This window comes from Argiope bruennichi, chromosome 11 (genome assembly GCF_947563725.1).
Source record: "Argiope bruennichi chromosome 11, qqArgBrue1.1, whole genome shotgun sequence".
Classification (NCBI taxonomy): domain Eukaryota; kingdom Metazoa; phylum Arthropoda; class Arachnida; order Araneae; family Araneidae; genus Argiope; species Argiope bruennichi.
In genome coordinates this window covers 78,463,916-78,536,004 of record NC_079161.1, presented here as the reverse complement: position 1 = coordinate 78,536,004, position 72,089 = coordinate 78,463,916, and the positions used below count along the sequence as shown (strand labels likewise).

The 72,089-nt window shown below is 30.6% G+C and overlaps 2 protein-coding genes across 3 annotated transcripts; one reads left to right on the top strand and one right to left on the bottom strand.

The window, feature by feature from the left end:
• Positions 1-38,329: 38,329 nt before the first annotated feature.
• Positions 38,330-44,618, bottom strand: LOC129957401 (uncharacterized). 2 transcript variants are annotated; one of them, XM_056069702.1, is made up of 2 exons: positions 41,233-44,268; positions 38,330-38,871 (listed from the first exon to the last, which is right to left on the bottom strand). In XM_056069702.1, exons 1-2 carry the CDS (start codon positions 43,968-43,970, stop codon positions 38,538-38,540), a joined length of 3,072 nt encoding a protein of 1,023 aa, XP_055925677.1. In that variant the 5' UTR covers positions 43,971-44,268; the 3' UTR covers positions 38,330-38,537. The 2 variants fall into 2 exon arrangements, 1 of the variants encoding a protein (XP_055925677.1); XR_008782760.1 differs by lacking the exon at positions 41,233-44,268 and adding an exon at positions 44,276-44,618 and having other exon boundaries at positions 38,733-38,871.
• Positions 44,619-53,970: 9,352 nt separating this feature from the next.
• On the top strand, positions 53,971-65,274 carry LOC129956918 (polyadenylate-binding protein 4-like). Its single transcript, XM_056068955.1, has 10 exons — positions 53,971-54,387; positions 55,075-55,268; positions 58,390-58,508; positions 58,589-58,748; positions 58,883-58,957; positions 59,108-59,341; positions 60,024-60,230; positions 61,279-61,432; positions 62,478-63,016; positions 64,364-65,274. Exons 1-10 carry the CDS (start codon positions 54,195-54,197, stop codon positions 64,439-64,441), a joined length of 1,953 nt encoding a protein of 650 aa, XP_055924930.1. The 5' UTR covers positions 53,971-54,194; the 3' UTR covers positions 64,442-65,274.
• Positions 65,275-72,089: the final 6,815 nt, after the last annotated feature.

The window sequence follows — 72,089 nt, the reverse complement described above, 5'->3', positions numbered from 1 at the left end:
ACACAAGGCGCCTTCTTCTCTTTTTTTTTTATCAAACGGCCAATGGAAATTGTTTACAGCAGGGCGAGGTGTTTGCGGATTACTTCCAATAAAAATTGAAATGAAGTTCATCCTAAATTCATAAGAGAAACGTTTATTTGTATAGTTATTGCATTGTAATAAAATCATTCTTGGGTTCCTTTCAATAAAGTTGTATGAAACTTCATGAAACAATCTTTATCAATACAGAGAGCTACATTGCAAGTCATGCATATAACTATTGAGCGCCTTTGCAGGCCATTTTGTTTGCACACAAGGCGCCTTCTTCTCTTTTTTTTTTATCAAACGGCCAATGGAAATTGTTTACAGCAGGGCGAGGTGTTTGCGGATTACTTCCAATAAAAATTGAAATTAATTTCATCCTAAATTCATAAGAGAAACGTTTATTTGTATTGTTATTGCATTGTAATAAAATCATTCTTGGGTTCCTTTCAATAAAGTTGTATGAAACTTCATGAAACAATCTTTATCAATACAGAGAGCTACATTGCAAGTCATGCATATAACTATTGAGCGCCTTTGCAGGCCATTTTGTTTGCACACAAGGCGCCTTCTTCTCTTTTTTTTTATCAAACGGCCAATGGAAATTGTTTACAGCAGGGCGAGGTGTTTGCGGATTACTTCCAATAAAAATTGAAATTAATTTCATCCTAAATTCATAAGAGAAACGTTTATTTGTATTGTTATTGCATTGTAATAAAATCATTCTTGGGTTCCTTTCAATAAAGTTGTATGAAACTTCATGAAACAATCTTTATCAATACAGAGAGCTACATTGCAAGTCATGCATATAACTATTGAGCGCCTTTGCAGGCCATTTTGTTTGCACACAAGGCGCCTTCTTCTCTTTTTTTTTTATCAAACGGCCAATGGAAATTGTTTACAGCAGGGCGAGGTGTTTGCGGATTACTTCCAATAAAAATTGAAATGAAGTTCATCCTAAATTCATAAGAGAAACATTTATTTGTATTGTTATTGCATTGTAATAAAATCATTCTTGGGTTCCATTCAATAAAGTTGTATGAAACTTCATGAAACAATCTTTATCAATACAGAGAGCTACATTGCAAGTCATGCATATAACTATTGAGCGCCTTTGCAGGCCATTTTGTTTGCACACAAGGCGCCTTCTTCTCTTTTTTTTTTATCAAACGGCCAATGGAAATTGTTTACAGCAGGGCGAGGTGTTTGCGGATTACTTCCAATAAAAATTGAAATGAAGTTCATCCTAAATTCATAAGAGAAACATTTATTTGTATTGTTATTGCATTGTAATAAAATCATTCTTGGGTTCCATTCAATAAAGTTGTATGAAACTTCATGAAACAATCTTTATCAATACAGAGAGCTACATTGCAAGTCATGCATATAACTATTGAGCGCCTTTGCAGGCCATTTTGTTTGCACACAAGGCGCCTTCTTCTCTTTTTTTTTTATCAAACGGCCAATGGAAATTGTTTACAGCAGGGCGAGGTGTTTGCGGATTACTTCCAATAAAAATTGAAATGAAGTTCATCCTAAATTCATAAGAGAAACATTTATTTGTATTGTTATTGCATTGTAATAAAATCATTCTTGGGTTCCTTTCAATAAAGTTGTATGAAACTTCATGAAACAATCTTTATCAATACAGAGAGCTACATTGCAAGTCATGCATATAACTATTGAGCGCCTTTGCAGGCCATTTTGTTTGCACACAAGGCGCCTTCTTCTCTTTTTTTTTTATCAAACGGCCAATGGAAATTGTTTACAGCAGGGCGAGGTGTTTGCGGATTACTTCCAATAAAAATTGAAATTAATTTCATCCTAAATTCATAAGAGAAACGTTTATTTGTATTGTTATTGCATTGTAATAAAATCATTCTTGGGTTCCATTCAATAAAGTTGTATGAAACTTCATGAAACAATCTTTATCAATACAGAGAGCTACATTGCAAGTCATGCATATAACTATTGAGCGCCTTTGCAGGCCATTTTGTTTGCACACAAGGCGCCTTCTTCTCTTTTTTTTTATCAAACGGCCAATGGAAATTGTTTACAGCAGGGCGAGGTGTTTGCGGATTACTTCCAATAAAAATTGAAATTAATTTCATCCTAAATTCATAAGAGAAACATTTATTTGTATTGTTATTGCATTGTAATAAAATCATTCTTGGGTTCCTTTCAATAAAGTTGTATGAAACTTCATGAAACAATCTTTATCAATACAGAGAGCTACATTGCAAGTCATGCATATAACTATTGAGCGCCTTTGCAGGCCATTTTGTTTGCACACAAGGCGCCTTCTTCTCTTTTTTTTTTATCAAACGGCCAATGGAAATTGTTTACAGCAGGGCGAGGTGTTTGCGGATTACTTCCAATAAAAATTGAAATGAAGTTCATCCTAAATTCATAAGAGAAACGTTTATTTGTATTGTTATTGCATTGTAATAAAATCATTCTTGGGTTCCATTCAATAAAGTTGTATGAAACTTCATGAAACAATCTTTATCAATACAGAGAGCTACATTGCAAGTCATGCATATAACTATTGAGCGCCTTTGCAGGCCATTTTGTTTGCACACAAGGCGCCTTCTTCTCTTTTTTTTTTATCAAACGGCCAATGGAAATTGTTTACAGCAGGGCGAGGTGTTTGCGGATTACTTCCAATAAAAATTGAAATGAAGTTCATCCTAAATTCATAAGAGAAACATTTATTTGTATTGTTATTGCATTGTAATAAAATCATTCTTGGGTTCCTTTCAATAAAGTTGTATGAAACTTCATGAAACAATCTTTATCAATACAGAGAGCTACATTGCAAGTCATGCATATAACTATTGAGCGCCTTTGCAGGCCATTTTGTTTGCACACAAGGCGCCTTCTTCTCTTTTTTTTTTATCAAACGGCCAATGGAAATTGTTTACAGCAGGGCGAGGTGTTTGCGGATTACTTCCAATAAAAATTGAAATTAATTTCATCCTAAATTCATAAGAGAAACATTTATTTGTATTGTTATTGCATTGTAATAAAATCATTCTTGGGTTCCTTTCAATAAAGTTGTATGAAACTTCATGAAACAATCTTTATCAATACAGAGAGCTACATTGCAAGTCATGCATATAACTATTGAGCGCCTTTGCAGGCCATTTTGTTTGCACACAAGGCGCCTTCTTCTCTTTTTTTTTTATCAAACGGCCAATGGAAATTGTTTACAGCAGGGCGAGGTGTTTGCGGATTACTTCCAATAAAAATTGAAATGAAGTTCATCCTAAATTCATAAGAGAAACATTTATTTGTATTGTTATTGCATTGTAATAAAATCATTCTTGGGTTCCATTCAATAAAGTTGTATGAAACTTCATGAAACAATCTTTATCAATACAGAGAGCTACATTGCAAGTCATGCATATAACTATTGAGCGCCTTTGCAGGCCATTTTGTTTGCACACAAGGCGCCTTCTTCTCTTTTTTTTTTATCAAACGGCCAATGGAAATTGTTTACAGCAGGGCGAGGTGTTTGCGGATTACTTCCAATAAAAATTGAAATGAAGTTCATCCTAAATTCATAAGAGAAACATTTATTTGTATTGTTATTGCATTGTAATAAAATCATTATTGGGTTCCATTCAATAAAGTTGTATGAAACTTCATGAAACAATCTTTATCAATACAGAGAGCTACATTGCAAGTCATGCATATAACTATTGAGCGCCTTTGCAGGCCATTTTGTTTGCACACAAGGCGCCTTCTTCTCTTTTTTTTTTATCAAACGGCCAATGGAAATTGTTTACAGCAGGGCGAGATGTTTGCGGATTACTTCCAATAAAAATTGAAATGAAGTTCATCCTAAATTCATAAGAGAAACATTTATTTGTATTGTTATTGCATTGTAATAAAATCATTCTTGGGTTCCTTTCAATAAAGTTGTATGAAACTTCATGAAACAATCTTTATCAATACAGAGAGCTACATTGCAAGTCATGCATATAACTATTGAGCGCCTTTGCAGGCCATTTTGTTTGCACACAAGGCGCCTTCTTCTCTTTTTTTTTTATCAAACGGCCAATGGAAATTGTTTACAGCAGGGCGAAGTGTTTGCGGATTACTTCCAATAAAAATTGAAATGAAGTTCATCCTAAATTCATAAGAGAAACATTTATTTGTATTGTTATTGCATTGTAATAAAATCATTCTTGGGTTCCATTCAATAAAGTTGTATGAAACTTCATGAAACAATCTTTATCAATACAGAGAGCTACATTGCAAGTCATGCATATAACTATTGAGCGCCTTTGCAGGCCATTTTGTTTGCACACAAGGCGCCTTCTTCTCTTTTTTTTTTATCAAACGGCCAATGGAAATTGTTTACAGCAGGGCGAGGTGTTTGCGGATTACTTCCAATAAAAATTGAAATGAAGTTCATCCTAAATTCATAAGAGAAACATTTATTTGTATTGTTATTGCATTGTAATAAAATCATTCTTGGGTTCCATTCAATAAAGTTGTATGAAACTTCATGAAACAATCTTTATCAATACAGAGAGCTACATTGCAAGTCATGCATATAACTATTGAGCGCCTTTGCAGGCCATTTTGTTTGCACACAAGGCGCCTTCTTCTCTTTTTTTTTTTTTTATCAAACGGCCAATGGAAATTGTTTACAGCAGGGCGAGGTGTTTGCGGATTACTTCCAATAAAAATTGAAATGAAGTTCATCCTAAATTCATAAGAGAAACATTTATTTGTATTGTTATTGCATTGTAATAAAATCATTCTTGGGTTCCTTTCAATAAAGTTGTATGAAACTTCATGAAACAATCTTTATCAATACAGAGAGCTACATTGCAAGTCATGCATATAACTATTGAGCGCCTTTGCAGGCCATTTTGTTTGCACACAAGGCGCCTTCTTCTCTTTTTTTTTTTATCAAACGGCCAATGGAAATTGTTTACAGCAGGGCGAGGTGTTTGCGGATCACTTCCAATAAAAATTGAAATTAATTTCATCCTAAATTCATAAGAGAAACGTTTATTTGTATTGTTATTGCATTGTAATAAAATCATTCTTGGGTTCCATTCAATAAAGTTGTATGAAACTTCATGAAACAATCTTTATCAATACAGAGAGCTACATTGCAAGTCATGCATATAACTATTGAGCGCCTTTGCAGGCCATTTTGTTTGCACACAAGGCGCCTTCTTCTCTTTTTTTTTATCAAACGGCCAATGGAAATTGTTTACAGCAGGGCGAGGTGTTTGCGGATTACTTCCAATAAAAATTGAAATTAATTTCATCCTAAATTCATAAGAGAAACATTTATTTGTATTGTTATTGCATTGTAATAAAATCATTCTTGGGTTCCTTTCAATAAAGTTGTATGAAACTTCATGAAACAATCTTTATCAATACAGAGAGCTACATTGCAAGTCATGCATATAACTATTGAGCGCCTTTGCAGGCCATTTTGTTTGCACACAAGGCGCCTTCTTCTCTTTTTTTTTTATCAAACGGCCAATGGAAATTGTTTACAGCAGGGCGAGGTGTTTGCGGATTACTTCCAATAAAAATTGAAATGAAGTTCATCCTAAATTCATAAGAGAAACGTTTATTTGTATTGTTATTGCATTGTAATAAAATCATTCTTGGGTTCCATTCAATAAAGTTGTATGAAACTTCATGAAACAATCTTTATCAATACAGAGAGCTACATTGCAAGTCATGCATATAACTATTGAGCGCCTTTGCAGGCCATTTTGTTTGCACACAAGGCGCCTTCTTCTCTTTTTTTTTTATCAAACGGCCAATGGAAATTGTTTACAGCAGGGCGAGGTGTTTGCGGATTACTTCCAATAAAAATTGAAATGAAGTTCATCCTAAATTCATAAGAGAAACATTTATTTGTATTGTTATTGCATTGTAATAAAATCATTCTTGGGTTCCTTTCAATAAAGTTGTATGAAACTTCATGAAACAATCTTTATCAATACAGAGAGCTACATTGCAAGTCATGCATATAACTATTGAGCGCCTTTGCAGGCCATTTTGTTTGCACACAAGGCGCCTTCTTCTCTTTTTTTTTTATCAAACGGCCAATGGAAATTGTTTACAGCAGGGCGAGGTGTTTGCGGATTACTTCCAATAAAAATTGAAATTAATTTCATCCTAAATTCATAAGAGAAACGTTTATTTGTATTGTTATTGCATTGTAATAAAATCATTCTTGGGTTCCTTTCAATAAAGTTGTATGAAACTTCATGAAACAATCTTTATCAATACAGAGAGCTACATTGCAAGTCATGCATATAACTATTGAGCGCCTTTGCAGGCCATTTTGTTTGCACACAAGGCGCCTTCTTCTCTTTTTTTTTTATCAAACGGCCAATGGAAATTGTTTACAGCAGGGCGAGGTGTTTGCGGATTACTTCCAATAAAAATTGAAATTAATTTCATCCTAAATTCATAAGAGAAACGTTTATTTGTATTGTTATTGCATTGTAATAAAATCATTCTTGGGTTCCTTTCAATAAAGTTGTATGAAACTTCATGAAACAATCTTTATCAATACAGAGAGCTACATTGCAAGTCATGAATATAACTATTGAGCGCCTTTGCAGGCCATTTTGTTTGCACACAAGGCGCCTTCTTCTCTTTTTTTTTTATCAAACGGCCAATGGAAATTGTTTACAGCAGGGCGAGGTGTTTGCGGATTACTTCCAATAAAAATTGAAATTAATTTCATCCTAAATTCATAAGAGAAACGTTTATTTGTATTGTTATTGCATTGTAATAAAATCATTCTTGGGTTCCATTCAATAAAGTTGTATGAAACTTCATGAAACAATCTTTATCAATACAGAGAGCTACATTGCAAGTCATGCATATAACTATTGAGCGCCTTTGCAGGCCATTTTGTTTGCACACAAGGCGCCTTCTTCTCTTTTTTTTTTATCAAACGGCCAATGGAAATTGTTTACAGCAGGGCGAGGTGTTTGCGGATTACTTCCAATAAAAATTGAAATTAATTTCATCCTAAATTCATAAGAGAAACGTTTATTTGTATTGTTATTGCATTGTAATAAAATCATTCTTGGGTTCCTTTCAATAAAGTTGTATGAAACTTCATGAAACAATCTTTATCAATACAGAGAGCTACATTGCAAGTCATGCATATAACTATTGAGCGCCTTTGCAGGCCATTTTGTTTGCACACAAGGCGCCTTCTTCTCTTTTTTTTTTTTATCAAACGGCCAATGGAAATTGTTTACAGCAGGGCGAGGTGTTTGCGGATTACTTCCAATAAAAATTGAAATTTATTTCATCCTAAATTCATAAGAGAAACGTTTATTTGTATTGTTATTGCATTGTAATAAAATCATTCTTGGGTTCCTTTCAATAAAGTTGTATGAAACTTCATGAAACAATCTTTATCAATACAGAGAGCTACATTGCAAGTCATGCATATAACTATTGAGCGCCTTTGCAGGCCATTTTGTTTGCACACAAGGCGCCTTCTTCTCTTTTTTTTTTTTATCAAACGGCCAATGGAAATTGTTTACAGCAGGGCGAGGTGTTTGCGGATTACTTCCAATAAAAATTGAAATGAAGTTCATCCTAAATTCATAAGAGAAACATTTATTTGTATTGTTATTGCATTGTAATAAAATCATTCTTGGGTTCCATTCAATAAAGTTGTATGAAACTTCATGAAACAATCTTTATCAATACAGAGAGCTACATTGCAAGTCATGCATATAACTATTGAGCGCCTTTGCAGGCCATTTTGTTTGCACACAAGGCGCCTTCTTCTCTTTTTTTTTATCAAACGGCCAATGGAAATTGTTTACAGCAGGGCGAGGTGTTTGCGGATTACTTCCAATAAAAATTGAAATGAAGCTCATCCTAAATTCATAAGAGAAACATTTATTTGTATTGTTATTGCATTGTAATAAAATCATTCTTGGGTTCCATTCAATAAAGTTGTATGAAACTTCATGAAACAATCTTTATCAATACAGAGAGCTACATTGCAAGTCATGCATATAACTATTGAGCGCCTTTGCAGGCCATTTTGTTTGCACACAAGGTGCCTTCTTCTCTTTTTTTTTTATCAAACGGCCAATGGAAATTGTTTACAGCAGGGCGAGGTGTTTGCGGATTACTTCCAATAAAAATTGAAATGAAGTTCATCCTAAATTCATAAGAGAAACATTTATTTGTATTGTTATTGCATTGTAATAAAATCATTCTTGGGTTCCATTCAATAAAGTTGTATGAAACTTCATGAAACAATCTTTATCAATACAGAGAGCTACATTGCAAGTCATGCATATAACTATTGAGCGCCTTTGTAGGCCATTTTGTTTGCACACAAGGCGCCTTCTTCTCTTTTTTTTTTATCAAACGGCCAATGGAAATTGTTTACAGCAGGGCGAGGTGTTTGCGGATTACTTCCAATAAAAATTGAAATGAAGTTCATCCTAAATTCATAAGAGAAACATTTATTTGTATTGTTATTGCTTTGTAATAAAATCATTCTTGGGTTCCTTTCAATAAAGTTGTATGAAACTTCATGAAACAATCTTTATCAATACAGAGAGCTACATTGCAAGTCATGCATATAACTATTGAGCGCCTTTGCAGGCCATTTTGTTTGCACACAAGGCGCCTTCTTCTCTTTTTTTTTATCAAACGGCCAATGGAAATTGTTTACAGCAGGGCGAGGTGTTTGCGGATTACTTCCAATAAAAATTGAAATGAAGTTCATCCTAAATTCATAAGAGAAACATTTATTTGTATTGTTATTGCATTGTAATAAAATCATTCTTGGGTTCCTTTCAATAAAGTTGTATGAAACTTCATGAAACAATCTTTATCAATACAGAGAGCTACATTGCAAGTCATGCATATAACTATTGAGCGCCTTTGCAGGCCATTTTGTTTGCACACAAGGCGCCTTCTTCTCTTTTTTTTTTATCAAACGGCCAATGGAAATTGTTTACAGCAGGGCGAGGTGTTTGCGGATTACTTCCAATAAAAATTGAAATGAAGTTCATCCTAAATTCATAAGAGAAACATTTATTTGTATTGTTATTGCATTGTAATAAAATCATTCTTGGGTTCCATTCAATAAAGTTGTATGAAACTTCATGAAACAATCTTTATCAATACAGAGAGCTACATTGCAAGTCATGCATATAACTATTGAGCGCCTTTGCAGGCCATTTTGTTTGCACACAAGGCGCCTTCTTCTCTTTTTTTTTTATCAAACGGCCAATGGAAATTGTTTACAGCAGGGCGAGGTGTTTGCGGATTACTTCCAATAAAAATTGAAATGAAGTTCATCCTAAATTCATAAGAGAAACATTTATTTGTATTGTTATTGCATTGTAATAAAATCATTCTTGGGTTCCATTCAATAAAGTTGTATGAAACTTCATGAAACAATCTTTATCAATACAGAGAGCTACATTGCAAGTCATGCATATAACTATTGAGCGCCTTTGCAGGCCATTTTGTTTGCACACAAGGCGCCTTCTTCTCTTTTTTTTTTATCAAACGGCCAATGGAAATTGTTTACAGCAGGGCGAGGTGTTTGCGGATTACTTCCAATAAAAATTGAAATTAATTTCATCCTAAATTCATAAGAGAAACGTTTATTTGTATTGTTATTGCATTGTAATAAAATCATTCTTGGGTTCCATTCAATAAAGTTGTATGAAACTTCATGAAACAATCTTTATCAATACAGAGAGCTACATTGCAAGTCATGCATATAACTATTGAGCGCCTTTGCAGGCCATTTTGTTTGCACACAAGGCGCCTTCTTCTCTTTTTTTTTTATCAAACGGCCAATGGAAATTGTTTACAGCAGGGCGAGGTGTTTGCGGATTACTTCCAATAAAAATTGAAATTAATTTCATCCTAAATTCATAAGAGAAACGTTTATTTGTATTGTTATTGCATTGTAATAAAATCATTCTTGGGTTCCTTTCAATAAAGTTGTATGAAACTTCATGAAACAATCTTTATCAATACAGAGAGCTACATTGCAAGTCATGCATATAACTATTGAGCGCCTTTGCAGGCCATTTTGTTTGCACACAAGGCGCCTTCTTCTCTTTTTTTTTTTTATCAAACGGCCAATGGAAATTGTTTACAGCAGGGCGAGGTGTTTGCGGATTACTTCCAATAAAAATTGAAATTTATTTCATCCTAAATTCATAAGAGAAACGTTTATTTGTATTGTTATTGCATTGTAATAAAATCATTCTTGGGTTCTTTTCAATAAAGTTGTATGAAACTTCATGAAACAATCTTTATCAATACAGAGAGCTACATTGCAAGTCATGCATATAACTATTGAGCGCCTTTGCAGGCCATTTTGTTTGCACACAAGGCGCCTTCTTCTCTTTTTTTTTTTTATCAAACGGCCAATGGAAATTGTTTACAGCAGGGCGAGGTGTTTGCGGATTACTTCCAATAAAAATTGAAATGAAGTTCATCCTAAATTCATAAGAGAAACATTTATTTGTATTGTTATTGCATTGTAATAAAATCATTCTTGGGTTCCATTCAATAAAGTTGTATGAAACTTCATGAAACAATCTTTATCAATACAGAGAGCTACATTGCAAGTCATGCATATAACTATTGAGCGCCTTTGCAGGCCATTTTGTTTGCACACAAGGCGCCTTCTTCTCTTTTTTTTTATCAAACGGCCAATGGAAATTGTTTACAGCAGGGCGAGGTGTTTGCGGATTACTTCCAATAAAAATTGAAATGAAGTTCATCCTAAATTCATAAGAGAAACATTTATTTGTATTGTTATTGCATTGTAATAAAATCATTCTTGGGTTCCATTCAATAAAGTTGTATGAAACTTCATGAAACAATCTTTATCAATACAGAGAGCTACATTGCAAGTCATGCATATAACTATTGAGCGCCTTTGCAGGCCATTTTGTTTGCACACAAGGTGCCTTCTTCTCTTTTTTTTTTATCAAACGGCCAATGGAAATTGTTTACAGCAGGGCGAGGTGTTTGCGGATTACTTCCAATAAAAATTGAAATGAAGTTCATCCTAAATTCATAAGAGAAACATTTATTTGTATTGTTATTGCATTGTAATAAAATCATTCTTGGGTTCCATTCAATAAAGTTGTATGAAACTTCATGAAACAATCTTTATCAATACAGAGAGCTACATTGCAAGTCATGCATATAACTATTGAGCGCCTTTGTAGGCCATTTTGTTTGCACACAAGGCGCCTTCTTCTCTTTTTTTTTTATCAAACGGCCAATGGAAATTGTTTACAGCAGGGCGAGGTGTTTGCGGATTACTTCCAATAAAAATTGAAATGAAGTTCATCCTAAATTCATAAGAGAAACATTTATTTGTATTGTTATTGCATTGTAATAAAATCATTCTTGGGTTCCTTTCAATAAAGTTGTATGAAACTTCATGAAACAATCTTTATCAATACAGAGAGCTACATTGCAAGTCATGCATATAACTATTGAGCGCCTTTGCAGGCCATTTTGTTTGCACACAAGGCGCCTTCTTCTCTTTTTTTTTTATCAAACGGCCAATGGAAATTGTTTACAGCAGGGCGAGGTGTTTGCGGATTACTTCCAATAAAAATTGAAATGAAGTTCATCCTAAATTCATAAGAGAAACATTTATTTGTATTGTTATTGCATTGTAATAAAATCATTCTTGGGTTCCTTTCAATAAAGTTGTATGAAACTTCATGAAACAATCTTTATCAATACAGAGAGCTACATTGCAAGTCATGCATATAACTATTGAGCGCCTTTGCAGGCCATTTTGTTTGCACACAAGGCGCCTTCTTCTCTTTTTTTTTTATCAAACGGCCAATGGAAATTGTTTACAGCAGGGCGAGGTGTTTGCGGATTACTTCCAATAAAAATTGAAATGAAGTTCATCCTAAATTCATAAGAGAAACATTTATTTGTATTGTTATTGCATTGTAATAAAATCATTCTTGGGTTCCTTTCAATAAAGTTGTATGAAACTTCATGAAACAATCTTTATCAATACAGAGAGCTACATTGCAAGTCATGCATATAACTATTGAGCGCCTTTGCAGGCCATTTTGTTTGCACACAAGGCGCCTTCTTCTCTTTTTTTTTTATCAAACGGCCAATGGAAATTGTTTACAGCAGGGCGAGGTGTTTGCGGATTACTTCCAATAAAAATTGAAATGAAGTTCATCCTAAATTCATAAGAGAAACATTTATTTGTATTGTTATTGCATTGTAATAAAATCATTCTTGGGTTCCATTCAATAAAGTTGTATGAAACTTCATGAAACAATCTTTATCAATACAGAGAGCTACATTGCAAGTCATGCATATAACTATTGAGCGCCTTTGCAGGCCATTTTGTTTGCACACAAGGCGCCTTCTTCTCTTTTTTTTTTATCAAACGGCCAATGGAAATTGTTTACAGCAGGGCGAGGTGTTTGCGGATTACTTCCAATAAAAATTGAAATGAAGTTCATCCTAAATTCATAAGAGAAACATTTATTTGTATTGTTATTGCATTGTAATAAAATCATTCTTGGGTTCCATTCAATAAAGTTGTATGAAACTTCATGAAACAATCTTTATCAATACAGAGAGCTACATTGCAAGTCATGCATATAACTATTGAGCGCCTTTGCAGGCCATTTTGTTTGCACACAAGGCGCCTTCTTCTCTTTTTTTTTTATCAAACGGCCAATGGAAATTGTTTACAGCAGGGCGAGGTGTTTGCGGATTACTTCCAATAAAAATTGAAATGAAGTTCATCCTAAATTCATAAGAGAAACATTTATTTGTATTGTTATTGCATTGTAATAAAATCATTCTTGGGTTCCTTTCAATAAAGTTGTATGAAACTTCATGAAACAATCTTTATCAATACAGAGAGCTACATTGCAAGTCATGCATATAACTATTGAGCGCCTTTGCAGGCCATTTTGTTTGCACACAAGGCACCTTCTTCTCTTTTTTTTATCAAACGGCCAATGGAAATTGTTTACAGCAGGGCGAGGTGTTTTCGGATTACTTCCAATAAAAATTGAAATGAAGTTCATCCTAAATTCATAAGAGAAACATTTATTTGTATTGTTATTGCATTGTAATAAAATCATTCTTGGGTTCCATTCAATAAAGTTGTATGAAACTTCATGAAACAATCTTTATCAATACAGAGAGCTACATTGCAAGTCATGCATATAACTATTGAGCGCCTTTGCAGGCCATTTTGTTTGCACACAAGGCACCTTCTTCTCTTTTTTTTATCAAACGGCCAATGGAAATTGTTTACAGCAGGGCGAGGTGTTTTCGGATTACTTCCAATAAAAATTGAAATGAAGTTCATCCTAAATTCATAAGAGAAACATTTATTTGTATTGTTATTGCATTGTAATAAAATCATTCTTGGGTTCCATTCAATAAAGTTGTATGAAACTTCATGAAACAATCTTTATCAATACAGAGAGCTACATTGCAAGTCATGCATATAACTATTGAGCGCCTTTGCAGGCCATTTTGTTTGCACACAAGGCGCCTTCTTCTCTTTTTTTTTTATCAAACGGCCAATGGAAATTGTTTACAGCAGGGCGAGGTGTTTGCGGATTACTTCCAATAAAAATTGAAATGAAGTTCATCCTAAATTCATAAGAGAAACATTTATTTGTATTGTTATTGCATTGTAATAAAATCATTCTTGGGTTCCTTTCAATAAAGTTGTATGAAACTTCATGAAACAATCTTTATCAATACAGAGAGCTTCATTGCAAGTCATGCATATAACTATTGAGCGCCTTTGCAGGCCATTTTGTTTGCACACAAGGCGCCTTCTTCTCTTTTTTTTTTATCAAACGGCCAATGGAAATTGTTTACAGCAGGGCGAGGTGTTTGCGGATTACTTCCAATAAAAATTGAAATGAAGTTCATCCTAAATTCATAAGAGCAACATTTATTTGTATTGTTATTGCATTGTAATAAAATCATTCTTGGGTTCCATTCAATAAAGTTGTATGAAACTTCATGAAACAATCTTTATCAATACAGAGAGCTACATTGCAAGTCATGCATATAACTATTGAGCGCCTTTGCAGGCCATTTTGTTTGCACACAAGGCACCTTCTTCTCTTTTTTTTATCAAACGGCCAATGGAAATTGTTTACAGCAGGGCGAGGTGTTTTCGGATTACTTCCAATAAAAATTGAAATGAAGTTCATCCTAAATTCATAAGAGAAACATTTATTTGTATTGTTATTGCATTGTAATAAAATCATTCTTGGGTCCCATTCAATAAAGTTGTATGAAACTTCATGAAACAATCTTTATCAATACAGAGAGCTACATTGCAAGTCATGCATATAACTATTGAGCGCCTTTGCAGGCCATTTTGTTTGCACACAAGGCACCTTCTTCTCTTTTTTTTATCAAACGGCCAATGGAAATTGTTTACAGCAGGGCGAGGTGTTTTCGGATTACTTCCAATAAAAATTGAAATGAAGTTCATCCTAAATTCATAAGAGAAACATTTATTTGTATTGTTATTGCATTGTAATAAAATCATTCTTGGGTTCCATTCAATAAAGTTGTATGAAACTTCATGAAACAATCTTTATCAATACAGAGAGCTACATTGCAAGTCATGCATATAACTATTGAGCGCCTTTGCAGGCCATTTTGTTTGCACACAAGGCACCTGTTAAGTAAGCATGTTGCCCTGACTCTCACTTGTAACGCCCTCTAGTGGTATATGCAAAAAACCGTCAGTCTTTGTAACATCATTGACGTAGCAGCACGCCGAAAGGCAAAGCTCAAACCAACTCCCGAAAGCGGAGAAACAATAAAAATCTTTAAAATACAAAAAAGGTCCGTCATCATTATCGAACCTCTCCAGCACCTTCTTCTCTTTTTTTTTTATCAAACGGCCAATGGAAATTGTTTACAGCAGGGCGAGGTGTTTGCGGATTACTTCCAATAAAAATTGAAATGAAGTTCATCCTAAATTCATAAGAGAAACATTTATTTGTATTGTTATTGCATTGTAATAAAATCATTCTTGGGTTCCTTTCAATAAAGTTGTATGAAACTTCATGAAACAATCTTTATCAATACAGAGAGCTACATTGCAAGTCATGCATATAACTATTGAGCGCCTTTGCAGGCCATTTTGTTTGCACACAAGGCACCTGTTAAGTAAGCATGTTGCCCTGACTGTCACTTGTAACGCCCTCTAGTGGTATATGCAAAAAACCGTCAGTCTTTGTAACATCATTGACGTAGCAGCACGCCGAAAGGCAAAGCTCAAATCAACTCCCGAAAGCGGAGAAACAATAAAAATCTTTAAAATACAAAAAAGGTCCGTCATCATTATCGAACCTCTCCAGCACCTTCTTCTCTTTTTTTTTTATCAAACGGCCAATGAAAATTGTTTACAGCAGGGCGAGGTGTTTGCGGATTACTTCCAATAAAAATTGAAATGAAGTTCATCCTAAATTCATAAGAGAAACATTTATTTGTATTGTTATTGCATTGTAATAAAATCATTCTTGGGTTCCTTTCAATAAAGTTGTATGAAACTTCATGAAACAATCTTTATCAATACAGAGAGCTACATTGCAAGTCATGCATATAACTATTGAGCGCCTTTGCAGGCCATTTTGTTTGCACACAAGGCGCCTTCTTCTCTTTTTTTTTATCAAACGGCCAATGGAAATTGTTTACAGCAGGGCGAGGTGTTTGCGGATTACTTCCAATAAAAATTGAAATGAAGTTCATCCTAAATTCATAAGAGAAACATTTATTTGTATTGTTATTGCATTGTAATAAAATCATTCTTGGGTTCCATTCAATAAAGTTGTATGAAACTTCATGAAACAATCTTTATCAATACAGAGAGCTACATTGCAAGTCATGCATATAACTATTGAGCGCCTTTGCAGGCCATTTTGTTTGCACACAAGGTGCCTTCTTCTCTTTTTTTTTTATCAAACGGCCAATGGAAATTGTTTACAGCAGGGCGAGGTGTTTGCGGATTACTTCCAATAAAAATTGAAATGAAGTTCATCCTAAATTCATAAGAGAAACATTTATTTGTATTGTTATTGCATTGTAATAAAATCATTCTTGGGTTCCATTCAATAAAGTTGTATGAAACTTCATGAAACAATCTTTATCAATACAGAGAGCTACATTGCAAGTCATGCATATAACTATTGAGCGCCTTTGTAGGCCATTTTGTTTGCACACAAGGCGCCTTCTTCTCTTTTTTTTTTATCAAACGGCCAATGGAAATTGTTTACAGCAGGGCGAGGTGTTTGCGGATTACTTCCAATAAAAATTGAAATGAAGTTCATCCTAAATTCATAAGAGAAACATTTATTTGTATTGTTATTGCATTGTAATAAAATCATTCTTGGGTTCCTTTCAATAAAGTTGTATGAAACTTCATGAAACAATCTTTATCAATACAGAGAGCTACATTGCAAGTCATGCATATAACTATTGAGCGCCTTTGCAGGCCATTTTGTTTGCACACAAGGCGCCTTCTTCTCTTTTTTTTTTATCAAACGGCCAATGGAAATTGTTTACAGCAGGGCGAGGTGTTTGCGGATTACTTCCAATAAAAATTGAAATGAAGTTCATCCTAAATTCATAAGAGAAACATTTATTTGTATTGTTATTGCATTGTAATAAAATCATTCTTGGGTTCCTTTCAATAAAGTTGTATGAAACTTCATGAAACAATCTTTATCAATACAGAGAGCTACATTGCAAGTCATGCATATAACTATTGAGCGCCTTTGCAGGCCATTTTGTTTGCACACAAGGCGCCTTCTTCTCTTTTTTTTTTATCAAACGGCCAATGGAAATTGTTTACAGCAGGGCGAGGTGTTTGCGGATTACTTCCAATAAAAATTGAAATGAAGTTCATCCTAAATTCATAAGAGAAACATTTATTTGTATTGTTATTGCATTGTAATAAAATCATTCTTGGGTTCCTTTCAATAAAGTTGTATGAAACTTCATGAAACAATCTTTATCAATACAGAGAGCTACATTGCAAGTCATGCATATAACTATTGAGCGCCTTTGCAGGCCATTTTGTTTGCACACAAGGCGCCTTCTTCTCTTTTTTTTTTATCAAACGGCCAATGGAAATTGTTTACAGCAGGGCGAGGTGTTTGCGGATTACTTCCAATAAAAATTGAAATGAAGTTCATCCTAAATTCATAAGAGAAACATTTATTTGTATTGTTATTGCATTGTAATAAAATCATTCTTGGGTTCCATTCAATAAAGTTGTATGAAACTTCATGAAACAATCTTTATCAATACAGAGAGCTACATTGCAAGTCATGCATATAACTATTGAGCGCCTTTGCAGGCCATTTTGTTTGCACACAAGGCGCCTTCTTCTCTTTTTTTTTTATCAAACGGCCAATGGAAATTGTTTACAGCAGGGCGAGGTGTTTGCGGATTACTTCCAATAAAAATTGAAATGAAGTTCATCCTAAATTCATAAGAGAAACATTTATTTGTATTGTTATTGCATTGTAATAAAATCATTCTTGGGTTCCATTCAATAAAGTTGTATGAAACTTCATGAAACAATCTTTATCAATACAGAGAGCTACATTGCAAGTCATGCATATAACTATTGAGCGCCTTTGCAGGCCATTTTGTTTGCACACAAGGCGCCTTCTTCTCTTTTTTTTTTATCAAACGGCCAATGGAAATTGTTTACAGCAGGGCGAGGTGTTTGCGGATTACTTCCAATAAAAATTGAAATGAAGTTCATCCTAAATTCATAAGAGAAACATTTATTTGTATTGTTATTGCATTGTAATAAAATCATTCTTGGGTTCCTTTCAATAAAGTTGTATGAAACTTCATGAAACAATCTTTATCAATACAGAGAGCTACATTGCAAGTCATGCATATAACTATTGAGCGCCTTTGCAGGCCATTTTGTTTGCACACAAGGCACCTTCTTCTCTTTTTTTTATCAAACGGCCAATGGAAATTGTTTACAGCAGGGCGAGGTGTTTTCGGATTACTTCCAATAAAAATTGAAATGAAGTTCATCCTAAATTCATAAGAGAAACATTTATTTGTATTGTTATTGCATTGTAATAAAATCATTCTTGGGTTCCATTCAATAAAGTTGTATGAAACTTCATGAAACAATCTTTATCAATACAGAGAGCTACATTGCAAGTCATGCATATAACTATTGAGCGCCTTTGCAGGCCATTTTGTTTGCACACAAGGCACCTTCTTCTCTTTTTTTTATCAAACGGCCAATGGAAATTGTTTACAGCAGGGCGAGGTGTTTTCGGATTACTTCCAATAAAAATTGAAATGAAGTTCATCCTAAATTCATAAGAGAAACATTTATTTGTATTGTTATTGCATTGTAATAAAATCATTCTTGGGTTCCATTCAATAAAGTTGTATGAAACTTCATGAAACAATCTTTATCAATACAGAGAGCTACATTGCAAGTCATGCATATAACTATTGAGCGCCTTTGCAGGCCATTTTGTTTGCACACAAGGCGCCTTCTTCTCTTTTTTTTTTATCAAACGGCCAATGGAAATTGTTTACAGCAGGGCGAGGTGTTTGCGGATTACTTCCAATAAAAATTGAAATGAAGTTCATCCTAAATTCATAAGAGAAACATTTATTTGTATTGTTATTGCATTGTAATAAAATCATTCTTGGGTTCCTTTCAATAAAGTTGTATGAAACTTCATGAAACAATCTTTATCAATACAGAGAGCTTCATTGCAAGTCATGCATATAACTATTGAGCGCCTTTGCAGGCCATTTTGTTTGCACACAAGGCGCCTTCTTCTCTTTTTTTTTTATCAAACGGCCAATGGAAATTGTTTACAGCAGGGCGAGGTGTTTGCGGATTACTTCCAATAAAAATTGAAATGAAGTTCATCCTAAATTCATAAGAGCAACATTTATTTGTATTGTTATTGCATTGTAATAAAATCATTCTTGGGTTCCATTCAATAAAGTTGTATGAAACTTCATGAAACAATCTTTATCAATACAGAGAGCTACATTGCAAGTCATGCATATAACTATTGAGCGCCTTTGCAGGCCATTTTGTTTGCACACAAGGCACCTTCTTCTCTTTTTTTTATCAAACGGCCAATGGAAATTGTTTACAGCAGGGCGAGGTGTTTTCGGATTACTTCCAATAAAAATTGAAATGAAGTTCATCCTAAATTCATAAGAGAAACATTTATTTGTATTGTTATTGCATTGTAATAAAATCATTCTTGGGTCCCATTCAATAAAGTTGTATGAAACTTCATGAAACAATCTTTATCAATACAGAGAGCTACATTGCAAGTCATGCATATAACTATTGAGCGCCTTTGCAGGCCATTTTGTTTGCACACAAGGCACCTTCTTCTCTTTTTTTTATCAAACGGCCAATGGAAATTGTTTACAGCAGGGCGAGGTGTTTTCGGATTACTTCCAATAAAAATTGAAATGAAGTTCATCCTAAATTCATAAGAGAAACATTTATTTGTATTGTTATTGCATTGTAATAAAATCATTCTTGGGTTCCATTCAATAAAGTTGTATGAAACTTCATGAAACAATCTTTATCAATACAGAGAGCTACATTGCAAGTCATGCATATAACTATTGAGCGCCTTTGCAGGCCATTTTGTTTGCACACAAGGCACCTGTTAAGTAAGCATGTTGCCCTGACTCTCACTTGTAACGCCCTCTAGTGGTATATGCAAAAAACCGTCAGTCTTTGTAACATCATTGACGTAGCAGCACGCCGAAAGGCAAAGCTCAAACCAACTCCCGAAAGCGGAGAAACAATAAAAATCTTTAAAATACAAAAAAGGTCCGTCATCATTATCGAACCTCTCCAGCACCTTCTTCTCTTTTTTTTTTATCAAACGGCCAATGGAAATTGTTTACAGCAGGGCGAGGTGTTTGCGGATTACTTCCAATAAAAATTGAAATGAAGTTCATCCTAAATTCATAAGAGAAACATTTATTTGTATTGTTATTGCATTGTAATAAAATCATTCTTGGGTTCCTTTCAATAAAGTTGTATGAAACTTCATGAAACAATCTTTATCAATACAGAGAGCTACATTGCAAGTCATGCATATAACTATTGAGCGCCTTTGCAGGCCATTTTGTTTGCACACAAGGCACCTGTTAAGTAAGCATGTTGCCCTGACTGTCACTTGTAACGCCCTCTAGTGGTATATGCAAAAAACCGTCAGTCTTTGTAACATCATTGACGTAGCAGCACGCCGAAAGGCAAAGCTCAAATCAACTCCCGAAAGCGGAGAAACAATAAAAATCTTTAAAATACAAAAAAGGTCCGTCATCATTATCGAACCTCTCCAGCACCTTCTTCTCTTTTTTTTTTATCAAACGGCCAATGAAAATTGTTTACAGCAGGGCGAGGTGTTTGCGGATTACTTCCAATAAAAATTGAAATGAAGTTCATCCTAAATTCATAAGAGAAACATTTATTTGTATTGTTATTGCATTGTAATAAAATCATTCTTGGGTTCCTTTCAATAAAGTTGTATGAAACTTCATGAAACAATCTTTATCAATACAGAGAGCTACATTGCAAGTCATGCATATAACTATTGAGCGCCTTTGCAGGCCATTTTGTTTGCACACAAGGCACCTGTTAAGTAAGCATGTTGCCCTGACTGTCACTTGTAACGCCCTCTAGTGGTATATGCAAAAAACCGTCAGTCTTTGTAACATCATTGACGTAGCAGCACGCCGAAAGGCAAAGCTCAAATCAACTCCCGAAAGCGGAGAAACAATAAAAATCTTTAAAATACAAAAAAGGTCCGTCATCATTATCGAACCTCTCCAGCACCTTCTTCTCTTTTTTTTTTATCAAACGGCCAATGAAAATTGTTTACAGCAGGGCGAGGTGTTTGCGGATTACTTCCAATAAAAATTGAAATGAAGTTCATCCTAAATTCATAAGAGAAACATTTATTTGTATTGTTATTGCATTGTAATAAAATCATTCTTGGGTTCCATTCAATAAAGTTGTATGAAACTTCATGAAACAATCTTTATCAATACAGAGAGCTACATTGCAAGTCATGCATATAACTATTGAGCGCCTTTGCAGGCCATTTTGTTTGCACACAAGGCACCTTCTTCTCTTTTTTTTTTTATCAAACGGCCAATGGAAATTGTTTACAGCAGGGCGAGGTGTTTGCGGATTACTTCCAATAAAAATTGATCCTAAATTCTTTGTGTGTTACCTTTTTGAGAGTAACTTTTTTGAAGAGAATAAAAGCGTTTATTATCGCAAAGTCTAACAAATGGAAGAAGAGCATTTTAGTATATTTCAAAATCCTTCGATTCATTGAATAGAATTGAATTCATCCATTCTATTACCTAAATCTACATAAGGTTATAATCGGCGACTATTTTTGGCTTGGGTAACATCTTTTTCCGTTTGAAGGAAGTACTCCCATCATCCTCGAATTTTCACTTGCTGCTTTTTTTTTCAAACTCTTTTTGAGGTATATGCAATCTTTATGGGGCATACTAAACATACATACGTCTCTTTTATCTTTCCAGCATAATGCAGTCATTCCTTTGCAGAATTTTAAGACCACATCCCTCGGATTTTTCTTTGAAGATACTAATTCTTTTGGGAAATGTTTTCTGTTTTGTCGAACAGTTCCGCAGGAATTAATTTTCTTATATTTTAGAGGATCTCTAAATAATTCTGGGGATGAAAGGTAATTGTCCATAAACAGTTTATGACCCTTAATTTTTTATACATTCTGCCAATATATAGACTAGGTTGTAAGAAGGAGAAGCAGAAGGGATTTGCTGGACATTTTCCTTACCTAAATAAACTTTCATGTCATAGGTGTAACCTGTCAATTTTAAATATTTTCATGCCCCACTGTTTACGTTTCTTTGGAGTATATTGCTTAAACTGCACCCTTCCTTAGTATTTCACAATGATTTCGTAAACTGATAAATTTTCGGTTGGATTATATACATTTTTAAATACTTTATTTAAGTATTCAAAAATGTTTTGCATTTTCCAAAGGCGATCGTAATTGAGAGCATCTTTCTTCACTCTTTACTGTTGTCAGCAAAATGAAGGAATTTAAGAATTTGTATAAATCTGTCGCGAGGCATGATCTTCCGAAAAATTGGAGTTTCAGTCAGCTCCAATGTTGACCAGTACTCCAATATATTATCTTTTTCGATATGTCCCATTAAAAGCAGTAATCCAAAAAATTTTAACATTTCATCTATATCCATTGGTTTCCATGAAGAAACGTGCTTCCTTTTTGCCGCTAAATCAGCTGGTTTTAGCTCTAATATCTGGTGGGCGTATCTGTTAGTTCTTCTGTGAAGAAAATTTTAAATTAGTCAACTTCACTAGAAGAACAGTTGACATATACATTCAAACTAACATTTCCAACAAATGGCAAAATATTTACAGATTCGCTGTCATTTTCAATTGGAGTTCTCCAAGCAAATGCGTCTTCCTTTTCGATATCTCTATCCTCTGCAATTAAATTCTCGTTTAATTCTTACAACTCGAGATCTGAATCATTATCAGCGAAATTTTCATTATCTGTGTCTTCCGTTAATTTAACAATTTCTTCTTGTGTAAGCCTCTGCTGCATCGAGCCATTTCTAATATTACGAAATTAAGGAACGGGGGAAAAGAAGAACGCTTTCAATCGAGTACTACTCACAAGTGAAATTATGCTAACTCATGCCATACTCCCTAGGAACTTAAAAAAAAAAAAAAAAAAAAAAAAAAATGCCGCCAAAACACGGGTCACAAAATTCACTATCGCCAACAGTGATTACAACAAGTGAAACTTTAAGTGGGGAAATGAAATCCAAACTCATTGCTGGCACAGCAGCTGTACCGACCCGTAAGCAAAGGTAAAAAAAATCCTGGTACAGCAATGGGGTCAATTCACGGTCACGTGTCAGGTACCAAACAAACAGTTTCTGTTCAATTTTCAACCGTCCTGCGCATGACGGGATGTCTGCCGATAACGTTGATGAAACCATTGTTTAGTAATTGTTACGCTAGCCGATCAACCATTAAAAACTTCTGATTTTTTTTTTATTTATTTATTTTTTTTTTTTGAAGATATTATTTTGAATTATTTTCTCCAAATTTTCGTAGTTATATAATTTTATTTCTTATCTTAAAATTTTAATTAGTATTTTCAATGGAATTATTGTTTTTGCATAATTAATTAACGTCGCTTTTTAATTCGTTTGGTGCTGCTTTATTCTTTCCTTTCCCAAATCCTTTTTTATCTGAAGGATACATTTTGACAAATGACTATGGCAGTGTTTTTTAAAAATTACATATGTTCTTTTTTTACATATTATTTAAATATTATTGAATGTTGAATCTTATAAATATAGTTATTTTTAAAAATAAATTATTACTTTTAGATAAATTAATATTTTAAAGCTTACTAATAAAATTATTGCATTTTTTTTCTTATGTAATGATTTTTATTAATATTGAGACTTTGATGTTTTCAGTTTGCTCAGAGGAAAGAACATGAAATTCAAATTAGTATATATTAAATAAATTATGTTTACAATTTCAAATTATGAAATATAAAAAGTATAGATACCTTTTTTTAAATCTATGCAACTTATGAATCAGTTATTTCATTTTAATTTGTAGAGATCATTAAAGGAAAACAAACAAAATTACACTTTCATATTTTTTATTTACACATTACAAAAAATATATATATATAGATAAAATATATATGATAATTATTTGAAAAAATATGATCAAATGGATGTTTCAATGTACTCATTAATACAAAAAACTATTTATCAACATTTATTTTTCTAGACACTTAGAAAAAATATAAACACAGTATGACAAGAATGTCAATGTAAATGATGAAATCAAATTTATTCAACAGAAACATTCTAAATACTAAACAACAGGGTGTTTTTTTTTATCATGAATAAAAACATTATGTTGAACAATATACTTTTAAAGCAGAACATTTATTAATTTTTTTTAAAATGTTAAAGTTACATTGATAAAAATCACATTGAATGAATATCATAAAATAAAACATACAATACAGTTAATTTAATAAACAAGAATAAGGTCATGATATATATATATATATATATAAATATAAAGAGAGAGAAGTTAAATAGGATATAAAGATGAGTTGGAAGAAACACTTTTATACTTTTACAGAATTTTATAATTCAAAATTGATATGTTAAAAAAATAGAAAGAAAAAAAAAGTGAAACATGCATGTAGCAATGAAGTTGGGAATAAAAATTATATAATAAATGTTGATATGGAAATTGATTTTGAATGAAAAGACCTGTATTTATTAAAAAAGAAATCACTGAGGTGCACAATGGTATAACATGATATTATGATAACAGTCAATTTCAGTTTAAATACAATAAACTATTGACATTTCATTTTTAACAATAGAAAAGTTGTTTGATATAAATTCACTTTGAATCCATCACAAATCTGCAAATGTAATTAGAAAACTAGTAATAATGCTTTCTGATGTCATCCATTTTGCTCTTTTGTTATTAGGCATGACTACCCAGCAATAACTGAATAACATGAATTACTAAAAGATAAAGAAAACTTTAAGGTTCATAATAAAAAAGTAAAACCTCATAATGCATTTTATTATAATGCCAAAAACTAAAAATCAAATGCACAAATTATTTGACATTAATTAATGGTTTTTATACTTAACTGATTTATATACTTAATTAAATGACATGTGTTTTCAACACTTAAATATATATATTTCTTATATATAGCATTCAATTTATCAAATTAAGAGCACATTTAATAAAATACATCAATTACATATATATTATAACAGTCAATAAGAAAATTCAATTTTCAGTAGTTAGTAAAGATTTCACTTATTAAATAAATCTTTAAGAAATTTATTCACTTCCACCTAAGTTTAGCATTATAGAAGTTTTTATTTCTGCAGCAGGAGTTTGTGTACTTACATTAATTAAATTTAGATAAGATTTTTTAGAAAATGCAATGTAATATTCATGTAAACCTTTTAAAACCTTCTAAGCATATTCAAAATTATCAGAAATTTCATCAAATGTGAATAAAGTGAATTAGAAATGATTCATTTCTAATTCACTCACGATTTTGTTTGTTTTTGTTGGAAAATCGCTTACCGATTTCTTTTTTTCGAAGAATTTTTCTAAAAAATTACTGAAACATTTGCGATTACTGGAATTCCATTTACGATTTAATAAATGAATACACACTGAATGAATTCTTCAAAATGATCGAAGCATATCATCAACTTCGAAGGCTTGAAAAAATCTATACCAAAGGTACCAACCCTAGGCAGGATTGTTCAAAGGAAAATAAGAAAACATTTTATCATGATAGTCACTCTTGTGTTTCGCATTAAAACATACATCAGCCCACCAGTATTTCCTTTTTTAACACATAATAAGAGGGAAGAAAATGACTCAAAAATTATAACTCCAAATGTAAACAAAACAATCCGCTTCATACTCGGCGGAGAACGTTAATGGCAGACTAATCGACGAAAGCGGTGGGGATGAAACTTAAATGCCATGCGCGGATAGCTCATGACATGTGACTTTTACGTCACATGAATTGACCCCATTGTACCGCCCGTAAGCTAGAGATTTATGTACAGAGATTCAGACAGTCAACCTGTTTTCGGATTTGGCAAAAAATTTGATAGTTGTCTACACTATAGGTTTTAAATCTGTGTACCGAAATTTATATATCTAGTTTTCTTGGTTATGTAATTATCATGTTAACTTATATTCGAACAGACGGACTTCCTCTGCACGGATTTTACTCAAAAGTTGATCGTTATCTACAAATTTGATGCAGAAACTGTATACCAAATTTCATCCGACTAGCTCGATTTTTTGTTTCAGCTATCTTTGTCACAGATAGATAGACGGACATTTTCTGATAATGTGTTTTTCGAACTGAATCAAGTCTAAACTCTCTATACTACTTACAAGAACAAGTAAAAAATGACTTAATTCTGCAAGGGACTAAAATTTAAAACAGATCTATAATGCTGGTAACCACATTTCATATATACTAGCCAAATAAACTAGTCATATGTCCACGAATGGACAGAAAGACAGACAGTGAAATCTTTGATAAATTTGTCCCAAAACGTGATATAGACTTACATTCCTTATGATAAAATCAAAGACTAAAGGTAATTCTTTTTGCTCTTTACATTTCTGAACAATCATTCAGACAAAATAAATGTCCCTTTAATGGATTTCGTCCAAAATATGATATGAATATATAATTTTAGTACTATGCACATTTATCAAATTTCAAACAAATAGCTCTCTGCGCTTTTGAGCTATCAAAACGAACAAACAGACGGATGGACATAATTCAACACAATCTGTTACAAGACTTTTCTTGCTATAACAAAATTAAAAATTAATTTAAATTGCAAGCTTTTACCAGTTTTGAAAACAAGATAAATCAACAGGAGTTGTTTCTCCAAAACTTTCTCGTACATTCTCTAATAAAGAACACCTTGAATTGGCGTATAATAGTGACAAAATATTAACCATTGGAGCGAATTTATCATTTTTACTGAATCTGTCGTGCCATTCCTGGGGATATTTTTTGGCCATTAATCCCTGCTATGTGATTAATATTATCTGAAAATTGAATTTGTGTTTTAGACCAGTTTTTTCCAACTGATTGAAACAAAAATTTGGCGCAAAACTTCACTTGTAGTTGCAAACTCCATACATTTCAAATTGATTTGATCCAGATTTGACCAAATTTGATATATTCAAGTTATTACATTTTGAGTTTTAGGATTTACAAGTTTCTAAATGAAATTCATTTTAAAAGAAATACATTTTAAAATGTTATAAATCAAATTTTAATGGAACGTTCTAAATAATTAATTAAGTTAATAGTATTATAAAATAATTTTCTTAAATAATTACTGTCAAATATTAAAGGTCCTGGAAGAAAAACTCCTTATGTGAATATGTGTCGTGACATTTCTAAACGATCAACAGCTGAAGTTTCTTGAGTTCAGCTAGGTGACAAAGTGATCACCACATAGATCAAAGATCTCACTTCCACAGGCGCTGATGCACAACCCCCGATAGATCGGTGGTTGTGGCTGATGGCAACTTTTATAACATCGCGTTTGGCGGTCTCGAGCACCTCCACATCATAATTTCGAATAGTAATGATAATTTATAAGTTTAAGGAAAAGATCAAAATTAATTAAACTAGTATAAACGAAACACATAAAGCTCTAATATCATGAAACTTGTTATGATCAAATTATTAATAGATAAATAATATTTTAATTATTTATGGGGGTAGAAGAGAACTTTATTGGATTTATGCTGCACGTGCCTTACTAATGGAGACTGGTTGAAATGAGGTTTAATTAACTATTTAGTTAACTATTTTGGCCACCTGGTTTATTAGCTATTATGTGATTAATAATCAGATTGTAGTTTATCACTTTGTTGCCAGCTCATTGGTCACCATTTTCCACTTTACATTCCCTAGATTGTTTATAATTCCTACGCTGATTATTAGAATTCTGCTAAAACTACTACATCTGGTGTTGGGGTATTATAATCAAAGAGAGATAATTGACCGGAAATGCTTGATAACGGCAAGCCGGAATTTATACCCACTGTTAAAACCCAATCATCGTGATTAATTTCGCGTGAGGGCCATTAAAGATGCATAGATAAGACCGGAAATGCGATTTCACTTGGAATCTCATGTTATCGCAAATGGAATCTATCATATTTTGTGACAGAATGGAACATTCTGTTGAAATTCCCAAGATAATCTCCTTCCCTGATAACAAAAATTATCAGTTTCCAGAAATTGTTTCATTTTATCTCCAATGAACAGAGAATAATGTTGAGATTCTAAGAAAATAAACTAGAGGAAAACTTTTCTTCGTGATAATATATATGATGAGAAAACATTTGACAATTAAAATGTCTATTTAAAATCTCCCATATGTTAAAAATAAATCATCTTTCGAAAAAAAATAAACCATAATAAAAGTCCTTGCAACTATGTATATATGCACAGTTACTGTTTAAGAGAAAGACCACTGCCAATTTGTCAAAGTACAAAAGTTATTCAAATATTCAATTAATTAGAAATTAATCGGAAATTTTCAAATTATGCTAACTTTGGAGCAAATAATTCAATAAGACATATTTTATGCCATCTTAAAATGCAAATTTTACCTTATAATAATGACAATCATATTTCCGTTTTCTTTTTTCAATTTTTAAAAATTTAATAAATAATCGAAGTAAGGAAATTATAAATATTTAGTTGCTAATTAACGATAAAACTTCTACTTTTAGTTGTTGATATTTTGATTTTTCTATTGTTTTTAAAACGTTTTTTTTTTTTATTTGAATAATAATTTTGAATTCTTATAACAATATTTTTTTTTTTTGTTATTGAAGAACAAAATACACGCGAAAAACTGTATATTATATGTTTTATATAAAAGAAGTTTGTGAATTAAAAATATTAAGCATGAAATTAATTTTAAAATGAGCGATGCTGCGAATGTCAACTAAAAGAAAATAATCATTACAATGTTTTGTTATCTAATTTAAAAAGATTTTTTTTTTTTTTCCTTTTACATTTTTGTACACTAAGAAAACAGAGAGAAACATTATATTGGTCAAAAAACAATTCCATTTCTAGATTTTGATGAATATTCGCAAATTGGATCTCATCTTTTTTGTTTTGAATCCTATTTGACTGTCTTTATGCGAGTGAACGCAATAATCAGATAAAGATTACCAAATAAGCTAAGCAGACAGATCTAATAATAACAGATCTAAAAAACCCAGAATTTAATAGAGTCGAGATTTTTTTCTTTTTCTTTTGCGCTGTTTTCAAAGTAATTTAATGAATACTTTCTCTTTCTTTACATAAATTAAGCATTCGAATTCATTCAAATAAAAATTTAAAATCGTTGGTATTTCGAAGTACTATTATTAAGATTTTTTATCTGGAATTTGTTTTTCCGAATTCGCTGGTAAAGTGGGAGTAATTATTTTCTTTTTCTTTTTGAATTTGGTTGCCTGACTTAACATATCAATGACCCTAGGTTGAATCAATAAAATTTTCAAATTTGTTTTCTCTAATTTAAAAAAAATCATCTAGATAATTTGATAAATAAAAAAAAATCTGATTGGGAATGCGATAGTTTTAAACCGATTTTGATAAACAATTCTTTAATCTGAAAAAAAAAAAAAATAGAATTATGCCTGGTTGTGAACAGAATAATTCTTAAGTTCATAGAACTTGAGAATGAAATTTGCTAAGTGGTTTTACTTAAAAACTGCATATTTTATCAAATTTTCGACACTAATCCATTGATTGGAATGTCTATCTGTCCATCCGTATATTTATGGACATAATGATTCAAAAAGCTAAAGGAATAAATTCTGTATATTTTAATATAAATAAAAATCATTAAGCCTTTAAACTAAATTCCCTATTTTTTCCTAATCAACTGATTCAAATGCACTGCCAACAACTGAAATTTTTAAAAAACTAATTAATCAATTATAAATTCACCAAAATTATGCCTCTTTTTTGGCATTATTCCATAATAAATGTTTTAAAACACAAAATTTTATTATTTGAATGATTCAGTTTCTGCACAATATTTCCTTTAATTGTTATTTTGATTTTTTTTTCTTTCTTTTTGTAGTTGTCTGACTAATTTATAAATCAATGACTCTTAGAAACTTTGTATTGTTGTGTTTATTAAACAATAAAGTTTTAAAATTTATTTTGTTTGCATATTTATATACCTACATTGTTTAAATTGCAAAAAAAAAAAAAAAAAAAAATGTATTTAAATCATTTTGTAAATCTTTCATGAATCTGAAAAACGACAAAAGTCTGATTAGAAATGCGATAATTTTTTGACGTATCATTCTTTAATCCTAATAAAAAGGAAAAAAATAGAACTATGTCTGACAGTAAACACAATAATTTTCAAACTCAATGAGCTAGAAAAGGAAAATTTCTGTGTGGTTTTGCTTCAAAATTGTATATTTCCTTCAAATTTTTGACAAATCCTTTGATAGGAAGTCTGTTCCGTCCGTCCATACGTTTATGGACACGATAACTCAAAAATCTAGAAAGATTAAGCTCTCTATATCTTTATATTAATAAAAGTCATTGTGGTTCCTCCTAAGCAACAGGGCCAAATTCAACCAAATTTGTAGACTGAAGAATTTGTAGACCAAACCAAGAATGCTGTTAACCTTTTGAAAACTTTAAAAAATTAATTAGATATTCAATCAAATATAAATGAATCAAAATTTCGCCTTCTTTTTTGACAGTAATCTTAGTAAAAATTATTAAACAATAAATATTTAAAAATTCTCTTAAAATATGAAATTCTTCTGTTTCAATTATATCAATTTCCTTTTTGCCGCACTATTTTTTTCAATAAAACGCATTGAAATTAATGCTATCTTTGAATTACCTACTATCATTCTTTTAAACTTATGTTTTAATTTAATACATATTATTTTACGAGATATTCGTTTGTTTCAAAAGTAGCGTTTTAACAATATACTAAAAGCAGTCATAATACAGTCGCTCAAATGCAGTAAAAAAAGTAACTCTTATGAGGAAATGAAACAGGTGTTTGATGTCATCGATGACTTCAGGTCATGAAAAATTAACTAATATTTTGCCTTTTTTTCCAACAGAAATTTAGGGCGAAATGATTCCGCAAAAAATTTATACCGTCACAAAATTCAAAAGTTTACATTTTCAACAATACCAATTTTATTTTTGTGTAAATTTTTCTTCCAATGCTTATTAATTCTTTAGAAAATTTAACGCAGATCATTTCGAAAAAATTAAATACATAGGTATGCTTTTGCTACACAATATTAAGACTTTGAACTATTCTACTACTAATTTTTAAAATTTCTCTTTCGTTTCAATGTATATATTATGGAAAGGGCTTTGATGTATTATAATATTTTATGTAAAACTAGTTTAGTAATTTGTCCATTGAAAATATTATTCCTGTAACAATGTTAATCCCGTGCAACCCAGGTATATTAACTAGTGGTTTTATAATCAGCATTTTACATTTTTATCCCAATTTGGACCAAATTGGGACTGTTTGTTGGTTTGTCTATTCTTGATTATGTGCATGTTATAATTTAAAAAATGCAGCAAGCTAAATAAATGAAATTTAGCTTGCAGAAATTTTTTTTCACTGTAATTGTAGAAATATATTAAATTTTTATTTCAATTGAGAAAAAAGAAGAACTCTAAAATGTACATTCAGTTTTCTTCATTGCAATGTAAAGTACAAAATGCGCCAAATTGTGTTGACGGTGGTGAATTTCTAACCAGGCAGACTAGGCAGCTTCCTAGGATCAATAGTGTGACAGAAAACCGCAAGCAGGTCGATTACAGATTAAAAATTCATTAATGATAAAATACTTGGGTAATTAATATTAATACTTTGGCAAATATATTAATACTTTGACTTTTGGTTCGTGTATATATTATTACTTTTTTCAAGTTATGCAATATTTATACATAAGACCTAGGCACCTGCTTTGACAATATTGATTACCAACATGAATGCCAAGTATTTGGAATGGATTCTGGAATAATTTATCTATACTAATAATAAAGATGAGTGTGTGCGTGTGTGTACTGGCGTTTTACAAGCCAGATCGTTTGAGCAACAGCTATCAAATTCGGTACATGTGTATCTTCGAGGGTGGAAATGTGCACCCTAGGGTGGTTTTTAAAAAATTTTAATTAGAATTGTAATTAATTAAAAATTAAGCTGAAATCAGGCGCTTTTTTATGATAATCTCCAAAAGTATTCTTGCACAAAAAAGAATTTTCTACTGTATTAAAACATAAATAAAAAAAATTTAATGGTACCAATTCAATAATCGTAGGGATTTTTGCAATTTTTAAAAAAAACCTTATTTTTTTGTCTAGCTTCTAGCAATAACAGAGCAATTGCATTATTGCTTTGAAATTCAAATGTTTTTCATTATTTCATCAAATAACTGCATGATTTTTTTCCCATTATATATATATATATATATATATATATATATATATATATATATATATATATATATATATATAAAATGATACTTTTGCCCTTATCAGAGGTCAAAATATGTATTTCATCTGCACATGGCAGGAAATCCTATGTTATATAAGGCTAGTGATCATTTGTTCGTCCCTTTTCGCTTCTTTCTTACTTCTGCTTTTGTGTCGCACTGCGTCTTCTTGTAAAAAATCATGCCTGCCACTCAGAATAGAATAAAACGAAAGTAAAGATACAAAGTCTCTTCATTGCTTGTCCAACCTGCATTCTGCTTCAATCGAAATACATTACATATTATTTAGCCGACAGAATTCGAAATTCTATTACACACACACACACACATATATATATATATATTATCTGAAATCAAATATAACCATTACTGTCGGAACCAGCTGGTCGCCTGAAGTGACTAGTAATAATAAATTTAAAAAAAAACATATTCAATAAATTAATAAAATAAAAATTATTTATCTGAAAAATCAATAACATGTTAAAAATGTGCAACCCAATTGAATTAAACGAGGTCAAGAAAATATGCACTGCCTAGGTCGCAAACCTAAATCCACACTGTGCATTAGCATTTGAGAATTGAAAGGTATATTTACTTTTTTCCATCTCCTTTTTAATTTTAAATATTTTAATTTTTAAAAACTAGAAAAGAACATTTAATATTGTCTTCCCGTGCCTCTTTCCACTGCCCTTGAAAGACAACATTGCCCATGGAAGGATTAGTTAAATTACATAAAAAATTGGTCCATTTTAATTGAATTGAATCGTCAGACAGGGAAAAAGAATGATAATTTGAACTGTACGATTTCATTTTACCATTTAATATACGATTTACATTTTCTGGAAACCCATATATCGTGTTTACCCAAGATGATAGGTACTCAACTTTCACTTTACTTCAAAAGTGGCATTCTGAAAAAAAGTTCAAGCAGCTTTAAGGAGGGGAGTGCTTGTTACGCAGATAATAATGGAATTTATTCATTGTACTCAGCACAAAGAATCGCTTTTGTGTGCCTGGATGAAAAGGGACGTATTTCTAAAGAGAAAAATCCTTCTTTTACAGATCCTTGACTAATGACATGGGGACGGGGCGAAGAGGTGAGTTTGTGCAGGTCTGGGAAATGAGGGTTGAAGGTTGAAATTTATTGCATGTGTTAATTCTGAGTGAAGGCAAAGTAACATCCCAATTCAATCCAGAAATACTTTTTCAGCCTTTTTTTAACTTTCAAATAATATAATTTTTATTCATAAAATTGCTAGCAATCAAAAAAGCATTTATTGGAGTAAAAATGAATTTTAAATCGCTTATTTTACTGAAATTTTAATATTTCCTATTTTTGTTTAATCCCTACTATTTTCTAAAATATAAATACTTTCTCCGATGTTTTTAAAAGAAATAATCTGAAATGTATTACAATATAAATATCATTGTAGCCGTAGTAAACTTCACAGATACAATCTCAATTATCCGGGTCTGTATCAACCGAGGTTTTTGTAAACCGAGCCTTAGCAGAAAATTGCGAGTGGTAGCTTAAAGGTTCGAATTTGTTGTATGTAAAAATATTGAGTGAAAGGAAAATGACATACCAATTCAATCCAGGAGTACTTTTTTTTTTTTTTTTTACTTTTAAATAATATAATTTTTTTCATAGAATTGTATCCTAACATTCAAATAAAAAAAAAAGGCATTAATACAAAAAAAAAGACTCCTATACTAAAAAAACTCCTAAAAATCGTCTTTTTTATTGAAATTTTAATAAAATCTATCACTCTTGTTTAAGTCTCACTATTTTCTAAAATATTAATTAGCATTTCAATTATCCTGAGCAGTATCAACTGAGGTTCTCTTTAAGCATATCTTAGCAAAAAATTGTGATAAGCTTAACAGCTTATCATATACTTGTAGCTTATATATAACTTATAACGTATATATGCTTATACTTCGTAGAATAAGTATATATACATTGTATATATACTTATACTACGAATATGAAGAATGTCATTCATTTCAGTGAATCTCAATTTCCAATAACTGATATACGATTAGCTAGATGGATGAAGTTTAACACCTGCATATTGTCAGCAGCACAGAGTCTGTCCTCCAGTTCCAAACGCAATTCTGATTTCTCCAATTTTTATTTGATATGAAAATTCATAGTTTCTAGAAATGTCATCAAAGTATTCCAAAGTACTCCCCCCTCCTCTGTGCAATATTTTCGATATATATATCGCAAAATAAAACGCTGAAGGGAAGTCATTCACAAACATTGAACCGATTTCACCAATGAATCTCACCATTTTGCAAGTCTAATTAATCAGCGGGAAAGTTTGATGTTTATCGTACAAAATAGAATTCAAAATAATATTTTCTCTCATCATGATCAGATAAAAAGATTATATTTTCCAAGTACTGCTTTCTGTTGTTATGATAAAATCTCAAAGTTGATTAACATGATTCTGATGCTATTAATATGGAAGGGGTGACGAACAGCTGGTCGGTAAAGGCAGTTACAATTATATATCTGTGTAATTTATGAATCTGTGTTTTTTTAATTTTGAACATATATATAGGGTGTGGTGAATTAATTAAATAAAAAAGGCGGAATTGGATCAGGAAATAAGAGAACATTTTAAAATGAAGTTAATATGGGATAAATTACGATAAAAATTAGGAAATTAATTAGGGTTTAATGTAGATTTTAAAATATTATTACGCACGCACAAATATATATATATATTGATTCGTGCTATTAAATTTTTTATGAATCCCTAAAACTAGTAAAATGGAGGTTAAAAAGTAATAATTTTTTTTTGTCATAACTTCTGAACAAATCACTGTATAAAAGATTTTCTTTTTTACATTATATTTCAATAATATCAACCTTATTTTCATGCAGTTTTCATCTATTTTTTTTATTAATTTTTCGATTTCTTTTTTAATACATGGAGAAAAAGCAAAAATTTTAGTAAGCATTTGCGGAAGTCAAAACAGTTTTTCTCTATTTTTGAATCAATTTTTAAATGTAATTTAAGCCTAATTTTTATTAGTTTCTCTTTTTTTACTGAAATATTAAACTAATTTCACTGTTTAATTACATATATCATTCACATGTTACTGCCAGTTTTAATGTTAAACTTTTTTCTACAGACGATTTTATTTTCGCCTTTACTGCGTAAAGAAAAAGCAAACAATGTAATATTCATTGTCAAAGCTCTCTTTTTACAATTATTGAATTTCTTTAATTGTTTTACCTTTTTTTTTGTCTTAAATTATAGCGCTTTAAAAAATTTTAATGAATCCAATTGCCATATCATTTGACTTGTTTTTAACTACTTTTTTAGCCTGCATTCAATGAATAAGATTTTGTTTTACTTGATAAATTTGTTGGTGTTTAATACACTATTACGTGCCAAATGGCGAGACTAAAGATGATATTTTATACCAGAGCTTTAGAATTATAATGCATATATTATCATTAATTAGTATTGAAGGTCTGAAGAACTCTCAAAGGATTGAATAAAAAAGCCGAAAACCTTTAGTCACAAAAAAATTATTATTTTCTTCTTTTTCTTATAAATAAATAGAACGGATAAATGCAGGTGGAATTGTGGTGATTATAGATTTATATCAAATCTTTCACTTGAATGACGATCTGTATCTCTGTACATCTACATGAACGCAAACGTACCAACTCGCAAATGCACTGATTTTTATAAAATTTGACATGTAATCTTCTCATCTACATAGAAAATCTGCGTCGAATATTAAAACTTAACCAATGGAAATGAAAAAAGCAGACACTTTTGGATGTTTTTCTCAAAAAATGTACTAAATTCGAAAAACAGCATTCCTTCCTGGCTCATTCAGTGCCACAGAAAAACTTTCCCGCCATTGGCAAAACCCTTCTGCGTTCCAAGAATTCATTCCCTGAAGCCGGAAATGGCTATTTGAAAATATGTTTCACAGCACGGGTGGTCTGAAAAACACCTGCGTTTGCAGCTGGGAAGATAGCACGTAGACAAGATAGTGGCCATATACCACCCGTAACTGGGAAAGGGAAATCCTGTGAATGGAAACTTGAGGTTGGACGAGAACACAAAAGAAAGAAATTCCTTCTTCTCTGTGAGACGAAAAGGGCTTCGGGATAGAATTGTTCGCTATTCTGAAATTTTGCCAATTACTTATTTCTGTGTAACTAATCCTAAAAGCAACGATAAATCAAAATGGCGATAAGAAGGAACCTAGCATCACCAGAGAATCTCAGAACGCTTGCTTCTACTTGAGCTTGTCCAAACATGTCAAACTGAAATAGTAGCAGGACCAATAAAAATCGTCTTTTCTTTATCATTTCCCATGCTGAGGCAGTTTGTCCAAAAGCTGTAATTCGACTCGATTCAACAAATAGAAATGTTTAAGATGGAAACTATTAATGTACACAACTTAGGTGGAAAGAAATTAAAACGAAATATCTAATGGTTGGGCCCAGATTATTAAATAGACAATTACATATGCAGTCTACAATTTTAAGGGGCATTAGAATTAAAGATTTTTTTTTTTTTTTTTGCGGGATTTAAAAAGTTATTTAATTTTTTACTTCCATTTATTAATACAAGAAATGAAATCGAATCGATTAAAATTATAATCAAGTTTTGTTTAAATTAATTTTGGAAACATTAATGTAGCAGCTTTGTTAATTAACTGCAAGTTCTATATTCGGTTAATTTAGATTCTTTGGAGGAGAAGCCTAAGGGCCTTATAATTCTAAGCTTCACCAGAATTTGAGATTTTTCATCGGTAGGATTTTGAAACTTATTTAATTTCGTTGTTTTATTTATTTATAAAGGACGAGCGATAGAATTTATTGAAATTAAATTAATTAATTAAAATTAAATGACTGAATTAATTTTGGAATGTTATTGTAGCAGCCTACAAGTTTTACTTTCCATTGTTCTAGATACAAAAATAATAAATATGTAACGTAGCGCTTCATAATTTAAAAAAAATTGATTTTGTTATTAATCTTTTATTTATTGAATTATTCTACAATCAATTTCTTCAAATTTATTTTTGCATTATTAATTAATTTTTTGCATAATAAGCCCTGGAAAGAGAAAAATATTTCTGAATTAATTAAAATAACTTAATTAAGTACTAAACATTTTTTTATTTTATACAGACTGATACATATAACTTTTTTATATATATAAATATAAGCTTTTAAAAAATAATGTATAAAGATATCATTTTCTCTTCTCTAAATGCTATTACAGATTAAACAAAAACGAAAATAAGATACTTGATATCTTGAGAGATATTCCTATATGTTAGTTGAGGTTTACACGTGTTGAAAAATTTTATTTATAAAATGTACCTGTTTTATGTTTATTTATTCATTAGTCTTTTATTATTACTATTTTTATGTTAGTATACTACTTATATTCTTTCTATATTTATTTATATTTTTTATGTGCATACGTAATACGACATAAAATAATTTTCTCTGTTTCAAAGCATGCTAAATTTTATATGTAGGTCGTAGCAAGCAACGAAAAACAAATTTCGAAAGAAAGAAGAAAAAAAAAGTTACAAAAACCATCGATAAAAGAGCTTTTGACGCTTCTGAAAACAAATGAGTCACAACGAACGCATGGGAAAATGAATCATCAATTTCACCCACATTCGAGTAGTAATAAAAATACTCATACAGAATGAATGACACGCAGTTTGAAACTCACAGAAAATATTTATTTAATCAATATTAGTCGTTTATTTTCTATGTGTAATATAATTAATTCACTAACCTTCTATTTGCAGAATGTATTGCATTGACAATTTTTGTTTATTTTTTTATTCCTTAATTTTAATTAATTAATTAATTTTATTTTTATTTATATTTTTTTTCTTTATTTTTAATGTATTTATTTTTTTATCTATTCATTTTCATTTTGTTTATTTATTTATATTTGTTCGTGGGTAATCAAGTAAAGGGGACCTGATCTGTCTTTTTTTCTATTTATTATACCTAAAGCAGCTACTGACGAAGACATCTGAAGCACATTAACATAACATCACAAAAGCACGCGCACACACAGCAACAGGAGACACATCCGTTACATCTCTAATAGGCATTACAAAATTCTGAATCATAAAGTAATAAAAAAAGAAGCGTATCAAAGTTCAACAGAAACTGCGCATGCGCCGGTTTCCTGATGACTACAGCTGGAATAGAGGAAAGGCGTCTCTAAGACGGAACATCCCGGCCCCCGTTGGACAGTTGTCCAACACCTTCTTCGAAAGGGAGTGGGCAGAGTCTGTTGATACTTCGCCGAAAAATTCCTTTAGGGGTTCTGATGTCTGCGACACGGACTAGTCCATCTGTTCCAGGATATATCCTTTCAATTCGGGCCAAGTTCCATTCCATGGGGCTCTTGCTATTATCCTTCAGGAGTACCAGCTGTCCGGGTTTGATGTTCAGTTCAGGTAGTTTCCATTTAGCTCGAGACTGCAAGGAGTTGAGATATTCTTGACTCCATCTTTTCCAAAATTTGGATCTAAGAGACTGGATGAGAGACCATCTAGAAGATAAAGAAATGTTAGTCAAGGAATCACTGGGTTCTGGTATTGACAACAGTGGTGCTCCCACCAAAAAATGGCCAGGTGTCAAAGGTTGAATATCAGCTGGATCGGCAGAAAGAGGACACAGTGGTCTTGAATTCAAAACTGCTTCAATCTGTGTCACCAGCGTAGTAAGCTCTTCAAAAGTCAACACTGTTGATTTAGTCACCTTCAACAAGATCCGTTTCATAGCTCCAATATTTGCCTCCCATAATCCACCGAAGTGAGGAGATGCTGGAGGTATGAAGTTCCACACTATACCTTCCTTGGCACAAAATCTTTGCACGGAATCCGATTTGCATGCTTTTAGCAGAGAATCCAAAATATTTTTTGCGCCCTTAAAATTAGTGGCATTATCACTCCATATGATTGAGGGTTTTGACCGCCTAGCTATGAATCTCCTAAGACAAGCTAAAAAACTCTCAGTAGTCAAATCAGACACTACTTCAAAATGAGTAGCTCTTGTACTAAAACATATGAAAATTGCAATGTATGATTTTAAAGTCACCCTAGATCTTTTTAGATTAGGTTTAGTAATTATGGGACCAGCGAAATCGAGTCCCACCTTTTCAAATGGTCGAGATGGGATAACTCGATCTCTTGGTAAATCGCCCATCATCTGTTGAATAGTTTTATTTTTTACTCTAAAACAGGTTAAGCATCTTTTGATTACACTTTTTACTTTGGCTTGACCAGCTGGTATCCAGTATTGCTGTCTAATTAAATACAGAGTAGTTTGAACACCGGAGTGGAGTGCTTTTTTATGAAAGTATTCTATAAGTGTATCTGTGAAATGGTGTTTCTTTGGTAAGAGTAGAGGAAATTTTTGTGAATCTGGAAGATCAGAAAATTTTAATCTTCCGCCTACTCTTAACAGTTCATCATTATCTAAGAATACATTTAAGTTCAGAAGGGGATTATTCTTTGGAAGAACTTTATTCCTTTTTAGACAATTTATTTCAAATTCAAACTCTCTCATTTGTATAATTTTTATTAAAGATTTTGTAGCATTTTGTAATTCTTTTACATTTAAATGATCTTTCTTTCTGTTTTGCAGAGCTGATTTACAATTATGTAAGAATCTTAAACACCATGCAGTTACTCTTATTAATTTGCCGAAAGAAGAATATCTTTTAATCAAATCATCATTTAATGGATTTACTTTTGCTATTGTAGAACTTATTAGAACATTCTTTTTCAATTCTAAATTGTCTGCGTCTTCTTTGATATTTGTCTCATTATTTATTTTAGCTAATTTAGGCCATTTACATTCATTTTTTAACAACCAATTTGGCCCATGCCACCAGAAGTTAGAGTTTCTCAGTTCATGTACCGTTAACCCTCTTGATATTAGATCAGCCGGATTATCAGTTCCAGGAGTGTGATTCCATTCAGTGGGATTGGTTATATTTTGGATTTCTTTAATTCTGTTTTTTACGAACACCTTAAATCTTTCAGGGTCACCCTTCATCCAATAGTAAACAATTGAAGAGTCAGTCCAGAAGAATCGTGTAACAGGAAAGTTAATGCACTTAACTATTTTACAGCCTAGTCTTGCTGCTAAAAGAGCACCCATTAGTTCTAATCTTGGGATCGAAAGTGTCTTTAGAGGGGCTACTCTACTTTTTGAAGCGACTAAATTTGATTTGATTTCCCCGTTTTTCAATAAGACTCTAATGTACGCTACAGTTCCATATGCCCTCTTAGAGGCGTCGGAGAAACAATGTAGTTGAGCTTCAACTATTTCAGTGGTTTTCGCTTCGGCGAAAAAATATCTAATAAGATGCAAATTTTTTATTTCTTCGCACCATTCATTTATTTCAGTGGTCAGTGTTTTCGGGAGAGGGTCATCCCAGTCTAATCCCAAGCACCAAATATCCTGTATTAGACATTTTATCTTGATGGTAAAAGGTCCTAAAAACCCCACTGGATCAAAAATGCGTCCAGCTACTTGAAGAACATATCGTTTGGAATTTATCTTTTTAGACAGGAATTTCTCTAAGCTTCGAGTGTCAAACTGGAATACATCTAAATCGGAATCCCAGGCCAATCCTAGCACTTTACAAGGAGTTAAAGCAGAGTTATCATTAATTGAATATTTTTCTTCGTCTATTTCTAAACCTGCCTCTCTCCATTTATCACGAAGCTCAACTGAGTTAGTTTTCCATTTCCTTAATTCCATGCTCGCTTCTTTAAAGATGTTATAACATTCTAGGCTTATTTTAAAAGCTGAATCAAAGTCTCTTTGGCTACAGATTAAATCGTCGACATACAATGATTTTTCTAGCATTTGACAAGTATTAGAAAATTGTTCTACATACCTCTTTAGATGGTATTGGATTGTAGCTGCAAGGAGGAAGGGGCTTGATTTGACACCGAAAAGAACTCGAGTCATCTTGAAAATTTCCTCTTCTTCCTTTTCCGGATCTTCCGTCCAGAAGAAACTAGTATAATTCTGATCTTCTTCGGCAATCTGTATTTGCAGAAAGGCCTTCTTTATGTCGGCAGTTATGGCAACAGCCTGTTCTCTAAAACCTATTAAAATCTCAAAAAGATCTGGAATGAGATTGATACCAGTATGTAAACAATCATTTAACGACAACTGTCCTTTCGCATGAGAACTTGCGTCAAATACCACTCTCAAACGAGTGGTAGTTTTATCTTCCCTTATTACCGCCCTGTGAGGCAAATAAAATGAAGGTTTTTCTTCTTCCCATGTTATAACTTTCTTAATGATACCTTCTTTTAAATGATCTTCAATAACAGCTTTATAATCTAAAAACAACGAATTATCTTTAATAAATTTTGATTTTAAATGCGAAAACCTCCTTTTAGCCACTTCAAAGTTATTAGCTAAATATTCTTTCATATTTGTTTTCCAAGGAAACTTTACAGTATATCTTTTATTTTGATAAACAATATTTTCTTCAAATTGTTTCATAATTTCTTTATCTACAGTATGTTTTTCGAAATCATCCTCTTCAACCCCTTCTACCCCTAAATTCTCAAGATCCCAAAATTGTTTAAGTTGGTCCGAAATATCCTTTTCATCTACTACAATCTTCATGGTCATTAAATCATTTGATAAACCTACGTGACCTTGCAAGCACCAACCAAAAATTGTTTCAGTCGCTACCAGTTTGTTATTTAATCTTTTTATTCTGCCTGAAACGATTTCATAATAATAATCTACACCAATTAATATTGAGATATTCTTGCCTCTATTATCAATAATATCAGCTAGCTGTAAATGCTTCAATTTATTGTACGTTTTAGTAATATTGTTGTTAGGTGCAGGAAGAGTAGTGGCTGAAATGTTTTCTGTAACCAAAGCTTCTACTTCAATACGTAAAGAGGGATCCTCACGGTTTTTTAATTCTACTCTCACTATATTGTAAGAATGTTCCTTTGCTTGTTTAGCGCCAAAAGAGTATACCGATAAAGATTCTTTTCTTATTACTTTTAACTTTAATTTTTCTGAAACTTCACGTGTTATAAATGTTCTCATACTTCCATTATCTAACATTAGTCGTACTGTTTCAAATTCATTTGTTTCATCATTGCGTACTAGGGCTGCACATGTTTGAAGAGATATATTACCGCGAAAGAAGCTTGTTTTGTTTTTATCGTAATGTGAAATTGCGGTAATTACGTTCTTATTATCTTTATTTAAATCGGACATGTTAGATTCTGCTTGAGAGCAAATAGATTTATTATGCTTCTTTCCACATATTTCACATGTCAAATATCTTCTCTGGCGGCATTCATTAACTCGATGTTTTGGCTTCAAGCATAAAAAACATCTGCCATCTTGTTTTAAAACACCTAGTTTCGTTTCTAAGTCGGTTTGAGAACATAACTCCGATCGATGCTCTCCTTTACAATATAAACAATTTTCGTTTAATGCTGACGCGGAAAAACATTGAAGATCTTTCGGTTTTGCGCTTGACCTTGGACTTCGCAATATATCATGCGAGCTAGCTGTGTTTCGACTGAAGTTGTTGAAAGGATTCTGTTTCGCTTTCGGGAGCGAATTTTCTTTGCGTCTATCGCCTTTTGAGGTATGCATAAACGCAGAGGATTCTCTACATTCAATTTCAATTCTTAAAAAATTTAGTAATTCAGTTACATTAAATTCGAACTTCACCGAATTATCAACTTTTTTTCTATTAAATTCAAGGACAAGATCTTCGGGAATCAATTTAATTAAAATGGGATAGAGTAAATGCCCATACATCTCTGAAGTAACTTTTAATGATTCTAAACTTCTTAAGTTTATCTCTACGGTATCATATAACTTCCTAAGACCATAAATATTATTTGAATCAGTTACTGGTACAAGATTTAGTAATTTTGACATGTGTGCGTTAATAACCAGTTCTTCTCTGCCAAATCTTTGTTTCAACAATTTTAAAGCCTGATCATAATTCTCGTCTGAGAGCGCAAAGCCATTAACCGCAATAGCGGCCGCACCCCCTAATAGTGACTTTAAATATGAGAATTTATCTATTTTTGACAGAGATTTGTTATTATCAATAGAATTTTGAAATTGATTCCAAAATTCTAACCAGCAACAGGGGTCTCCATAATATTTTTCAATTGTAAGTTTAGGCAATTTTATGGTCTTAAAATTATATTCGTTTACAGGTACGATGGCTGAACTTTCCTGAGTGTTGTTTATTGCATCTAAATTAGGATTTCCTGTAGCGCCTAATAAAGAAACATTTGATGATATTGATTGGCGCTCTGATTCGTCTTGTAAACATTTTAATTGCGCTGATAACTTGGACAAACAAACTATGATTTTTTCATTGTATTCGAAAGCCGACTCAATTTCGGTTTCGAATTCCTTATCATCTTTGATTAGATTTTGTATAGGTTTATCATAGTCTTTTAACTGTGTAGACGATATATTCAAATAATTTAAGGCCTCTTGCAAATCTTTGGTGGTAAGAGAATCTATTTTCTCCTCCAAATCGCTATTAATTTTGTTAATGTATTTTGTAACTGAAGATCTATGCAACCCTCTGGTTTTTCTCAATTTAGAAAGTTTATCCATCGTTCTTATATTTAATATTCAAAAACTCCAAATTAAAATTGTATTTCTAATACATCAAATTTCAATATCAATTTTAGATTTATTCATGCATTATCAATCAATATTTCAATAGTATTCTATCAGTAACCAATATCTTTAAAGCGAATATAGTATTAATATGTAACAAAAATTCAACTTCAAATATAAAAATCAAATTTCACTATATTGTTACATTCATTCCTTTTAACTTCGGACATTCCAATCCATGAAATTAAATTATTTTAAATGTCCGAGTTTCTCTTAAATAAAGGAAAATATTCGCTCACCTTTCTGGTTACTGATTCCTTTCGATCTTCTTAGCTGCTTTTCCATTAGATCAGGCCCCACGTTGGGCGCCAAAATGTTCGTGGGTAATCAAATAAAGGGGACCTGATCTGTCTTTTTTTCTATTTATTATACCTAAAGCAGCTACTGACGAAGACATCTGAAGCACATTAACATAACATCACAAAAGCACGCGCACACACAGCAACAGGAGACACATCCGTTACATCTCTAATAGGCATTACAAAATTCTGAATCATAAAGTAATAAAAAAAGAAGCGTATCAAAGTTCAACAGAAACTGCGCATGCGCCGGTTTCCTGATGACTACAGCTGGAATAGAGGAAAGGCGTCTCTAAGACGGAACAATATTTATATTTATTTATTTCGTGGAAGTCATTTATCCTTTTCAAACATTGCATATGAAATTTGTTTCATTTCGTTCCATAGCTTTAACTGCAGGTGCCTGAAGAATGGTAAAATTATTTTATGCTCTTCCCCATTCCCCTTTAAGGCTGGATTAAGTTTTCTAAGCAATTATCCTTAAGAGATAATTGCTTAGATACAAATCTGGGGGTCCTTTTTACATTTCAAAATCAATTTTTTTTTATCGATTTCAATTCTTTTTTTTTTAAAGTAGTTTTTCGAAGTAAGAAATTTGACAAATGCTTTTGTAAAATGCTTAGTTGCAAATGACTTTCTAAAAAGTTGGTTTCACTAAGTCACATATTAATAAATCATTGCTAATATGAAGTCTTTCTTTTTTTAAAAAAAATTATTTTAAACAAAATAATAATAATCATAAATTGCAATATTTTTCGATAAAACAATCAAAACAACAATATTTAACTCTTTTTTTTTGCCAGCGGCACTTAAAAGTATCGCTTAAATCATGCTGATATTTCAGTAATGTGACTTTTTTTAATGTGACTAAATGTTGTAATCGCCAATATTCGAATTCGAGATTTTGACAAATCGCAAGGTTTGAGAACTCCCGAAGTTCGGAAAACACATTTTTAGCATTATGTCTGTCTATATGTGAATACGAAAACTCAAAAATACTTTAAGCTAGACAGCTGAAATTTGGCGCATGGTCTTTACATCAAATTTTGAAAGAAATCCATTCAGTGGAAGTCTGTCTGTCCGGCTACAAGTCGAGTACAAATCATAATTACAAAACGCAAAGAATTATGTAGATAAAATTTAGTACACATGTTTAGCATCTAAAATATAGACAATTATCAAACTTTCAACTAAATCTTTTTATCGGGGATCCATTTGTCTGTCTATACTTTCACATGCTTGTAAATATAATAATTCATAATCGCAATGACAAACATCAATGAAATTTGGTATGTTATTACAATTGTAGTTTCATGTCAAATTTCGTTTTCAGTTAGTTTGTAAAAATGGCTTTCAAAATGCGTATTCATAAGATAGATTCCATAAAAATGATAGATTCGCATCTAAAACTATATTTCGAAGCTATTTTTTTTTTTTTTTTATCAATGCCATACAAGTTATTCGCATTCCTTACCACAAGGTCTACAATTTTATGCGGAAGAAGAGGTATTATTTTCTTACTTGAAAAAAAAAATGTCGATAATTTTTTGCTAAAGTTTTCATTGCTATTGATGGAAATTTTGATCTAAATTGACTAGAAATCGGCCTTTGGTGAAAGTTGTGGTTCGTTAAAAATAAATATGCATAATAAGAATTTAAAAAAAAATTATGGCACTTCTCAAAATTTCCAGTTTGGGTGACGTCTTAAGCTTAGAATACAGAGGCGGATGCAATCAAGACAGGTGAATCAAACATAAGCAATATCATATACGCAGATACTTTTTAACTAAAAATTTTTAAGCTACTTAAGAGCTGCAAAGATAGAATTTAAAAAAATTAATATTAAAAATTTTATCAATAGCATATTATACGATAAATAGTGTTATGAATGTTTTCTCCAATAGGCATTTTTTTAAATTGCAGACAACTTTCAATAATGCGGGACCTCGGTAATTTGATGGTCAGATCTCGGCTTCCAAGGCTTCCAAGTTCGTAAACCTATTTCAGTCGAATATTCGTTTATGTAAAATCGAATATTCGTTATGTTAAAAAGTCGAATATTCGTTTATGTAAAATCGAATATTCGTTATGTTAAAAAGTCGAATATTCGTTTATGTAAAATCGAATATTCGTTATGTTAAAAAGTCGAATATTCGTTTATGTAAAATCGAATATTCGTTATGTTAAAAAGTCGAATATTCGTTATGTTAAAAAGTCGAATATTCGTTTATGTAACATCGAATATTCGTTATGTTATGTTATGTCTGAAGTGAGGCGGCAGGATGATATGTTGTCAACGTTATCTGATCAAAGTTCACAATTGCAATGTAGGTCCTAAAATAGCTTCTAAACGGGACGTAAACACAACTAAGTCTGCTTTGATATTGGGAGAAATCTCTGATATTATGAGATTTCGTCAAAATTGTCTCAAAGTAGTGAAAAGGTAGAAAATGTAGAATTTTAATTTTTTTCGCTTGTAATTTACCTTTTCCCTTCAAAATGTTTTTTCCAGAAATACTTATCGGCAATCCAAGGTTAAAGCTTAAGCAAGAAGAAATTAGGACTCAACAGATGACGTTTCATTTTAAAAACCTTGTTCCGACTTAAAAATAATAATAATATTACCTATAGTTATAGAAATTTAATTAATCTATTTTAATAGGCATGGCCGCTGTATTTTGTACATAATATTTCTACATCACGAAATTTAATGAAAGAATGCTGAGCTAAAAAATATTATAGTGTTTAAAAAAAAAATATTCGTATGTATTTTATCGTCTGCATTTTTATAATACTATTTCACCGTCGTTTTTAAATAAAACTTACAAACACATAAAATTTTATAAAAACAATATAACATTGGAAATACTTATATTAAGTTTGGATCAAAAATATAGAAATAAGTCTTAAAAACTAAATATTTTTGAAATGCAATTTTTTTCTTCTTTTTAATTAAATATGAAAGATCTATACTGTGAATGCCGACTCGATAGATAAAACAAATTACAGAACATTTCAGTAGCGAATGAATGACCAAATTTGACTTCATAAGCTATTTTTTTAATTTGAAAAATGTATTAATCAGTAAACTAATTTTTATGTATACCCTTTTAACACTAGGAGAAAACGGTCCTTGCTGGTAAAAGTTCCGTTTTCATTACATTTCAATAATTCAATCATAATCAATAAATAGAACTAATTGTTAAGATAAAATGGAAATCATGGAATTTTTTCGCTATTTCGCAGAAAATTCCGATATTGAATGATTTCATAATTTAATATAATGAATTATCGTTTTGAATTATCGTATTCAACTATGCATTAATATATTATTGACATTGAGGTTGAAAAAATTAAATTAATTAGGTGAAATTAAAAGACTTTTTGATGAATTCTTATGAAATCTGTAAATTAAATGTGCTCTTTTGTTAATTTTAATCGTTTGCATTAATAAGTTTCACAGATTCGAGCGTTATTGAATTAATGGAATGATCTTGAATTAAATATTACAATCCTAATGGGAAAAAATTTATTTATTTATTCGCAAAACTTATAAAAGTCTTATAAAATATAAACAAATAGACTTTTCTTTGTTCTTTATTTTTTACTTTCTTGTATATGAAGAATGCAAAAAAGAAAATACTGTAATCCGCAAAAAAGTTCAGCTCCATGATTTTGATGACGCTCTAACATTAAAGAGACTACAATAATTTTTTAAATCGGGAAATCCTATAAATTTCGATTCTATTATTTGCTTATTACTGGTTATAACAGCATTAATAAACTATTTATTTGTATGATGAATGTTCAAAATATACATGCCTGGCGATCAAATATCCCTTTTTGTAATAGAATATTTTTTTACCCGATTGATTATTTAAAAATACAAATATTGTCATTAATTAAAGCTTGTTTAAAATGGAGATTTATATTTGAAACAAATAATATATATAAAAAAAAATTTGAGTCAATTCCCACTTAAGTCAAATTTTTTTTTATTTTGGTTACTTTTTATTTAATAATTACAATTAATATAAATATGTATATACATATGACAGGATTACAATATTAAGTGGCAAAATAGAGCTTGGCGACCATATGGTAACGGATTTGGGGACTTTAGCGACCAAATAGAAATCACTGGACAAATTTAATTAATTAATTAATATTTGAAAAAAACTGTATTAACATCAAGTGTCATCAAGTTTTAAAAAATGTATTTGAACTTGAGTGGACGAAAAGAAAGCATTTTATTACCGATTAAAAATCTGAACAAGATATATATAGAAAGAGTGTGAGCTAATAGTAGGAATTGAAAAAAAGCAGCAGAAGAAGAAATTCCTTTTGTGGAAGATTTGTTAGCTTTGAAACAAATGACTGTTGTCAAGCGTTTTCAAGCTTGAACAGTTTATAAAATGTATAGTGATTAAAGTATCCGAGCAGCACAGAAGCAAAATTGCGATTTTGTCGCTGTCTGGAGTCTTATAAAATAAAAATAATTTTCCTTACTTGATTAACTAAAAGAAGCTATTTATGCATTTGCCATCTTAATATGCCTTATCTTAAGACGAATTTAACAGTAATTTGCAAGGATAAAATTGTTTCTCTTGCTGTGTCGCAATGTTTCAAAAATTTTTGGCGATAAATCGACGAATATTAAAAAAAATAATAATAATAAATTTGGAATATTCGTAGAATTATTTAAAATATAAAATTTCTTGCTTCAAATCATTTTAAATTATTTTTCGATTTCTTAACAGAATTAATTTTAAGTCAGTCGTTTTTTTTTTTTTTTTTTTTTTTTTTTTTTTTTCCCTTTTCCTAAGTTTTTCTTTCCTCTTCTTCTCCGCTTTTTTTTTTTTTTTTTTTTTTTTCAAATTCTGAGCAATGCATTTAATTTTGGAATTCCAGTGCATTCGTATTTCATTTCTCACTAGTAAAGCAGTGTTTATACTAGACCAACTACTGCGTGCAATAGAAATTCTCGTCTACTTCAGGAACATCAGGTGACCCCAACGGCACAATGGTCAGTTGTTGTCTCATCGGGACAGCTACTTGCCATTACCTCATTGCGATCACGTGATCTTACTGAAGTAAGAGTGACTTCCTATTGCGCCTAATAGTTGGCCTCATGTGAACATTGCTGAAGGAGTCAGATTCAATCACTTTGCAGATCCGGATCCATAACAGCTTCAGCGATCTTGATCCGGCATTTAAATAGCAATATTATCAAAACTACTTTAATAACATCGTTTTTTATTATTGAAACCTAAATTTTACAGTATTACGAAATATCACTAATAATGTTATAATTTTAAGATTATAATGAATTATTATAATACTTTTTGTTCTTCAGTTTGATTTATCAGTCTTTATAAATAATGAATAAGTATAATTAATTTAAACAGATTTTAAATTAGGCAATGCAAATTTTCAAATCAAAATATCTGAAGAAACGTGCATGAGCTACAAATTTAACTTTAAAATCTAGTATAATTGGATTTCTTATTACTAGTAATGAACTGAATTCATTAAATTCGCTGATTCAGATCTGAAACTTACAGACGTATTGCGCAAAATTACTTAAATAAAGGCAATTTTACTACTGAAATTTTAACTAAAAAATATTCTGAATTAAGAATATAATTTTAGTGAGATATTTAATTTTCAAAATATTCTTGTTATTTATTTTCACTTATTAGTTTTTATTAAAATTAATATTTAATACAAAATTATGTTAAAAATAATTCTGTATTTGAGATTTGAAAAGATTTAATGTTATATCATAAGAATTTTCAGAATTTTTAAGGAATTATATAACATTTTTGGTTTGTATTATCTGATTTTTAATGGTGGTTTCACATGAATTTGCTTTTATCTGCTTGAAACAATACATTTATTAAACACATTTTTTTGCTTGATTTTCAAAACTAAACTTAAACTCAATCGATTAGTTCATTTCCTGAAGTTCAAACCGTTATCATTGCTTCATCAAATATTTTTTGGCGTTATTTTCTTCCACTGACAAAGAGGAAAAATTTTTTTGAAAATCTGTATAGCTCACAAGACTAATAAAAAAAATGAAATTACAATAGCACGACATTTAGAAGATAAATAAACTGGAAATTTAAGTTTATAATGTCGATATAATATCATTTGAGAGGACTCCATTAGAAAGGTTCATACACACAATAAAGAGAACATAAAACAATTAAAATATTGCAGGCTATATTTATATTTGATTGACTGAATTTGACTTGATTGTGATTGCATTGACCATCGATCAGATTAAAATTAAATGTAAATAATATCCCAGGTGAATCTATTTGTCGCCAAAGGCGCTTAGTAATATAAAAATATTCATTTGGTTTTGGTATGACCAAAAATTCCTATGCTTTTAATAAATATTTTTTTATTTAATTAAATATCTGACATCTGATAAGGAAAAGACAAACAATGATGATATAATTGGGGATCGTAAGCTTTCATATAAAATAAAGATCGACGAAATTAAACTGTGGTTTGGAACTGAGGAATTATTTTTTGATTAGCATAATTATTTTAAGCGTATGAATAAAATTAGAGAAACCGTGTTCCTAGATAGAGATATCTAAAAAATAAATGAATTTTTTTCGTATTTCATAAAATTCGGCCTTACTGTCAATTTAAAAAAATCTAGTTGGAAATAACCTTGTTCGTTCTTATATGAAGGGGGAAAATGATGGATACAATAATGAAATAATAAATATTTAAATTAAGACAAAACTGAATTTTTGAGAATGTGGGGAAAGAATTAAACGCACGAAAACCATCTGCCATCTTTGACATGCAACGGAATATGTTCAGAATGGAATTAGAGAACATTTAAACTGAGTTTCATCAAAGGTAAAATAAAAAGCGAACCAAAAAAAAAGTTCCTGTAACAATTGTCAATTTTTTAAAAAAAAGTTGAAATTCCTTCTCTCCAAACTTCGAAATACCATATTTTCATTATTAATAAATAGTAAGATCTGTATTATATTAACTCATTTGGCAATTTGAATTATAAAAATAAAATCAACATTGTCCATCGGTTTAAAATATGGAAGTGAAAGGCAGTTGCAGAATTTTTTAAAGTTCGAGTCCCAAAGAGTAAGCAACTGAAGCAATGCTTTTCAACTACTTAGTATGCAACTAGAATGATAATGTTAAGGATAGTGAGCATACTTGAAATTTTCTACATTTTAATTTTAAAAATCTGAGAATCATTGCCATTTTAAAAGAATTTTAATTGGGAAGGGTGATTAGTAAAAGATTATTAGAAAACCAATCAACCAGTTGATAAAGGTTACATTTCGGAAAAATGTTGCAACATTAATCATAAAATGTCCTGAAATGAGTTGAAAATCTATCAAGATTGAAAGGGGAGGATTATGAAAATTGAGAAAAGAAATTTTAATTGAAATGGTGATAGACGGTCATCAAACATAAAATACGTATTTTTCACGTGGAAAAAAAAAACTAAGACAATATAAGAGCAAAACAGAAGAAAAACATTAAAATTCTGAATAAGAGAGAAAATTCAATATATATATATATATATATATATATATATATATATATATATATATATATATATATATATATATATATATATATATATATATATTAAGATTTATCGAAAATCACTAAACGATAGAATTTCTAATGGTAAAAAGAATTAGCTGTTTATGCTTTTGTAATTGCAAAATTATGGATTTCTTAGAAATTAAAGGTCATTTGAAAGGTTCATAAAGAAAATACGAAATAGTTGAGAAGAAACAGTGATCTGTGGACAATTTTTCTAGATGATGACTATAGCTATCAAGAAACAGAAGGCAGTGTAGTAGCTATTAGTTCAAGCAGAATGAAAGCAGGTTGGATTTAAGTTAAAGGGCAGAGATGATCAACGTTTAGTTGAAACTTCAGATTACTTTCAAATCAGAAATGTAAACATATTCTAAAAATCATAGTGATTATCATTGTCCAGGTGAAAAGAAAAGCAATCTTTAAATAACAGCAAGTAATTTCTAAGTCCAGAATAAGAGAAATTACCGGAGCAATAAATGAAGAAAGTGTGTGTTCTCGGTTATTTATTTGCAGACAACCAACTCTTCCATATCAGTACATATATTGTACGACACATGCATGACATTGATTTTTTTTTTCATTCTGAATGTCATTCAATATTGTAAAAATATCGAGAGAATATTGAAGGCATTTTGTATAATAGATCAGCTGAAGTGTTTCTCCGGAAGAAACTTAACAGAAATCGAATAAACTTGATATCCCACCCATGAAAATCAAAATATCTTTTTCTCGACTTATCAGTCAAGGAATAAAAGGTCCCTATTAGAGCTGTAACCAGCATTCGGGCGGATTTCAGTTTATGTAACTGTCTAAGACCACCAAAGGTCAATTAAATAGCTTTATTTCCCTAGCTAAGTAGAGAAGTTTGGGAAAAAAAAATGCTAATTCTATGAATTATAAAATATTAATATTATTGATCAAGTTCTTGTATACTTCATTAAGTTAAATTTTTTTATTTGAATTTCTATTAATACTGAATATCTGTTTCAATAATATTATGTATAGACATGGATGTTGGGCAGGATGGTGTCATAAAAATATCTGAATAAATAAAAACAAATATATTTTCACAGAGTTATAAAACAAAACCCTAAAATAAAACAAACACATTAAAAATATGTTAAGAAGTGAAACTAAATCGACCAATTTATTAAAGGAAGTATCTCACAATGCTAAAGGAATGCTTAGGAGTGCAAAATACCATAATATCCCACAGATTTGGTACCTGGAGTATGTTTTTTTTCGTTTCATATTTTTTTTAAAAAACGGATGCACTAATAAAATACACTAATGTTTTGTTTCCATAATGCTTTCTTAAACAAAAGTCAGGGTCATCAAATCCCTCCATTTATTCCAGGCATTCAGCTTAGAATCTAATTAGTCGACCCCGAACTGAATATTGGGATCCGGATCTGGTCTTTCATTTTCAAAATTTGGAATTACAAAACTGTCTTTGAATAAATGACTCATCCCTACCTAGTGCAAAAATTTTGAAAATTCATATTTTTCTTGTATAGACATTTACTGAAGTGGTTGTTCCTGATTAGCTCTAGTTAGTCATGTTTTAAAGACGATTCTGATTGCCTGATAAGTAATTTTTGAAATAATTTTTAAATACTGAATCTATATTATATCTTTCTCTCTTAGCTTCATATTTACAATGAATTAAAATTATCTCATGATTTCTGAAGAAAATAGATTTTAAGCAGGTTTTTAGATATTCTTTCTTTAAATTTCTTAATAAAAATGGCAACACTGAGTTGACGGTTAATTCAGCTTTGGAAACCCCATATATCGATAACCGAATTACACCTAGTACGCGAAATTTAAAAATTTAGTTTTATTCTACACTTTTCTTTTGATGAATATTCTTGTTTATTTTGTATTATTTTTAATCCGTTAGTCGATTTTACTTTAGAGACGATTCTTTGCTTTATGCGTAACTTTTTAAATAATTTTTAACTATGAGATCTACATTTTAACGCGGATGAATACATAACATATATATAGGTAATTCCTGAATTTTTCACTCTTTCGTAAGAGTCTGAGTTGGTACGTCGCGTGGAGTTAAGAAACTTTTTTTAAAATCTTTTACGAGAAATTTTGCTCTTTGAGCATAAAAAAAAATTAAAAAAACTAAAAAAAAACCTAAAAAAAACGAAAAATATTTAAAACTTTTAAAAAAATATTGAAGCGGAATAGCTAAACCCTTTGCTGAGTTAGTTCTGTAAGGCTTAATCATAAAGGCATAATGAATCCTAACGGTCCAAATTATCCGATTGCCTCCTTATATGTTGGAGATCTTCATGCTGATGTTACTGAAGCAATGCTTTTCGAGAAATTTAGCACTGCTGGTCCTGTTTTATCTATACGAGTATGTCGAGATCTAATTACACGTCGCTCATTAGGTTATGCCTATGTGAACTTCCAACAACCTGTTGATGGTAAGTATAAAATTTGTTATACGATTTTTGTCCAACTGTTCATTTTTGTTGTAACATATACTTAATATTAATTTTGTTCTAAAAATGTTGTATGTAAAACGCCATCGCGATCTTCTAGGTCAGACTTGAAAGAAGCAACGTGTAGAGTTGCGTCATAGAAAATGCCAATTCTACTTAATCCTTTCTTCGCGTTTTATGTCATTTATAAAAAAATTTAGTTGCTTGTAGCATATTTCATTTGTATTTATTGTCATGAGCAGTATTGCATTATTTATATAAACTGAGTTCATTTTTAAGCCTAATGTCAAGAACTTCGTAATGTTCTACCCAGCACGTGGTAATTTGAATGCTGAAATTGAAACGCTTCAAATTTGACGATGATTTCAGTAGTATCTTTCATTACTGATATATAATTAAAACTATCGTATTGATCTACATAGATGTTTTTACAAATAATAAATTCTTTGGCAGTTATGCAATAATTGCAATTTTTTATAAACTCGAAGCAATTAGTGTCAAATGTTTAATATAATGATTTAGCGTAATGTTTTAATTTAATGATTTAGTTAATATTTGTAAATATTGTATAGTGAAGAGTGTTAATTGTTGTCGTTTACCGATATCACATTGGAAAAGCAATGTTGATTTGGTTTTTAGCAGATAGTTTAAAGTATGATTTTTTTTTAGCGGAGCGAGCTCTCGATACGATGAATTTTGATACTGTCAAAGGCAGACCCATTCGTATTATGTGGTCACAACGAGATCCGTCACTGAGAAAATCTGGAGTTGGAAATGTATTCATAAAGAATTTGGACAAGAGTATTGATAATAAGGCCATGTATGACACCTTCTCTGCTTTTGGAAATATTCTGTCTTGCAAGGTAAATATTCTTCAATTCTTATTTGAGATTCTCAAGTTACATTAAATGTTTCTATTTTAATGGTATATTTCTTAAAACGATTAGGATGCATAGGGATAAAAAGTTCTTCATTGAGTAAGCATACTTTTTTAGAAAAGCTGTGACTTGACTTGTATGTATGTATTATTGCTTACACAATGATGGGGTGTGTAGCGTCATGAAAAGTGCTTAATTTTCTCATGAACTAGAAGAAAGCGTTTTGTTTTGTTCACCCATAAGTTGAAAGTTTATAACCTTCATAGAAATTTTTTCCTCAATGAAATCTTTTTATATGAAGTCTTGTCCTGAGCCATGCCCAGCATTAAATCATTGAAGTTAGGAGCATAAAATTCGGGAAGTTATTTGAGGGGTATTTTAGGGGTGATCAGCATTTTTACTTTCTTGAATACAAAATTTAGAGAAAATATTGCAAATAGTCGTACTTGAGATTTTAATGAATCTCCATGTTTCATATCTCCTGGAATTTGAAAACACATCCCCAGAAAATGTTCATCTGCTACAAAGATAACATAAAAACATTGAGCTAGATGATGAAATTTTGTATATGGTCTTTGCATTAGGTTAGTATATGGTTTGCATAAGGTTAGGTCTTGTAGGTTTCGATCAACTTTTTAGCAACAACAGTTTAGAGGAAATCTGTTTGTCTGTCCGACTGTTCGAATATAAGTTAGCATAACTAAAAAACGTAGAGCACTAGATAGTTCAAATTTGGTACACAGATTTAATATCTATCGTGTAAACATCAAAATTTGAACCAAATCCAACAAGGGGTTCACCGCATATCAATCTGTACTTTCAGAAATATGTAAACACGATAATTTAAAAGAAGTTGCAACTTAAATATATCAAATTTGGGATGCAATTTTGTGACTATGTGTAATTTTGTGTCAAATTTTTGTGTTAATCGATTGGGAAGAATGTGTCTAAAACCCGAATTCGCTTTTTGGATACTTTCAACCGCATGCCAGGGATGCTTATTTAGAATACGACATTGCTCTATCATCAATTTCATGGCAGATTAGCTAGTCATAAGATGATAGCCATAGGAATGCTTTAATTCTTAGCTTTATAAGATTGCAAATAAAATTGCTTAATAGAATGAGTCAGCGCAGGGAGGAATTTACTTATTCCATTCTATAGCCATGTTGGATCTTAATTGTTACTTATATAAAAATCAAATACAAATGTGGTCATGCTGAACTTATGCATTGCTATCATTTTCAGAAATATTGTATCATTCTGAATTTTAATTTTAAGAATAGTTGAAAAAGCTCGCAGATTTTTATTCTTAATCTTATAAAAGTTTACTTAATTTTTTTGGTATTTATAGTTTTTTCATTTTTGATAATTACTATGCTTTTGTTAATCTAAAAAGGCATGATTTTAAATAAGATGTTGTGTAAGTACAGAAATATTAAAATATAAGAAGTCAGTAATTAAAATTAATTTTTAAGAATTTTATTTCAATAAAGACTGCATTATAAGAAAATACTATGCTTAGAAAATGTGCAATTTATGTATGCATACTCGTAGAAAGGTGGTTAGTTTTGGGGGCTGAAGTGCTTAAAAAGTGCTTAAATGTATTTAATTTTTGCAGCAGTTTCTCGTTATGCACCCTGAATGATGAATCATATTCTAGAATCAGTTTGAAATAGTTTCTGGTTTAATTGTATTCTAATAAGCTAGAGTATAGCATTTCAATGTTTTAAATACTTTTTTACATAATATGATTTAAATTCTCTGAAAGTAATGGCAAGCTAAGAATCTGTTCAGGAGCATAAGCCGGAAAACAAACCTCATTCCTTTTCTTTCAGAAATCAACCAAACTAAGTGAAAACGTAAATCTAGGGGAAAATGTAATTTTTTTAATTATTGAAAACTAAGTTAAAAAATTAAGAAATTTACAATTTTTTTCTTTTATTAGTATTTAAAATTATTTAATGGCCTAATTATCTTTTAGTTAGGTTTAAAATTAATATTTCTTATGGCTTTTAATAAATCTATTAATCTTATAAGATTATTGAATAGATAATGCACGTGCCGAAAGTAGATAATTGTAAGTCTTGTAAGTTCCTTTCATACATGTTTCATCTTATCAGATCTACTGTATTAAAAATAAATTTTTTAGGCAGTATTAAAAATTTATTTAAAACCTTGCTTCAGATAAGTTTATTTTTAACTTATCTAGTATCTAATACTATATATTTACAGAAATCATTTCTGTAAGTACATGTCCTGTACAGATAAAACATTTGTTAATGTCCAGTTAGGGATGTAGGGTCTTTCTGGAATTTTATAACTGACTTAAAGATATGTCTTTATAAGGCACTGTCATGTTGAGTATTTTTCTGATATTTGCTTTGAATTTTCAAGAACATAGGGTGGCTGAAAATATATTTAATTTCCAATTTAATATTAATTGATAATGTGACATTAGGTTAGGAAGTTTCAGAATTTCGTATACATTGTCAAAATTTGTTAGATTGAAATACTATTTAATACAGATCTCAATTTTAAATATACATATATACTTCCAAAAGTATTTTAGAACTTATTTTTAATTTAAATGATTAGTTATTCTTGTATAGATAGGTCGGTTTTTAAGATGCTAATATAATTGGAAGATTTAAATCTTATTCTGAAGGTTCTAAATGGTATTGCTTTGCTGCTGTTTCAAAGTATTCTTCATAAATATTTTTAAAAATTTAAAACATAATTGCAGTTTCTTAGCTCAATGCCAGATTCATTTTGTATTAATAAATTCTATAGAATAATGCAACTAATAGAATTTAAACTTGACTCTTTGAGTAGTGAATGAAATAAAAGGTGCACAAGAAAAATTTTTACATAAAAGATACAAGTTATCAGTAAATATCAGAATAACACGTATTTTGACTCATGTTTGTAAAATCTGTACGATTCCTATTATGTATTTAACGAGTTTGTTTTAATTGTATCAAATTGTAAATTGTAGAATGTTTTGAAAATTAATTTTATTCAAAATATACTTTTTAGAGTTAGAATAGTTTATTTGATTGAATGCTATGTTTTTTTGTTATAAGGAGGTTGATTATCTTTATAGGTGGCTACTGATGAAGAGACCGGTTCCAAGGGTTATGGATTTGTTCACTTTGAAACCGAAGAAGCAGCTAACAATGCCATTCTTAAAGTCAATGGTATGCTTCTGAATGGTAGGAAAGTGTAAGTATATTATCTTGACTTTCTAAATTTTCATTAACATTATAGATTTCTTGAATACTTACCCGATTGTTTTTACTCAGGTTTGTTGGCAAGTTCATTCCCCGTAAGGAACGCGAAAAGATGTTGGGAGAAAAAGCCAGACGATTCATGAATGTCTACATCAAGAACTTTGGTGATGACTTGGATGATGACAAATTACGAGAGATGTTCGAGAAATATGGCAAGATTACTAGTGCAAAGGTTTGTCGAGTCTCGTATTTTAATTGTTTGTATTATGTATACATTGACCAGTATAATTGAATATGGATTTGTCATAAAAACCCATAGCAAACCAATTTGTTAACATTAAAGAAAATATTCAAACTATTTTATAGGTTATGATGGATGATATGGGCAAATCTAAAGGATTTGGCTTTGTGAGCTTTGAAGATCCAGAAAATGCAGAGAAGGTTAGTATACATGTCATTAATATAACAATATATAATTTATCTAGCTATTTTCTTAGATTAAAAATAATGAAGCTGAAATGGAAATCATTTAAATTCTTTTATATTGTAGTATTTTCCTATTGAATTGCTAATAATTAAAATTTTGTTTAGGCTTGTGAAGATCTGAATGGCAAAGAGCTTAATGGAAAGACCCTGTATGTTGGTCGAGCCCAGAAGAAATCGGAGAGAGCCGCAGAGCTTAAACGTAGATTTGAAATGCTGAAGATGGAACGCATGAGCAGATATCAAGGAGTAAACTTGTACGTAAAAAATCTGGATGATGCAATCGATGATGATAGGTTGAGAAAGGAATTCTCACCATTTGGAACAATTACAAGTGCAAAGGTATTTATTTTGTTTATAAAAGATTTGCAATAAACTTAGAATATTCTTTAGGTTGAGTTATCGATATCTGAACTTTTATTTCAGGGCATAATTTCTTTCAGAATTAGTTGAAGTAGCAAGTTTTATCTTGATATTTGATAGTTAATAATATTCATTCGGGAAAAAATAACTGAATTTATAATTATCAGTGTGGTGTAGGTTAGTTTATAATAAAAATATATTTATTTCTCTATTGAAACGGGTTCAGAAAAATATTTGAATATGCTTTGTATATTTTTAAAAAACTAAAGTAGCTATTATAATTTTCACGATTAGTTTGAAAAAAAGATTTGCCAATGACTTAAGTAGTGAAAATCAAATCTTATATTAAAATAACCTTTGAAAAAAGATCATTTGTTAGTATATAAATTTTTGTATATTAATGATGTATGTTGCTTATAGTTATTAGTGAATACAAATTTAAAAATTATAAAATATGATGAAATAAAATTGGAAAAATAATTATTTATAAATAGATTATTTTAAACTTCATATTATAATAGAATTTGAAGAATTGTTGCTAGAATTTTTAAAATCCTTTTACTTTTTAGTTACAATTGCCAATTTATTTTTGAATTGGAGAGCCTTTGAATTTGAAATAAGATTTTCAAAATCTGTATGTAATAATTTTCTTGACTTGTAGGTCATGACCGATAGTAATGGCCGCTCCAGAGGGTTTGGCTTTGTCTGCTTCAGCTCTCCAGAAGAAGCAACTAAAGCAGTAACGGAAATGAATGGACGAATTGTAGTTTCCAAACCTCTTTATGTTGCCCTGGCACAGCGCAAAGAAGACCGTAAAGCCCACTTAGCCTCCCAGTATATGCAACGTATGGCTGGCATGAGAATGCAGGTTAGTATTTCTTAGAATCGAATAAATTTTACTGTTTGTAAGGAATTTTCAATTGTATACAATGTCTCTAATGAAATTCTACCTTAATTCATTAAATATTTACTGAAAAAAATTTTATATTTGGCTTTCATTTAATTCACCTACTATCTTGCATTGCCATTTTTTTATAAGTACTTGCTTACACGATGTATTTTTTAAACTAAAATAACTCAATTAAAAGAATTGATCAGTATTGTATTATATCTAAACGAGTTTTATGAAAACTTATTATCATATTAATGAAGACTTGTGTATTTTTTTAAAGATTGCAATTGTTTTCTTAAGGCAATGAAATTCGATCTTTTTAGTCGTGAGATTTCCATTGGCTTTCTGTCATTTTTTAAGTACATTTTATTTCTGAATAGCCATTCTATCCTTTTTTCAGCTAGTTAATTAACTAGGTGTTAAAAATTAATCTGATGGCTTAAAAAAATATTTTTCTATTGATGTATTATTTCTACTTATTACTTATATTTCTCGTAATATGATCTTTGAAAATTTCTACAGATCTTTTCTAATCAGTCCTTTGAACAAAGAACATTTTTCAAAACATTACAAATAGTACTTTATCTTTTTAACTAGATATTTAAAATTTGATTGAATTTAAACAATATTTCAGGATGAATTTGTAATATGGATCCTTTTCCGTACACACCATTTGAGCTAAAGTTTTCATTCCCTTATAATTCTTTGATTATTTAAGATTTAAGAGTTTAAATCCTTAATGGATCTTATGAAGATCTGTCTTGAAATATATACAATAGAGAATCCTTCTCCTTTTGTTGTAAATTCTATTCTAATATTCTAGGTGCAATCTAAAGTATTAATTTAAAACTTAAGCAGTTTATCATTATTCAGAGTTCTGGTTATTTAAAAGGTTAATTATTTTAACTGAGCAAGAAAAATTTGTTTGCTTAATAATTTGTAGTCAATGTAATTTTATTTTGTTAGCATTTGTAGATTTTTGTCTTTTTACTTCATTGAATTCTTAATTATTTTTTTTCATCAGTTGGGACAGATGTTCAACCCAGGAAGCGCAGGCTATTTTGTACCTACCATGCCACAAACCCAGCGAGGATACTTCCCACAAATGACGCAGATGAGAGCCACACCACGCTGGCCACAAAATCCACAAATGAGACCTGGTGGACAACCAGCTGCTGGTAAGTTTTGATTTCTATCTTGTTGAATATAGCAACAAAATATTCTTGACAATGCTGTCTTAATTTATCTTGAGGCATAAGCTTTACCTAAAGAGTCAGATTTTACCAAATTTTTATTAAGAATTAAATAAGTGTCAGCATCAATATTTAAAGGATATATCTATGTACTCCATCCTATCTACAAATTTATAGTTATTTCCTTTTTTAAATTTTTTTAGAAGGCTATAATTTAAGTAATTATATTTTCTGTAATTATATTAATAAGAAATTGTCAGAAATAGTCACAAAATTACATTGCAATATTTATACCAAATAGATGAGTTAAAAACAAAGTATAAACAAAAGTATTAAATAACCATTTTACATCAAAATTAATCTAACATGCAATTTTGTAATGATTTAGATTTGGAACATAGCTTAGAAATAGATGACAATACAACTGTCTTATTTCCTTTTTACAAATTTTGTCATTAGGAAGTTAGTTTAAAATCATGTTATTTTCATATACATGAAACTAAAAAAAATTAAAAATAATTTTGTATTAATATAATTAAATTTTTAGCACCATCTTTATGGGGACCAAGAGAAATTTTAGTTTTTTATCCATTTTAACTCTAGATAACTAATTTATCTGTGTAATAATGCTTGAATATGAAGTTCATAAACTTTCCTGTTCATCATTATTTTTCTTAATTCCATCTTATTTATATTTTGCCATTTAACAAGTTCCTATTTTTTATAAACAATTTTGTGGATATTAATTTTTTTTTAAATTCATAGTCTGCCCGGTGAATATATAGTTATAATGTATATTATTTGTATATGTATATTTGAGAATTAATATAAGTTTAAAACATGTTAATTTTTATTTAAATAATTTATTCTTAAAGTTGTTGAAGTTTCTTCAATTAAGATAAATTTACTTTCAAAATAAACTGATTTAGCTATTTAACTTTTCTTTAAATAGTTAGTCCTTAATTTGAAATTAATCTTAATTCAGATTTTATAATATGTAATCCTTTCTTATTTCAAACCTTATTTTCAGCATTCCAAGCTATGCAGACCGCACCTTTCGCTAGAGCTGCAACTCGTCCAGCAGTTGCAGCTGCACAAAACCCGGGTATGAGAGCAGGCATGACTGCACGTCCTATTACTGGACAGCAACCAACTGCTGCTGCTGCAGCTGCATCTGGAAACAGAGTTCCTGCAATGGGTCCCACAAGTGTCGGAGCAGCTAGGCCTGCTGGTATTGCTGCAGCTAATGTCCCACAGGGTCGACCAGCTGCTTACAAATATACGTCAAATATGCGAAATCCACCTCAACCACAAGCGGTACAACAGTCTGTTACACAGCAAGCTGTGGCACAACCAGCAGTACATATCCAAGGACAGGAACCTCTGACTGCATCTATGTTGGCTGATGCTAATGCTCAAGAACAGAAACAAATGCTGGGTGAACGTCTCTTCCCTGTGATCCATCGCTGGTATCCCGATATGGCTGGCAAGATTACTGGAATGTTGCTCGAGATTGACAACTCTGAGCTATTGCACATGTTGGAGCATCACGAGTCTCTGAAGGCTAAGGTAATTTATTCATTTGGAAACTGCAGTGTTATTTTATAGATAATGTAGCTTTTGTCAAGACTTTTAACCTTAAATAAGTGTAGAAATTATTTTATTGTGTAATAGTGGTTTAGTTATTAGAGTTGTCTAATATTTAACGAAATAAGCTGAAGATTTTAATGAATGTTTTAGTGAAAGCTTTGATATCCTGATTGACAGTGCAGTGAAACCTATGCTACTTAATGTCTGACCATGTAAAATAGTAAATATGAACTGGTTAATTAAAATTAGTTGCAATGATTTTAAACTTTTAGCCCCTTTATATCCTAAATTAGTTCACTAAAAACTTTTATCATTGGTATCATTAAGCATATATTGTTCTGAATAACTTAGAAAAAATATTAAAGGGATTCCTGTCTCCCATCTGCTATCCTACTGCTTGCTGTTTAGTAATTAAATATAAATATTAAAGAAAATAATTGTTACTTTAATTATGTGTACTATAATAACGTTTTAAAGCATTTTTGGAATATTAAAGGTTAAAGTAATTTTATAAAATTTCCTGTAGTGGATGTCTAAAAATATGCTATGCTATGCATTATAATATGTTTGTCTTCCTAAGATTCTGAATATCCATGAAATTTGTCTTGAATATATAAGATATGAAAAGATATGAATGACTTGTATGTAGATTAATTTAATTAGATGCTTTTTATCATCAAAGGTAGGTTTAAGATTAAGACCAGTTATAAGATTCTATTAACCCTTTAAAGGGTCATTTTTTCTAGTCATATGTTAAAATATTTTTAAGCTTGAAATTAAAATAAGAAAAGGGATTCATTTAGCTTATTAATTAATTTAGTTAATTAATAATTATGTAACAAATCAAGACACGTCATTTTGTCTGAGATAAAGAACTGAAGCATCCAAGTTTCTGACTTACTAAAAAAAATTGTCAGAACTTATGCCAACCTACATAATTTGATACAAAGATGGATAAATTTGGTGGGAAACATACTTCCCACGGCCTTAGAAAGGGTTAAACCATACATATGCGGAGTAGATTGTGCATGTGTTGAAAGAGCAAGTTCTTATCTCGAGGACAAGTACTTGCTACTGTACAGTTTCTGTACATGTCTGGTCTTGCTGGATAGATTGCAGCTGGCTAAATATAAACTTGAACAAAAATTAATTTAATCTGCCTGGGACTTGTATTGAAGTTGAAAGTATATCTTTAAATTAAATAGATTTATTTGGGTTTAGAGGTATATGAATTGTATGATTTATAATACTGTTTTAAAAATGAAATGTTATTAATTAATGTTATTATGTTATTAATTAATGTTTAAATGTTATTAATTTTTTTAGGTTGAAGAAGCTGTCGCTGTGCTTCAGGCTCACCATGCAAAGGAGAGTCTTGCTGGAAATATGAAAAAAGAAGGCTAAATGCAACTTCTTAAAAAAATGGAAAAAAAAATCTACAAAAAAATAGAAAAATATATAAAATACAAACTTTATAAAAAATCCACGTGAGTACCATTATGGAAAAAATGACAAAAAAATGGAAAAACTTGAAAAATAAAAAATGGACCGGAATAAACTTTTACTTGTTCAACAGCTTGCGTACTTTCCATCTTCTGTCAATTTTGTTTAATGTCCAAGAATTTTCCTTTCTTCTATATGTTAGGAAAAATATTTTTTTCTTTTATTTTGGCATCCAAGATTTAATTTATTGTCTATGTGAACTTCTGTATGCTTAATGTCTTCATCAGTATTTTAATGACGTAAGACAAAACTCGAGTAGTTGGCCTTTCTTAATTGTATTTTGACTTCCGTAGCCAGATTATTAGTACAGAATGGCCAATTACTTGGTTTGTTTTATTTTGCTTTTTCAATGTATAACTGTTTAATCTGCAATACCTAAATTTACTTTAAATTTCCATTTAAGATCTTGGTACGTGAATATGCTTATTTTAGCTGCTTAAATTTAAAGCTTTGTGAATTCTTTTTAAGGCCCAAGGCAGGTATTGCAGCTTTTTTTTTTGACAGCAAAAGTGGAATATCAGAACAATGTTATGTGTTGACTCTGTTACAGTATACTTTGTTCTACATTTTTCATTTTTGTGATGTGGATTTTTTTTTGTAATAGGTATGGGATATTGTATCCAGATTTTTTTTCCCATTAAAAGTTCTTATTTATTCATTTTTTTCTCCTGGTTTAGGATTTATTTGTATCAAAATTTTGGTTCGTTTCAAATAAAGTTTTTCATTTAAATTTATTTTTGTGTGAAGTTTGTTTTTTGTGTGTAGTTATGAGTCAAGTTAATCTTTTTTATAATTTGACAGAAAAATGCTTAAGAGATATACCAAAATCAATTTTGTTTGACTAAATTTGCTTAACGTTTGTCTAATTACATTTTTTCCCATTTTCTAAAAAAGCATGTTATTTTTTAAAATTTTTACTTTGACAAATTTTTTAAATTGCTAAGTTTTAATAAGGTATTTAGGTGAAAAAACTGGTTTTAGTGTGAATGAAGTTTTTAAGAATTTTTTGAAACAGCCTACAGAATATAAATGTTAGTAAAAATTTTTCCTTGCATTCATGTTTTATCACATACATATATTATGATTATTAACAAAATTAGCATTTAAAAATACCTTTATTCTTAAAAAAATATTGACTGATTAATGAAAATGAACATCTTTAATATTTATACCAAGTTACATTTTTTTAAAACTATACTTGTATATTTGTGCAACTTTATTGCATTTACATAAATAATTTGAAAAATCATTGATATCTGAGATGTAATTTTTTAAGGAAATATTTCTTGCATATAATTGAGAGCAAGCAATTTGTTTCGGAATTGCACTATTTCTCGGATATCTGAAACAAGTTTCTCTTGTATCAAATGAAAGCTACAGCTGTGCTAGTCAAGGTGGCTAACAATAGGTGTGATTAGTAAGTTTCATTCATGTTTTGATTGAATGCTGTACTGTTTGGTAAATATTTTCACGAGCTTTTCTATCTACTAATAATAAAGATGAATGCACGTGTTCACATTGTACAAAAAAGACCTTGAGCTATTAAGTTTGGTACAAATATACTTGAAAAAGTGATTAGGAATCATCCAGAAGTACACAAACATTTTTAATTAAGAAAAAAGTAAAATTTTATCTTAATTGTTGCACAAAAATTTTTATCTTAAAATTTTTTAAAATTATATTTAATATTTGTATTTACTTAACATGTATTTATTTCATTTTCATAAGGAAACTCTTCCTAATTTTTAACCATTATTTCATCCTGGGTTATTTGATAGTTAAACATGATTCAAAGTTCCAATTTAGTTTTCTGTGATGGGTGGATTATTTTATGAAGTGGCTTTTAATATAATTTTAGAATTCCGTTTTGCAAGCAATTAAAAATGAAAAAAATGCCTTTTTTTAAGTATTGCTACATTTTGATTAAAATTGGATATATAAAAAAAATTAATTTTTATTATGTTAAACATTTTCTTATTGTGCATTGAAATTTTTGTTGATTCAGAAAATTTTTTATTGGACAATCCTTTGAATTATTCCAACCAAGAAAAATATTCTTGCAGTACAAACTTCAGTACTGAACAATTCTACTTTCTGTTTCTATATTTTAAATAAGTGTTTAGTTTTATAAAAAGTAGTTTTTGTATTAAGTAAAAGTAGATGAGTTTTTCTCGATTTAATATTTATATTTTTGATGAAACGACAAGGGAAAAAGAGGCTTAACACAATGAGCAGAACAGTATAAATCTTCTAAAACAATACAAGTTCTTTTAAGTTAAAAATGTTTTGCTAAGGAAGCCTTTAGGAATAAAACCATTAATACTTGCGAACTAGTTGGTTGCCAAAGATAGCTAGTATACTATATATACATATACATTTGCATTTTAAAATTTGGGTTGGTTGTTTTGAGGTTTTATGGCATAAGAACCAATATGAAGGTTATGCTGTGCCAAACAAGTTCATTTCCAATTCAAAGTTTAATAAAAACAATTTCTGTAAAAGTGATACAAAAAATAAAGCATTGGTAAAACGACAATTTACAAAAAGTCATAAGGAATCCATAATAGTGAGTTCAAATTTAAAAATGTATTATTTACACAAGTTGCCTCATGAATAGCTGGTTTCCCGAGAATGGCCATATTTGATCTTGGATAAACGGTTTAGATGAAACATAATGTTCATGTTTCTGCCAAATTGCCCGACATTGAAGTCTTTTTATTTTAATTGTCTTAAGTTCTGCTTATGGTGGGCATTAAAATTTTTTATTTGTTTTGCAAAAATCACATTGAATATTTGGAGAAACAATGTCATCTTTTGTTGGAATTTAGGCAAAAGAAAAAAAAAAAAAGTAAAAATTGCCAAAATTTAACAAATTTTCACAATTAAATTCGTATCATTAGAAAGACATTTTTAAATCTTGAAAGGGCTTAAAATTTATTTTTGTGCAATAGTATTTTCGGAACTTATAGCAGAAAAATGGCACAATTCTCCTTAATTTTTAATTAAAATTCTAATAAAAATTGAAGAAAAAAAAATGTTTCGAGGTGCATTTTCTCACCCTTTAAAATATATCTGTGCCAAATTTGATATCAAATTGTAGTTCAAACGGCCTAGAACTGTAGCACACACTCATCTTTATTATTAGTAGTGATTAATGGTAGATATTTGAGTGGATGAATGCCTAAAATTTCCTTTCGGTAACAGTTTCATTAGCTACAAAACACAATTATTTTGACTTAATAACACTGTGCATAGAGTAAGGGAAAAGAAGCCAATAAGAAGGAAAAAAGCAACATGCGGTGATATCAAGTTTGTTGGAGAGTAAATAGTTCAATGTTAATAAGCAAGAGAAGTTTTTGTTTCTCTAAGATATTTCCACTATTTTTCAGGTCAGCAAAACTCGCATTCTTTTACACTCTGATGGTCTGAAACTTTTTATACAAAATCTAAAGTGGTTTCATACAATCTTCTCTTATCATTGATTAGAGCCACACTTTGTAACATAGATCAACAATTTTGGCTACAAAACTGCGTACCAATTGTTTTACTATCCAACAAATGGTCCCAATACAATGAATGATTTAGTACACATTTATCATTCCTTAAGATAGCTGTTATTAAATTTTATATAACGTTATGTAACTTTTTGACTTTATTTGCATATAGATAGATAAACAAACTTTTCTTCGACTTATTTCATTCTGAATTTTGATAAAAATCTACAAATTTGATGTAGACTACATACCACATTTCATTGTTCTAGCTCAATTCGTTTTTGAATGATTGTGGATTGAGACAGACACGCATAATTCAAGCCAGGGGGAGGGGGTCTCCTCGCAACTTTTACATATATTCTGTAATAAATATGCTATTCCCTTCTATGCCCCACATCAAATTGAGGACTTGGATCAAAACCATGAATGCTAGGAGTGCTCAGATTTTTAATTTAAGAATTTTTGTGTGAATCTAGCGATTTTACCGAATATAATTTAATTGTACTAGTATACTACTAGTAATTGTACAGTATAATTGTACTACTAGTTTTGGCAATTAATACATAATTGCTTGAAAATTAGATATGTATTTTGGGCTTTTTTACCGGCAGGCTGAAACCAAAATTTGACATAGAATTACAGTTGTAATCACAGTCACATGATCATATATTATATTTTAGAAGGGTTTTTGTGTTCTTATATTTACATGCATGAGAAAGTACAGACGGTGAACCCTTCGATAGATTTGCTTCAAAATTTGATAAAAATCCACATTTTAGGTACCAAACCTGTGTATCAAATTTTATCTGTCTAGTTCATTACGTTTTGTGTTGTCGTGTTCATTTTTAATCAGACAGACGGACTGCCTCTGAATAGATTTTGTTCAAAATTTGATAGAAATCTACAAATTTGGTGTAAAGATCGTATACCAAATTTCATTCGTCTAGCTCAAAGCATTTCTGAGTTATTGCGTTTCCAGACAGACAGACATACTTCTAAAAGTATGCCTTTTCGAATTCGTGGAAATCTGAAACATGGAGATACGTCTTATGGAGATTAATATTTTTGTGCATGAATATTTTTTGACGATGACAATGCATAATTCTGTATATTTCGAACATCAGAAAATAAAAGTTCTGCTTTAGAATTAATATAAAAAAAATCTTTTAAATAAAAAATTTATAACCTGAGATGCCTTAATTTTTATTACTTTCTCGTCCAGAAAGTATACTAAGAAAAAAAAAATTAATAAAATAAATGAAATAATTGTTTAATAATACAAACAGACGTTTTAGAGGAATTTTTATGTTTCAGCCTTCTCAGAGACTGAAAAACAAACAAACAAAAAATAGATAGATGACTAAAATTTGATACACAGATTTAGTATCAAAAGTGTACACCTGTATCAAATTTTCAACCAAATCTGATTGAACTTTTGTCTCTAAAATGTTCCCGAAAGGATTGACCGTCTGTCAGTTTGTACTTTTTTATACATGTGAATGCGATAACACAAAAACGTAACGACCTGGATAAATGAACTTTGGTATGGAATTTGTTTTTGAAATTATAGTTCTATGTCAAATTTTGGTTTAAATTGGTCGAGAAAAAGCTTTCTTCCAAAATACATTTTTGGATTTCTTTCTATACTAAGAAGCACAAAATTTTCGAGTGCGTGAATTTGAAAATAAAAATCTGAGCACTGGTGGGGAGTTTACGGCCTTATCTATACTTTAAGTGGTGAGTGGCAAAGTCTTTGTTCAAGAAAAGAAGCCAAAATTTGGTTGATATTACTTAACTGATTTTTACTTACACGACATATATTATAGTATTATGCAAATTATTAAAGTATTACCTTTGATTAATCATTCTCTTACTATTTAGTTTCGTTAGGTTATATAAAATAAAATCGATGCTTATTTTTACGGCCCTTGGGATAAATCGCCAAAAGATTATACCTTCCCCAATCGAAGTAATTGATATTAGCGTAATCTGAAAATCGCTAAGTATGCTCAAAGACGGTACAAGTAAAAAAAAGCTTTGGAAAATCATTAATAAAAAATTATGGTTAAAACTAAATATTCCAAAATTTAACAAGAGCGAAGGAAGCAGCAATGCGGCAATAAATCATTAAAAAGTTATTATTATTATGATTATTATTTTTTTGAATTTTAAAATGAAGTAAAATGTTTTCCGTGTGGTATGCTTTGAAGTTAGAAAGAAAAAACAATATTAATTAATTTTTAATTAATTAAAAATCTAGTTAAAATTTTGAAAAAATTTTAGGCGCGTGAACACTTATTCACAGAAGTAAGTTAGATTTTATTTGCCAAGATTACAAACTGGTACACGCAGAACAATTTTTGTCTCATTTTAAGCGGTAAAAATTTTTTGAAAATCGAATTTGTGTTTTAGACATGCTTTTTCCAACTGACTGAAACAGAAATTTGACGCAGAACTACACGTGTAGTCACAAAATTTCATATCAAATTCGTTATATTTAAATCATTGTGTTTTTAAGTTATTGTGTTTACATATTTCTGAAAGTAAAGATGGTCAACCCTTCGTTGGATTTGGCATAAGATTTGACAGTTGTCTAGAATATCGATGTTAAATCTGTGTCCGAATTTTATCCATCTAGCTCTCTTCGTTTTGTAACTATCGTGTTAAATTATATTTGAACAACCGGATAGACAGACTTCCTCTGAACAAATTTTACTCAAAATTTAATAGAAATCTGCAAATTTTATTGTAAAGACCAAATTTCACTCATCAAGCTCAAATCGTTTGTGAGTTATTTTTGTCACAGACAGATAGAAAGACATTTTCCAAAAATGTGCTTTTAGAACTGGGGGAGGTCTAAAAAGCGGAGATGCATCAAAATCTCGAGTTCGAATTTTTTGACTATTACTATACCATAGACAAGAAAGTAAAAAGTTCTGCCTCCAATCCAAATTTGTACTGGATATAGATATCGTATATATAAAGCTTGGAATCAAGCCTTCTAAATCTCAATTGCGTCTAAGTACATTTTTAAAACTTTGGAAATAGGTTGTCAGGTCATTTTAATAAAACTGTACCTGAACGTGCTCAGTTATCATAAATTCAAATCCCTTATTCTTTTGCTTAAAAGATTACTAAAAGTCATATTTGCCTTAAATTTGATGAATTTTTGAAGCATTCTTCCCCACATATTTGGGGAATTATATGTATTGCTGTTGTTGTTGTTTGTAATGGCATTTGCCACGAATAAGCTCGTTGACGAAGAAAGCGATTTTAAGCCAAGGAAGTGTCTCTTGTTTTAGTAGCGCCAACTAGGGCCAAGAGTACGTCTTAGCTACTCACGCATCACATTTTCTTGCACAACCCCTTATTACAGGGAAGGGGGGGGCACATTCATACATCTCACAGATAGAACAGATGAAGAACAACCATGCCCGAATCGGGACTGGAACCCAGGACGCCCAGATCACGGGGAAGGCGCTCTACCCATATGCCAGGACGCCGGCATATGTATAATTTAGTTTAGTTATATTAACGTCCGTTTTAAAGCAACACTAGGGCTATTTTGGGACGGACCTCGTCATTTTGCATCATTGTTAGATGACGAAGTTGATACTTGAGCTGGCACCCTTCTGTTCAAACTTCCATACCGCTCCAATTGTTGGATATTTGGCCGATAAAATCAGATTTGGTGAGCACAGGCCCAATTACAAGACGGATTTTTTGGAATTGGGTTGTGAACATTTTTCACATCAGGCTCTTATATTACTTTCTAGTAGCATTTATTGCATGCAATTAATTAATAACAATTCTTAAAATTCCTTTTTAATTTCTCGTATACGCAGTATAAAGAAAGTATAGCAACCATCAAAAAAATTCGAACTCGAGATTTTAACAGATCCCGACGTTTTAAACTTCCTTAAATACGAAAGACACATTTCTGGAAAATGTCCGTCTGTCTGTGACAATATAACTCAAACGCGCTTTGAGCTAGATAGATGAAATTTGTTGCAGGGTTTTCACACCAAATTTGCATATTTCTATCAAATGTTGAG

What these genes read in the sequence shown, in the direction of transcription:
- LOC129956918 (XM_056068955.1), top strand. Translation starts at nt 54,195, where the DNA reads ATGAATCCTAACGGTCCAAATTATCCGATTGCCTCCTTATATGTTGGA. An exon ending in CTTCCAACAACCTGTTGATG is followed by an intron (nt 54,388 to 55,074) that starts GTAAGTATAAAA and finishes ATTTTTTTTTAG; the next exon opens with CGGAGCGAGCTCTCGATACG. An exon ending in TGGCTGGCATGAGAATGCAG is followed by an intron (nt 60,231 to 61,278) that starts GTTAGTATTTCT and finishes TTTTTTCATCAG; the next exon opens with TTGGGACAGATGTTCAACCC.
- LOC129957401 (XM_056069702.1), bottom strand. Translation starts at nt 43,970, where the DNA reads ATGGATAAACTTTCTAAATTGAGAAAAACCAGAGGGTTGCATAGATCT. An exon ending in ATCCAATACCATCTAAAGAG is followed by an intron (nt 38,872 to 41,232) that starts GTATGTAGAACA and finishes TTTATCTTCTAG; the next exon opens with ATGGTCTCTCATCCAGTCTC.